This window comes from Trematomus bernacchii, unplaced genomic scaffold (genome assembly GCF_902827165.1).
Source record: "Trematomus bernacchii unplaced genomic scaffold, fTreBer1.1, whole genome shotgun sequence".
Lineage (NCBI taxonomy): Eukaryota > Metazoa > Chordata > Actinopteri > Perciformes > Nototheniidae > Trematomus > Trematomus bernacchii.
In genome coordinates this window covers 1,276,366-1,337,313 of record NW_022987821.1, presented here as the reverse complement: position 1 = coordinate 1,337,313, position 60,948 = coordinate 1,276,366, and the positions used below count along the sequence as shown (strand labels likewise).

Genomic DNA, 60,948 nt, shown 5'->3' with positions numbered 1-60,948 from the left:
GCAGTCTTGTTAGTATGGTATGTGTACGGCTTGTGATGTGACATGATAGCAGTAAAAAGAGGTGACTCCAGAAGTTATCGCTCCGAGAGCTCAATCAGTCATCGGGTTTCATTGAAAACACTTGGATAAGGACACTAATGGATAACAATTACAGTCACAATCGTCAACACACAGTGTGATCAATAACGCGACCTTACTGGCAGAAAAAGCTTGACAATAAATGCCAACGCTGCAAGGGCATGTTTCAGGGAGCCTTTATAGAAAACAGGGGACATTTAATATAGACATTGTAATTGCACTCAACCTGCACTCAATGTCCATGTGACCTATTCTAGAAATGCAACCTTGAACAACACAACACTTTTCCCTTAAAGACCCTTATTTGTGTCCCGTGTGAAACAAAAAATCCAAGTTGAGTTGTTTTGATGTATTTAACTCTTGCAGACTTAAGTAACAAACATACAAACAAACCTGTTCTGTCTGTTAGGTGTTAAGTTGTTTAAAAGGCTAAATGCTCGTCTTTTGCAGGGAGAATATGCTAAATAATTGAGCGCTATCTAAATTACCATGCACTAATACGTATAATATCTTCTATTAAACTAAAGCTAAGCAAAACAGGACTGAGTAAGTTTCACAGGATCATCCAGTCTTTAATCTATCTTAATTCTTAAGATAATTTGAATAGCAGTACATACAGTAGCACTCCCTGTTTATTTAGAAGACAGGCGGGTCTGTTTTGTAAGTGACAATGAATGAACTTAGTGATATACTCTAACAGTAATTCATAAATCAGCTGTCACAGCTTCAAGCACATTTTTAAGCTAGGCTGTGAAGAATGAGACCCTAATGAAGCATCGAGAAGGAAAAAATACGAGGCTCAAGAATGGAGCCCTGAGGCACACCATATCCTCAAGATGAAATATAGTTCCCATCATAATCTACACATTTCATTTTAGTTTTGTGAGGGGGGAATGCAAACCCTTAAGTGCCACTCCAGGGTTTAAAGTAATAAATCATAGTGGCGTGAGCATCAGTGGTGTCAAATGGAGCACTTAAATCCAACAGCAGCAAAATGGGCAAATGCCAATTTAGAAAGGCTTAGGTGTCAATGGAAAGAAGTGTGTGAGAGTGTATGCCATTAAGCCATCACCTCCCTTCACAAACAAATCCACCCTGCTGATAATGGAAACAACAACAGAGCTCAAGGTTGTCCATGGCTTAATTAGTCCCAATGACACCTGGGTATCTGTAGATTAGAACTTTCTTTTACAACAATATTATTGATTTTCAACAACAACTTACAATACCAAAATATTCAGCTATTATACGGCTCCACATTCATCTACTGATTGGAACTTATTTACTAGGTGTAGTGATTTCTGAACTGGAGTTGGTATGGATATAATAACAAACATTAACAGGATCACGTGGTTACAATTTTAGCAGACTATTTCTATGTAGCATGTCTTGTAAAATATCCATCTGGTCAGCAAAGATCAACACTAACATCAAACTACCTGCAGTTGCAGTTTTTTTCTTGGATGCACATAATCTAACTCTGACCTTCTTTGTGTCACCATCTGTCTCTCTTAAATGCAGCATGGTGTGTTATCTCATGCTTTAACCCAAACTGAAGCCGAGTCCTCACTGAAAGGCTGCTGTGGCGACCTTCTGACCCCGCTGCTATTATGCCACATGACGTAAGCGAACAACACTACTGCATAGGGCATCTGGCTGTCCAGTCAGACTGATGAAAACACAGGGGTTTTATTGGAAATTTAAAAACTGAAAGATTATGACACAGCATGTTATGACATTGAGTAAAGGGACAGGTTAGAAAAGACGGTACATCATCCTGACATGTGTGTAAGATTATGTGGCGAGGAGTTCAATGAGGCGGCGGGGCATCAGAAGCGGCTTTGGCATGAGCGCAGAGGTTTTTTTTTTTTTCCCACTCTGTTCATAAAACAACTGCTGGGAACACACATTATGCACAGTACGGACGGGAACATACTGTACTGAAAAAATCTGTAGCCGGTGTGCTGCCTGATACCAAATATACATGCCATACTTCAGTTTACAGTACTCTATGCTGCATTTAGTAAAGATAAGATACCTTTGCAGAGGGGAAATTCAGGTGAGCTACGTCCAGTCAACGAGTGAAACAACTTAAACGACCTATAGAACAACAGTCAGAAGTATGTATTTGCATGATCCATCATCATAGCACTACTTTTTTTACAATCGGAGCCAATGCCTGAAATCAGTGTCAATATTTTTACTACAACCCTACATTTCCAAAGTTTAATTGTAGCCTTGGGATCTTTGTTCAATTCTCCCCAATTTCTACTTTCTATCTGACAAATGAAGTCTATATTAATGCAGTTAATTGACTGTTTAAGTCTGGAAATACGCTGGATCCTACATTTCCCATATTCCCATGCAACATAATAGGTGCTTTTCATTACACCCTACATTGTGGATGAGCATTTTTAAACTTTAGGGCTCTGAAAACGCCAATATGTGAATGCTGCGTAAAAGCAGCAAATGTATGCGTTTCAAAACAAAAGTGTATAAGTGTGGATGTAGTTTTTAAAAGGCTACCTCCAGAGAATAGTTTATAATAGTTTAAGCGCATCTTTTATGAACTGTACAACTAGTGTAGATAATCAATGGGAAGCCTTTTGGCAAACATATTTATCAATGTGTCAGCGAGCAGCAGGAGACAGGAAGTGTTTATGACAGTCTGTGCAGCCACACATCACCAACAAGTCCCTCAGTGAGGAGGCTGACGCACTGCTTAATCATTGGCCATGTCTAGGGGGGATTTTAGCTCTGTTTCTCTCCCTTTCCTCCATGCCCAAATCTCACTCAGTCCTACACCAGCACACTACAACAGCCCCCCCCCCCCCCCCTTTCCTCCTGCTCCTACTCCCCTTAGTCCCTGTGCTCTCTGATGAATGCCACGGAAGCAGTGACGTCAGTTGTTTACTGTCTTGTAGCTCGCTGCTAGTTGCAGTGCAGCAGCACATCCAGCAGGGCTTATGTAACGCTGCATGCTGCATGACAGGCCGTTTACTGCAGAGTGTGTGGGAGGGGGTGGGGGGTTTAGGGGGGCTTATGCTGCAGCCTGCACGCCACCATCACTCCCACATCAGCACCGGTGCATGCACATACTGTACTTACACCATAAGCTCTTCACTGCATGGTGAAGTACTGTAAACACACAGTGGGTTCATATATAGTAGCTCTAAATGGACCTCCTCCCTCCACACACACATATCCCAGGATCCTCCACTGCAGCACAGACAGGTAAACCACACTGACTCAGGAGCTCCTCTTGCACAGACACACATTGCCCCCTGTCGGACGCAGGAAACAACACCAAATTTGGGTTGTGAGGGACTTCCTTCCACTAGGCTGAAGGGATTTCAGTCTTACAGAGGAATCACTAACTAAAGTTTAAATAAATAAAAACATGTGGAGCTTTAGTTTTTTTCAATGCTTTAAGTTTCACTCATTGTGTATTACAACTCAGGGTTGACAGAAGTATTTAGATCCTTTATTTTTCTTGGATTTTTTACTTTTACTGCATGTAATGAAATATGTTTTGTATTTATGTTTGTCCGTTTTGGAATTCAAGTACATTCCATTGACATACTTTATTGATTTATTGAACAAACACACACACCCACACACAAACACGTACACAGGTCAAAGGTTAGGATCAATAACTGAACAGTTTGTCTCTGGATTCTCTGTTTTGCTCCAACACACTGAAGCTGTCATCCACATAAATGATTCAACTGCACATAAATTGCTCATGAGGTGCAAACCGTACATACTTTTATTGGGAACAAGACATCACTGGCATGATTTTGAATTTCTTCACAGGTAATGGCTCGTACTTGGCGAGCATTAACCAAGCTGCCACCTAATGCTTTGGCTGTCAAAACAAGTTCATGATGGGAATAAAGCACAAGGTTAAAAGTCGTGACGCTGTTATCCAACATGAGCAGGCAACACACATACACACAATACAATCACCTTATACGAAGGGTGTGTGCATTCAAAGGCTTTTAACCTTCAGATAAGACCTTTTTTCTTGTTTTTTCAGGCATAAAATATGTTTGTGCAGCCTTTAATGACAGAATCTATTACATGTAAGGACAATAACAACACATACTACAATGTTCAGGCCAAATATCACTACTAACAAACGTACACCCATGCCAGAATATGTGTCATGTGCATTAACATATTTTAAAAAATGTACCTATTTAAGGACAAGGGTTAATTGTTTATACAACTACCTGCTACCAGAGCACTCATAACCAAATATGTCTTCCTAAGAATTGTAATGAAGATAAACGCCTTCTTGTGGTATGCAAGTATGCATTCCGATGTTTTTACTACACCATCAGTCCTGGCTGACTGGATCCAGAGCCCTGATGGTAAACAAGCTCCCATAGCAGCTCAATACCGCACTCTGCTGGTACAAAGTGGAACAACAGTACTATGTCTGCTGGGAATTTACCATGGCAAAGACTGTAAATAAAGAATGTACACGTTTTTCGAGATTATGTTTTAATCCGACAGAAAATCACTTTTTGATACAGTAATATAACATAAATAAATACATATTATTTGTAATATATTAGCAAGATATGTACAACAGAGAAGAAATTCAATTATTATAATTGTACGACATATAATATGGCATGTATTATAAATTGTTAAACATGGGAAAAATGTGAGATTTACAAGACTAAAATTAAGTAAATAAATATTTCAAATCACAAATCCACCTTGTGAGGCAACAAAGATTCCGGTCTTGTTTCTAGGGGGCCGTTTTATCTGCACGTACCTACGTTGAGAACAAGGAAGTGGTCAACATGTAGCTCAGGTCGTATACTTCTTCTTTGCAAGATAAAACGATCAAGGTAACACTTCAAACTCATATATTTCATTATTGTTACATGTTATGTATCGTTACTGCTCCTCATATTAAGCTAGAGAAAAACACTTCCCACTTTGGCGGTGTGTTTTTAAAATGAAGCAGGGCTAACGTTTAATTTATTTACTTTTAGCTGCATCTTAAAGGCATATAACATAATGCTGCCATTAAGAACTCGCAATTATTTATAAATCTTGCCTTATTTGTCGGCAAGTGCCCGCAATTTATATGGAAACACGACACTATACACCGCGGAAGTCTTATAACAACAAATACTTTTATTTTGAAAAATGAACTAGCTGGCAGTGGCATTTGGTTTGAAAGCAGGAAGTGTGAATATAATACATTCAAACATACGCCCAGAAGCAAATAACCATTGCGAACAGCTTTTTATGTTAAACGTCTTATTAAATGTAATGCTTTCTGCTGCGTTCACTTTCTTCGTTTAACTCTGCCTGCTGCTTTTCAGAATAAAAGAGCTCTTGTTGTTTGGAGACATGTCACAACATGTTGAAGCTTGAACTCTGAGGATCAACGATCTGCAACTACGTAGTAAGTGCTATTGTAAGAATGATGTAGACGTTTTAATGTGACTTTGGTAAAATAATGATTTCACGTGGTTTGTAGATTTATTTATTTTCCATTGATTCCAGTGTTGTATTGTTCATTTATTCAAACAGGAGATGCAGGCAGTCCATTTTCTTTCACCCAATACGACAACTTGTTTAGCAAAAAATGAAAATAAAAAGTTAAGCCACAGATTTGTATTTTTGACTAGCTTCTTCTGTAAGAGAACTGTATTTGTTTAGTGCAAATTACTTGTTGTTTATATGCTTACGTTATACTAAGCCTGTATTCATTATCAAAGTGCAGTTTTATTGTGGAAATCAAAAACATCTCCTTCACCTCCACACGATATAGATTATTTATGAAAATGCAATTGTTTAACCAATTGCTAATATTGAAATATTGAAATGAAATGCAAAAAATATGGTAAGTGTTAACCTCAAATATTTTCATTCTTCGCATTTATTTAGGCAAGAATATTACACTAAAATACTCATGTCAAAATAATTAGACATGCCACTAAAACATTTTTCCATTATTGATTTAAAATGCAGATTATTTTCTCAATTTGAAGATAAATACTTTGGTTTATACAAGTGAAATGCCCATCTGTATTTATTGAAAATAATGAACTATTAACAACCTACAAAGTGGATTGGTAATCACATTTTTTTTAAACGTGTTACAGATTCCACCATGGAGGGATCTTCTAAAAGTGATGCAGCTGCTCAGCCCTCTGTCGCTGCTCAAGTTCCTTTCCTTCATCTTTGCTCCACCTTAGAGAAAATCCAGAAGACAAAACTCCGCCCAGATAAATCCAAGACCCTTGGGGATTTCATTGAGTCATGGAGGAAGTTTCATTCTGCCCTCCACAAAGACAACCCCAAATCAACAGACTCTTTCTACTCATCTATGCGCCTCATAGTCCCTTCCTTTGAACGAGAGCGCATGGCTTACGGCATCAAAGAGAGCATGTTAGCTAAACTTTATATTGACGTCTTAGGCCTCCCAAAGAATGGCCCAGAAGCCAATAAACTTTTGAACTACCGTGCTCCGACTGCATCCCAAGGAGAAGCTGGAGACTTTGCCGGCATGGCGTACTTTGTGCTGAAGAAACGCTGCACCAGCCAAGGAAATCTAAGCATCAAAGAAGTAAACGACTTTCTGGATTCGGTAGCAATCAACAACGCTAGCAAGCAGAAAGGTCTTGTGAAAAAGAGTCTGCTGCACATCATCACCCAGAGCTCGGCTCTCGAGCAGAAGTGGCTCATCAGAATGATTCTGAAAGACATGAAGCTCGGGATCAGCAAAGAAACTGTTCTTCAAGTCTTCCACCCGGATGCTAGCGAGCTCTATAACGTCAACACGGACTTAAACAAAGTCTGCCAGCAGCTCCACAACCCCTCCATGTCTTTAAGCGATGTCTCTATCGGACTCTTCTCCGCATTCAAGCCTATGTTGGCGGGTGTGGCGAACATCCGCAATGTGGAGAAACAGATGGGAAACAGCCCATTTTTCATTCAAACTAAACTGGATGGAGAGCGTATACAGCTTCACAAAGACGGCGACGTGTACAAGTACTTCAGTCGAAACGCTTTTGAGTACACCCAGCAGTTTGGAGCATCTCCACTGGAAGGCTCGCTGACGCCTTACATCCACAACGTTTTTAAAAGCCACGTTGTAAACTGCATCCTCGACGGGGAGATGATGGCGTACAACCCGACCACGGACATCTTCATGCAGAAAGGGAGCAAATTCGACATCAAGAAGCTAATGGAGGACTCTGAGCTACAGACGTGCTTCTGTGTGTTTGACGTGCTGTTAGTCAATGACCAGAAGCTTGGCAAGGAAACACTAAAGAAGCGCCACGAGACCCTTCAAACCGTTTTCACTCCAGTCAAGGGGAGGATACATCTGGTACCAAAGGCCGATGCCAGAACCGTGCAGGACGTGGTGAACGCCCTCAATGACGCCATTGACAGCAGAGAAGAGGGGATCATGGTGAAGGATCCTTTGTCCATCTACAAACCTGACAAGCGAGGAGAGGGATGGCTGAAAATAAAGCCAGAATATGTGGATGGCTTGATGGATGAGCTTGACCTGCTGATTGTTGGCGGATACTGGGGGAAAGGAAAACGGGGCGGTATGATGTCCCATTTCTTAGCTGCCGTCGCCGAAGCTCCAAAGCCTGGCGAGAAACCCTCAGTTTTCCACTCTTTCTGCCGCATCGGCTCTGGCTACACCATGAAGGAGTTGTACGACCTCGGTTTAAAGCTAGCCAAGCATTGGAAAGTCTATCGGAAAAACGACCCGCCAGCATCCATCTTGTGTGGAACCGAGAAACCAGAAGTCTACATCGAACCCTGCAACTCGGTCATCCTCCAGGTGAGAGCGGCGGAAATAGTGGGCAGCGACATGTATAAAACCAACTGCACCCTGCGCTTCCCCAGGATCGAGAAGATCCGCGACGACAAGGAGTGGCACCAGTGCATGACACTCGCAGAGCTGGACCAGTTCCGCGGGAAGGCCTCTGGGAAACTAGCCTCGCGGCACCTCTTCATCGATGGCAACGAACCGCAGAAGAAGAAGCGCAAGCCGCTGGTCAAACCCAAGAAGGTGGTCGGGATCATCGACCAGTTCAAGCACCAGGACCTCTCCGGGGTTACCAAGGAGACGGATATGTTCGAGGATGTCGAGTTCTGTATCCTGAATGGCACTGAGCAGCACCCCAAAGCGGAGCTGGAAAAGGGCGTGGCCAGGTAGAGAAAGCCTTTTGTGATAGTTAAAGTCAACCATGTGGCTTAGAAATGTTAAACAGCAATATATATCTTATGTAAGCTAATATTAGCTAACATTAGCCAGCACAAAATACTGATTGTACCACACCAATTAAGGTTGTAGAAGCAGAACCCCTAACTGCAATGGTGCATTTGATGTCTTATGTGATGTGATTTGGTGTTGCTACGTCTCTAAAGTCTTATTGTCACACTTTAATATAACCTTAATAATCAATTAACTAATTATTGTCTTCATCTCCTCATTAGGTGTGGTGGTATCGTGGTTCAAAACCCAGGACGGGACACCTACTGCGTGGTTGCCGGCGTGGAGAACATGCGAGTGAAGAACCTGGTTTTGTCCGACCAGCATGACGTTGTGTGGGCCGCCTGGCTGCTGGAGTGCCTGGACCAGAAGGAAGTGGTCCCATGGCAACCGCGGCACATGATCCACATGTCGCCCTCCACCAGGGAGCACTTCGCCAAGGAGTACGACAGCTACGGCGACAGCTACTTCGTGGACACGGACGAGCAGCAGCTGCGGGAGGTGTTTGCACGAATCAGCAACGAGGACACGTCAGCGGCGGTGAACATCAGCCAGGTGGAGCAGCGCTACAGCTGGGAGGACATTCCCACCAGCATGTTCAGGCCATTTGAGGTCTACATGGACAGATTCACCGACATTGGAGAACCTGGAACCGCCATACAAGCTTCCTGTTTGGACATCAGGGCGCTGGAGTTTCGCTACCATGGAGGTAAGGTGCTGAAGAAGTTGGAGGAAGGAGTCTCTCATGTCATTATCTCAGAGGAAACCAGACTACTGCACTTAAGGACTCTGAGGCGCTGCTTTAGGAAGAAGTTTAAGATCGTAAGAGAATCATGGTTGACTGATTCAATAAAAGCAGGCTATCTGCTGAATGACACTGACTACTTGGCTTAAAGAGTCCACTGGTGATGCACACTGGATACAAATCCCAGCATAGCTAGCCTTTTAAATCAGATTGTTGTGTTCCATGAGTGATTACGGCTGCATGTGATTCGTTTTTAATTAATAGGATACTGTAAAAGTCCTAAAGGCAACAACTACATTACATTTTTAAAGTTAAATAGCAATATGGAGTATTGCAATGGGAAGCTAATTAATCGCTTAGCCTTTTAATCTTTAGCCGAGCAGTTTTTAATACAAATAAAGGAAAAAAGGTTTTCGTTTTTTTAAACAAATGGAGGGGTTCAATGTGTGTTCAATTTTTGTAAGTATTAATGTACTGTCTTAAAAAGGAAGCTGCTTTCATCCTCTTAACTTTTCTGTCTTTATAGATGAATCCATTTTATTAATCCACATCAGAGATATCAAATGTAAGATTATAGAACCCGTAACAACATCTCAAAGACAAGATGTAGCATTTATTTATTTATTTAGAAGAACCAAAACGATGTGACTTTTAATGAATTTTTCTGTCGAGTCAACTGAACTGTCTGTAAAACGTGTGTAGGCCAAAACATTGGGATTATTACGCCGTTTGCCTTGTCTTGATCTGTGCCTTTTATGCTTTTGTGTCTGTCTACAAACTTCTAATAAATATTATAAATCCTTTTTAAAATAATGAACCGTATTGACTGAAATATTGTTTTTAATTTGCTCAAGCTCTTCTGCTTGCTTCAGCTGGCAGAGCGTCACCATGGGGGGGACGTTAAAACGGGTCCAGCTCAAGGCCCTCCGACAAAGAAGCGGCCATGTTTTGCTGTCTTCAGAAATGTCACCATTGTGTCTTGGGACGCGTTGATATGTTATAACCTTCATTACCATGGCCTCCAGGGTGCAGGTAGCTGCCTGTGGTGTCCTGGGCTTTGTTTCTCCTAAATGCCGCATGAATACATTTTCAAAGTAAGTGATGAGGTACCTGTTTTCAATTAATATACTGCGATCTTAGCTTTCATTGACATGTAGTAGTACTCCCAATAGGGTTTGCCATTTATTTAAACAAGTGAATACCTCGGCTCTAAGAATTAAACCCTATTTGTGAAATAAAATACTTTAGAGCAAAATTATCTTTATTATTGGTTAAGAACAAGATTTTGTGCAAGACTAAGCACTCTGTAACCCATCGCCCACTCTGGCCTATTTCCAGGTGAGTTTGACTGACAGGCCTTAATTAGAGCTACTCAACTAGTGCTTATTCCACTGTTTCTTTGCGTGTGTGAGGCTTTCGGTGTACGTGTTGGTTTGAAACGTCTAACTGCTGGTCCTCGCAGGGGCACATGATCAGTCCTAAAGATCTGGAGATGCAAACAGCTGCTGAAAGCTAGCATTGCAGAAATACCAGGTTCCCTAATGGGATAAATGCCCCTAATTAGGCCGGCCGTATGGAGAGATGCTACCAGCGAGTACACTGGACACCAGCAGAAACAAATGGTTTGGAAGCGGCCCCTAGACAACCAGCAGCTGCATGCACTCAGCTGGAATAAATGAGCCCCTGTAGAGACCAAACACAGGGTCAGGGCGGCAGAGGTTTGTCTACAGAAATTAGCCTGACCCGCCCTCAATGAAGAAATGCAGTCAAAACAACAAGAATCAAGCTCCAACTTGTGCCTCATTAACAATTGGTCATAATTATTTGTACATATTGACATAAAGCTCTGGGGAACTGGTCATTGTTGATCCATATTCTTTATTCACATTTTATGTATCATTTTGACTTGTGAATTGTCTAATATTGTAATTTTGTTACATTTATCATACATAAACTCAACATCTAATGCATTTCTGTCTGTCCTAGTGGATGGATCTGTCCTCGGGTGCTCTATTTTTCCATAAAATTCATTTTTTGGAAAGTTTTTCCATATCCAGATTGTAAAACACGCTGAAGTAAATGTATATTTTGAAAGTTGGACTATATATATAGAATTGTCTGGACGTGTAAACCACCCCGTTTGCATTACTGTGCAACAATAACACACATAGTGATAGATTACCTATCTCTACAATGTTAATTATCGGGCTTAAACTTAGTTAAGTGTTAGCCTTTCCCTTCAGAGAGTAAACAGGCTCTTTTGACGAGAGCATCTTCCCTGAGGCGGAAACCAGGTGAGTACCAACCTGTCTGACTGACAGTGTCAAGACAACAAGAATATAGGCCAAAATAATGAAGCTAGCAGTCATTTTCAAAATAAAATAATCACATACATGTACAAAAATATCATTATCTGCACACTTTTGTGACATTTCTTCTCTATAGCAGCAAGCAATTCATATTATTGTTTGATCTTTATTTTTGTAGTATAAAACAAAGTAGTTGAGATTGTTATTACTGACATCATAGGCTTTAATTTTGAAGTCATAATTACAATATTTCATGTGACATTTCAGCAGGCTCCCTCTGACTTGACGCACCTTTGGTAGAGAGCGATGCGGTGACTGCGATGCGCGCGCATAACGTCGGAGATGTGGATGTTTGTCAAGGTAGAAGGTTTATATAACACAATACCGCATGTAGGTTGAGTTGACTTTCAAAATAAAGCATCTGACTCGACATGCAGTCAGTTGTACAAATGTCTATGCATTAAAGTTATGTTTTGGTTTCAAACTTAACAGCCATTTTGTATCATGTATAATGCTTTATTAAGCTAGACTGTGTGCATTTGTTAATGCACCAGTAATCTTTAAGACATTTGGTGTAATTTTATTGTTATTTTCTAGACTTTTATTTTGAACGAGACAACCAGAAATGCTGCTGGTTATCGCTGCTGACCTGACGCAGCTTCCTGCATACACACACCGTCTCTTGGCGAACATGGCGGCAACTTGACAACGGCAGCGAGATGAAGACGGTGAGAGCTTGAAAAGGAAAAGAGGTCTGTAACAGGCTGTAGGCCCCTCCGCCGACATAAAGGCAGACAGCTTCGCCATGTTGGAAGAGGATAGCGCCCTTGTCCCTGCACGACCGAGGCCAGGGAAAACGTAAACGCGTCGGTGAGTGTTTCTAAAAACGGAGTCGAGGCTACGCAGAGGAGCGGAGCGGCGCGGAGCGGAGCTCAGGGCGGGCGGGAGGACAGCGGCTTCACCGGTCAGCCATGGAGGATGCGGCCCGTGGTCGCCAGCGTCTAATTTCCCATCCGGCCCACGCTCATTTTAATGGGAATTACCGCTGAACGCAAAGACACGCCGGGACAACCCACCACCTGACATTTGAGGGGAAGAAAACGCGAAGCGGACCCCACGTCAATGACTGTTGCGGCAGAGGAGCCCCCACGGTGGAGTCGGCCGGTTCCCAAAATATGACCAGGGGTGCTGGGACGTGTTGGCAGCAAGAAGATGACGACGGCTTCCAAATCTGGCTAGAGCCCCCCCGCGACAACCAAAAGCCATTCACCGACTCAGAGAGGGCGCAGAGATGGCGACTGTCCTTGGCATCTCTCTTGTTCTTAACCATCCTCCTCTCTGATCACCTGTGGTTCTGCGCCGAGGCCAAACTGACCCGGACCCGGGTCAAGTTCGCATCCTCCCACCTCCTCTCACCCCAGACCCACTCAGCACACAGCAGCCTCAGAGGAAACCCAGATGCTATTTTTATAGGAAACTCTACCAAACATTTGTGGCGGCTCGAAACTTGCCACCAGGAGGATAGTTTATCTAAAGACTGCTTTACTTTCGCAGATGCCGACCATTTGTGCGGGGGCCTTTCCGACCAAGAGGGGACGCGGGCTGTAAATATGAGCGATTTGTACCTTTCCTTTTGTAACTCCTACTCTCTACAGGATTTGTTTTACGGGTCGACAAATCCAGACAATTTGAACTGCAGCCTCGACGTGCTCGGCAATGGCGACATCACCAGATGCAGCCTGTGCGTCCAGGCGTACCAACGCTACGACCAGCACGCCCAGGAGAAATACGAGGACTTTGAGCTCCTGACTCAGAAATATGAGCCGGGGGCATATTCAGTGAGGACGTGCATGGAACAGTGCAAGGTAGGCTGCAAAGGGGAAGGGGGCGGGTGGTGGGATGGATGGAGGGAGGGAGGAGGGGGTAGATGTGGTGGCCATCTGTTGATTTGGGCCCGGATAGATGCCAGTTTTTGGTCCTCCTCCTCCTGTCGCCATGGAGACGGATGACAGATTCAAGGAGACTCCCGGGCCTCATGTTCATTCATCTCCTCATTGTGTTTAGGCCCCATGCTAATGTGCAGATGGAGGCCCTGCTAGTGTTTTCTCCCCCTGTTACTCCACGCTCTTTGACATTGAACCCCGCCTCCAGCTCTTAATCCCTCTGATCGGCCATCGATAACCCGGATAGGCTCGTAAGACTAATGCTGGAGCTTTTACAGCTTTACAACAATTTAATGAGCAGGAAGCAGGCTTGTGCCATATGCAAACAACTGTGGGAGCCTGTGTGTGCTGTCGCAGTCCGCCAGGTGTTCATCATGGCCGCCCACTCCATATCGAGAGCATTTCATTAAAGTCAAGAGGTGGTTTCCCTGCCTAATGTGGCGGAAGGCTTTCTTCACCTCGACTTGTGTTTGCTCATTAAGAGGCCCACGCGGACAGGCCTCTCGTGTGTCTGTAGGCCCATGCTTCATGTTTGATCGCCAGGCACTGTTTACCAAGGTGGGTCAAAGTGCGCTGTAAAGGGTTTCCGGGATACTGCTGAGCCCCGGCAGCGCCATTCAGCACCGCGGAGAGCTGGGATCTGTCCGCGGTGCTGAATGGCGCTCCATTCACAGAAGCCCTGGCCAATCCCAGATGGCCTCCATTCACCCAACCGGTGGCACAGACACACACACAGGCGTCAAAACGCGTCTCCAATAACGCCATCTGCCCTCTTATACAAACCCAATGCATGTGGATAGAGGCACATGCATGCAAACTGGGCCTGGTTTACATGGATAGCTTGTATTTAGACAGAATCCCTGTTGTGTGTTGTATTCATCAAACAGTGATGAGCTGTCTTTGATATTCTCTTCCTGTTGGATGTCTTAATCAACACAGGCTTTTTATAAATGATAATTCTATTAATCACATGTTTTCAAAACTTCTTACATGTTTACACCAATTGTGTACACAAAGGAGCTGGAGGCTGCTCCACTTCCTTCACTTCCTACCTAGATTGTGCTTAAAATTTCACAGTTGAACACAATGCTCTTAAAGCTGTCTTTGTGTTTTTCTAAATAGCTGGATAAAGTAAAACTGCAAACAAATCTATATATATAGCTTTTGCTTTAGTCAAAACAAGACATTAGAAGGCATCAACTTGTGTAATGGCAACTTTTCAGGTCAACTTTTCCACATTTGTATAACCTTACATTGACTAAAGGATTAATGGAGAAAAGATGAATCGATGATAGATAATAACAATTATTTAAACCCAGGTCTGATACATCTCATAAATCACCATCACTGGAAGCTTTATATTCTCCTTCCAGTATCTCAAAACTCGCTCTGCATACAACAACTCATGTTGAACTAGTAAAGCCTGACCTGAGCCCCTTCAGAGTCTTACTTCAAGGCTTGTCGGTTGCTCTAGAATATGCAAAAGCGATGACAATGGCAACCAGGGAATGCAGCGTTTTTTAAAAGAAATATCCTCTCCAGCAGGTATCTGAGGAAATCTCCCTGAGGCCTCCATGGGAGACTTCCTTTCTTTCTCCTCTGTGAACTGGAGCCACACACATGATTTCAGTCTTCCCCGCTCTCTGAGCTCACCTCTTGGCACTCGAAAGAGAAAACAGTCGTTTAGCCAACCTGCTAATTTCTTTGAAAAATGTCCCTTCTCTATCGCCTTCATGATTATAGGCTGTAAGTGTGGTCGGAAAGAGCGTTGTGACTCAAGCAGTAATGCGGAGCTCTTGTTGAGTTAATGGCTACCTGCCTTGGGGAAGCCGAGCAGTTAATGTTGTGTGCCGGATCGCACGGATGTAATCTGTGTAAATAAGTGTTGAAAACCAAATATATCCCTGCCTCGTTGTCTCAGTTCAGGGGAGCAGCTAGAGCCCGAGCCAGGGGAAGATCTCTGACATTTTCAAGTGATGGTGTTTGACATGGAGTGTAGCGTTTGTTGTGCAGGAGGGACTCCTGTGGTCCGCAGGTGGTGCTTTGATTCCTGTAGCCTGAGGTGAAACATCACACGGTGGGCATGGCCGCGGTGCTGTTCCTCACCGTGGGATTCTCCATCATCTGGCTCCGTAAAAACCCCGACCGATCAGACTGACAGCAGGTCGGGCTGGAAACATTTAAACCTGGGCTGACGCACTAATGCTCAGCACTTCTTTCCCTTTATTCTGAAACATTTCTGATTCATAGGAGACAATGAAGCAAATGCAAACCGCAGCTTCTCAAAAAGCAACCACAGCTGTTAGCCAACAAAGGCCTGGGGTCTCTGCACTGCAATCACATCCTTTAATGTAGGCTTTCCTCGCTTTTCGCTGAAATCGGCAGTATAAAAACCATGACTGTACCTATCACCTACTCACTTTATTACTTGATTTTTGAGCATGACTATGGTAATGTTATTGTCATAGGACTATTTATAAATTGGGCTGCTATCTTGCCCTTCTTGTGTTTTTCATGCAGAATACAATGTCTTTCTCTTTCAGAAAGGGATATACTCCCACACGTTCGATATTATTTCCTTTAAATTGTGCAAACATAATACATATATATATATATATCTATAGCTATTCTATGAGATGAAATATGAGCGATTAGCAAGTGGCTTTTTGCCCCTTACCTATGCTACTGTAGCTAGCAGGTTCATCCTTGCTGGTTGCCTGATTGTTGTCAACAAGGCGTCCAATACCTATATTTGGGCGATTAGGACAAGTTAGAAAAGGTGCTGTCACATGTGTACCTCCATTTTAACATGAACTGTTAAACCATTTGAAAGCAATACCTCCATTTGTTCTATTATCCGTGATTTTCCCTCTTTAGTCACACACATTGCTATATCAAAATATTAAGCACTTAATGACAAGTTGTAGGACCTTTTTGAAAAGCAGCATTCAAATGTTAATTTAGAATATGAACGTTCTGAATTAAGCTTTGTACTTTCCAGTACAGCCCTATAATTACCTAACAAGTACACGGCACAGTTTGTGAGAGTGGGGGGTCAATAGGAGCCCACAGACGGCCCCATTAGCAGGTTAAACTTGCTCTGGTGTGAACAAAACACACACTTTTTCGGGGTTTCCCACCAGATATGATGAGCTCTTCAGTTCTCACCTGCCATGATCGCAGCATGACACAAACATGTCGGGGTAGGCAATGGGCTGCAGGTGTCTGCATTCCTGTGCCTCCGCAGTCATTTCTGTCATTTGTAAACTTGAACGACTCAGCACCTGGCCAAGTAATCATGCAGTCTAGGAGCTATCTGCTTAATACTCTATTATTACTTCTCCTTCTTTGACCCTCTGTGACTTCTGCCACTACTACCAACCTCCTCTTCCCTCTTCTTTCCTGCAGTTACTATCATTTCGAACACAATCACCGATTAATCTGTTCAAATCCGTCTCCTCCCACCCTCCAGGTCCAATTGAATGTCTAATCTTAGCCGGTGTTGTGTGCACGTGGAAAGGAGGACAGCTTCGTCCCTCTTTAGATCCTTGTTAACCGCACACATCTGCATTGATCAGCGCTCCTTTTGAGCCGGAGGGACGGGTGGCAGCAATACCAAGAGGTTGATCCCTATTGATCGCACCAAGCCCTCCGTGTTCACTCGTCCTTCATTTGATAGTGGGCGGCTCCTCCGACTGAAATAGGCCAGTGAAGACATCATGTTACGGTGTGAACCCTGTTTGATTGTGCCAGAGACCTGTGTCTCTGCTTTAGATACAGTTATGGTTTAAAGTCAAACTCTCTTCATCCATTATCTGGCTTGTTACAACCTGGACAGTTCTGCAATTGAGCAGCAAATGATGTGTAACAACAATGATATCGTTCTCACTTGGGGGGCCATGAAACAAAATGTAAACACAGATGGAAGTAATGCGTTCATTTTATAGGGTTTGGGAAAGGCGGGAGCTTCTCATTTTTGTTGGATGAACACATCTGTCCTTTTAAAGTTTAAAAGTTTGAGCTGCAACAGTATTGATTTACAATTTTTTTGGCAGCATGGCATACGCTGAAATATTAACAAATATTAAATATATTGCCATACCCGTCTTTATCGTCTCTCTTACTCTAAATGAGACCATCATTCTCAAAAGGAACATTACTCTGTATCGAAGAACATTTCAAACTATCCACCGAGACCAATAACTCATCAGGAAAATGTTAAATAAGGTTATTAAAGAAGTGGGGTCGTTTTCGAATAGACTTTCTGACAAATGCTAGCATGCTAACCTGCTAAATGAACATGGATGGCACATTAAAAAAAACCTGCTAAACCTCTGCATGTTAGCATAGTGATGCTAGCATTTAGCTCAAATCATTCAGAGTCTCTTTAAGGCTGTAGACTTTTAGTCCTGATACAATTTAAGTAGGTTACTGCAGGGCATTTTATCAGAATAATATACAAATAAATGTTCGTCTCAGAGTGAAAATCAGAAATCCAAGTACACTGGTGTGACGTTTGGTCAAAATGTTGTTCTAAAATCAGTATAGCTCATTCATTTAGAGGGCCAATATTGCCATGTATACCCATCAGTTGTATCAGCGTATTCTTTGTATACCAGTCTTTTGTGTGTCTACATGAAGTGATTATGAAGGTTCACAGAGGGAAAGTGGCTCATACGGGCACCACTGTAGCTTTGATTTGCTCCCTCGCTCATCCCACAGTCCCTCCTACTTGACAACAAGACACAGACTCTCTCATCCCCAAATCTATCAGTTATCCAACAGTACCAATGTGGTTTATCTCATCTACATGAATATCCTGTGATCATCACCCGTGCTTCTTTAAAATCGCTGCCTTTGTCAGCCTTTTATTCATTATTCATATTAGCCGACGCTGTGTGCCTGCTACAGTCTCACAGAGGCTCGCGTGCATTCATGAAACGACAGATTGTTGCACTGCTTTGTTCGACCATCCAGGTTGAACACGGGAAGCGCTCACATGTGTTATTTTCCGCCATTGTGTCTTCCTGTGGCGGTTGTGAATGCTGACCTTGGAGAGGGGTTTTGTCCCTGCGAGAAGCCTGGCCCACTCCACGACAGCCCTTTTATGAATGGGCTGATCCCTGAGCAGCATGTTAATGAGGCCGGGAGGGGGGGGGGGGGGGGGGGGTTATGGCTATGGCTGCTGCAGTGCACGGCAGCGCTTCCATATTGTTTTAACTGTGAAGCAGATCTGATCACATGGGATAGAAGCAGTGGGGGAGAAAAGGGGGTTAAAGTGGGCTAACCAATGAATAGGCCTCATTTAACCTGTGTGGCATTTCCATTATAGGCGATACGGGGAGTCATTCCTATGGCATACACTAATGTTGTCAATCAAAGGGGGAGATTGTAATTAGAGCTACATCATCTCTGTGTAACGGATTGATTCCATTTATTAAACTAATGGCATTCCCATCAGCCCCAGCTGTACTCTATGTTTAGTACTAATTAGCTAATGTTAGCTAACGCAGATGGGAAACATGGTAAACGTCGTACGTGCTAAACAGCACAGGCATTGTGAGAATGTTTGCATGATGACATTAGCATGTAGCTAAAAGCCCTGTGTTGCCTCTCAGAGCTGTAGACGCTTATCACAAGAACGCAGCATTTATGTGCTATTTTCCTTAAGACACATGAACACATTTACTCAAAGTTGTGTTTGCTTTATTTATATATTTAGAAATGTATGTATATTTAACAAAATACATGTTAATGACGGCGCTCTAGAGATTTAGCATTCCTTAAAGTCGGCCAAAACTGAAGCAGAAAAACGACATTTCTCATAATGCTACGCAGTGTTTTTTTTTCCGTTAGACTGACCTGACTGGGAAATTGACACATATTTAAAACTCCAACTCCAAGCTGTTCTCTTGAGCGATAATAACAATGTAATTATAGTCAAAAATATTCATTACTTGACTTCATAATTGTGGGTAAATTAAGATTAAGGATGTTTATTTCCTGTGCAACACCTCAGGGTCAGACTAATACCGTAATTATTTTATGGGCATGACATCAATTAGTCTAACAGTCCTACTGTCTGCGTTAGTGTTTGAATGGATTATATTTACAGGTGCAGATATAAGCCTGAATGCATACCCTAGCCTCTGTTTGCAATTTCCATCAATTTTAATATTTAGGAAATATATAAAATGCAGGTGTAGGGTGGAGGCTTGTGTCCATTACCCATATCTGGTGGCGTCGGATATGGAAAGTGATGACTAGGCTGCCTTCACATGATCAAATCTAAATTCCCCAACACTTGGCACTAATAGGATTATGTGACATCCCCTTATTTCCCAGTATGGTACCTCTCTCTTCATTTTTCCAACCAGGTCTGCATGTGAACTATACAGTGGACTAGGTAAAAGGTTGGAATGCCTGTTAAGCTCTGTGTAGCCCATTAGGATGATTGAGGATGATGTTCGTCCCGGTAAATGAATTGTCAGTCACTGGACATGAGTTTTGTTTATGAAAGCGGAGAGCAGTACTATCATACAGTAACGTCCATTAAATCACTCAGTGTGCGCTTCGGTCTTATGCAATACGCTGATGCATAATAGGACAGTGAATTGAATATATTGTGATGTTTTATTTAAACACTGACTTGAAAATAAGGGAGAAAATTCAAAAAAAATGTATAAAGTAATATTCAATTTACGGTTACGGTCTCCTCACATCAGAAACAGGCTAACTTATTCACTTCTTTGGCAGCACTACAGGCTTGTGACTTTTGAGCTTTTTGAGCTAGCTAGCTTGCTAACTGTCAGTAAGATAGCTTATTTTACACTTCGTTTGCATAGTTCTCCTGTCTTATTCTAGTGAGTGCCTCTGTTTGGCAGCATGTGAGGCTACACTCTAAGGAGGAGATTAATTATAGGTGACTGCTGCAACACAGATAATAAGCTCCAGGCTTCCCCTTGTTTGGACTTTAAAGGTCAGTGCTGTAAAGACAGTTTGTTATTGGTCACTGGCAAGACTTTGGTGAAGTCAGGGTTCACCAAAGTGCAAGTGATTTTAGAGTTTCAATTGAAATGAATTGATTTACCTGTGGAAGGTTGACTTTTCTATCCAGCTTCTGGCCATTGTCACCAGCTACTTGTTTCCCACCTGTTAACTGTGTTTCTATCCATTGCCTTGGCAGAGATAGGAGTCTAAACACCACATTAGTTACAATGACCTGCTACCTGCTTCTGATGATCGCCAATGGTGTTGTTCTGGAGATCTTTGTAAGACAGCAAGAGAGGTGAAACCCTTATCGGACCAACTAGATACAGTCCGTTCCTGATGTTGCTTTGCTCTCCACGTCCTCACATCTCAGCTGCTATGACGAGGCCACCTGAGTTGAGAAGCAGCACTTTGAGGACATTTCTCTCAGTGTCCAGTCCAACAGGAGATGTTCAGTCTGGACCCTCAGTTCTAATCGATGCTCTTTAACACTGAGAAACAGCCCGAATTCGTCCCAGAGATATTAGAAAAGTTCTCAAGGCCGTGGTGTTGACTCGTGGGAGTTTGTGGGCGGAATGGAAGGCCTGTTGGCCGTTTGACTCTCAGTTTGTCCTTGTGTATGAATGATACATTCCTGGACAGCTTTTATTAACATTTCTGAAGTATAATATACCAAAGCGCTACAAAGCATGTTTTATTCCATACTGAATTATGGCCACAACTCATTCTCCTTTTTTTGGGAAATAAACACAACTATACCACCTGTGAATGAACGATAGCGACAGCCTCACTCTTTCTCCGGCAGTGGCAGACGAATGTTCCCACTGACAGTGTCTTGACCAGTTATCTGCCCTCCGTCACTCACACAGTGATCTTTCACATTTTCACCCCTCGTAAAGACAATAAATCTATATGCTAATGCCCCCCACTCTAAGGCCTTTCATTCCCCCTCATTCCTTCACTGTCATCACTTGCTAATGATCGTCATTTACCTTGAGTAGTGATCAGTAGTGGCGTTGTTCCACTCGTCATTGGAACATGGCGGCCTATAGATATGATATTTATTGTATAGTACACTCAAAAAGTAGACAGAAAGAGGTAAGGGTTGTCATGTCGCAAAAAGCAGCAGCTAACGCTTGTTATTGTGCAAATACTGGGTTTAAAACAGACTGAAAAGACATGCTGAAAAAGCTTTGAATAATTGTTTGACATTATTGACCAACCCTACTTTGTTGCAGATAGTTAGTGCTCACACATTGTAATTGTATAATGTGTGGACTACTTTAAATTCAGGTTTATGTCAGTGTAATGTGGTTGAGGCTGATGATAGTGCAGCTGAGCCCAGTCCAGTTGATTCAGTTCTTTTATGTCAAAGCCCCACTCAGCATTTATCTGGTTTGTGTTTATCTTGAAGTGACATCTGGTTGCCGTTCAGTCAATATTTCTTGCGTTCAGGTCGAGCCTCCTGCAGTCAGCCGGCTCTGCATCGATAGAGAAAGCAGAGCCACCCTGACCTATCCAGCAGCCCCCCTCGAGCTGATCCAGCCCAGAATGAATTCCTCAAACCTTTCGGAGAGGAGAGCTGCAGAGCTGGAGCCGTGCCAACAGGAATCCTGCGACCAGAGGACAGCTCTATCTGCTCCACATGAAACCAAACCTGGGAAACAACCTTGTATCTGTCAAAAATAATCCGGAGAACAATCCTTACCTGTTTTGTAACCACTCATCGCGAAAAACAAATCCTGCCATTCACATTCATGGCCATGTTTACTCAGAACTCATCTAGGCTTCAGGGAAATGACATGTCCTGATGACAGGTAGATCCATGCTCTGACGTCCCGTAAAGCCGCTTCCTCGACAGGGCATTTCCTGTTAAAGGGTTCAGGGTTTCTGGAAGCCTCTGGAGGCCTGTCAATAGCATTGATGGATCTCTAACCAAGCATCACCAGCCGTGAATGTGCGTCTTCCTGTTATGTGTGGATCAGGTGCTGATTTTTAAGATTTGATGGACAAACTTCTAAGGCTAATCCTGCAAAACACAAAAAAGTAAACTGAAAATCAACCTTACCATATTGCAGTACACATTGAATTTTCAACACTACTATTATACGGGGATGTCCCTGGTTTATTTAGCTGAGGCGCAGCCACTGTGGCCACATGCATGAATTAAAGGAGTGGACATGTAGTGTAACAGCAGCCCCAGCTGTGCAGAATGTCAATACCATTGATGGATCACTAACTAAGGCCTCAGTTCACTGTTCTACTTTGCTTCTGAGAATTGACATGGCTCTCTTTTTTCACTATGAACATTTATTTATATCCATTCACAGAAAAGTAAAATTAGTGCAGAAACATTGCACACTGCACATTTTCAGGTGCGTGTGATTAATAAGTATGTTCTATTTAATTAGAATAACAGATACAGTTCCATATGATGAAAATGTAACAAAAACAACAATGTTTTGGCTATATTAACAGACATTTAACTCGATTTTATTAATACAAAATAGACCTCCTGTTCACTATATACCTTTCTAGTGTTAAAACACTTACATTTTCAAGTGCACCTGGAGGGAAATAATGACTAAGACGTGCCATGGGATTTCAAAATGCAGGCAAATCTTTAAGTTAATATGTTTACATTGATTATATTGATGATTTTGTCGCTACATTAGTTGAATGTTTGGCCTCATGGTTGTTATATAGCCTATTGTATACATTGCAATGTATGTGAGATGTTGTTTCTATGAAATTATTTTGATAGTGTAGAAAAATGTATATTTTAAAATGAATTTCAAGGATTGTGCATCTGGTAGAGGCTTGAGCTCTCTAGGGCTTTCTAGTGAGCATGTGCATGTTACTAACATCCGAGCAAGGCAAGCTATTTTTATATCACAAACTCACAAGTTTGTCCCAAAGGGCTTCACATACGTACAGGGAATTCACTGGATTACATGTTGCATCATATCCTGTGAATGTGTACGAAGGCCAACATGTTAGTGTTAGAAAATGGATTTGTGGATAGCAGTGATTTCTTTAGTTTCAGCCAGCCATACCGTGTCAGGTGTCATTCATCTCAGCAACAACTATGGCAGAGACCCCCTTCCAGTTTGAATCCCTCAGGCCATTGCTTGCCAGAGTTTCCATTCAGGAACGACCATGTTAAACTCTGTCAAACGTGTTGCCCCTGCTTCTCCCAGAGTACCCCTCGTTGGTAGACGATGACTCGGTGAACGTACAAACAAGGCTTGCATCGAGATTGCAAACCGTGTAATTTGATGGGAACGCTCTGCCTCGGAGTGTCATTTTCCAGAAGCGCACATACGGCGCCTGGAAGCGTTACATCACCGGGGAATGGGATGTAATAAGTGCGGACATCAATGCAGGAAGACAGACCCCCGCATGGATCCCTGTCCTGTGGATTATCCCGGGGTTGCGTCAGGGACCCAAGGCGGCCATTGGGATTTGAGTTGTGGGTGCATCAAAGTCCTGTCGACAACATTCTGTCAGTGTTTCTTCCGTGTAAAGTGTGTAGATGCTTTAATGAAATACCAGGTGGTCGTCACTACCAGGAATGCGTATTTTGTAGGATATTACAGGGCTAAAATAAAATGTACCAGACAAAGAAAATAGTCCAGGTAGAGTGGCTTCCTGTCCTCCTGTGATTTGTGAGTGGCAATGATGTGTGTCATTCAGCCTCTAACTGGGATCTCACTCTGCAGCTGACTCATGGGCTTTTTATAGTCATTCCACTTTATAGCCTCTGTATGTGTGACACCGTCCTGCTGGGAAGAGAGAGTGTTGATACTCAGAGGCGCGCTGAGTTATTTTACACACCTGGCTGTTTAAACCAACATTTTACGCTCAGAGATAAACCTGTGCCTTAAGATTTGAGCTTGAACTGCTTTTTATTTTGATGCTACATCACTGCACCTACATAAGACATCATTGTGGCTTAATGGCATTCATACACACATTTTACTGAAAGCATTTGGATCTATTTACAGACAGTTAAAGGACAGTAAAGCAAAAACTCTGACATATAATGCTATACAATTTTTAAGTTTGGGAGTTTTTGAAGTACAAGTATTATATTTCAACTGTCGCAATATGTAGCTGGTGCCGTCACTGTCAGATTAGCTCATCCAAATGTCATTATGAGGTTTATAACACCCATATTTTCAAAGTTGTAGGTTTAAAACTCAACTTAAACTCAACTTAAAGTTTGATGGTTAAAATAATTATAAAGTTCTCTAACTACTGTAGAAATACATCTTGCATAATTAGTATATTTATTTTGTGTAATTTAATATTCCATCTGTTTATTGTAGTTGTATAAGCTTGAAACGTGTAAAGCACTTGTTTCATTGGTCCCAATACAGTTATCAATGGAAGGACAATTTCAAATGATCGCTATAAGTTGTTATAAGTGCGTTTTTCAAATGACAACAGGCGATTGAACTTATTTTGTAACAGATAAATACAGATTAAACGTGAATATAGACAGTTCTGGTTGTTGCTGAGTGTTTCTTCAATTATTTTATGTTGCAACTGCTGCTTAGAGTCATTGTAGTTTGACATTTTCCTCAAGCTGGTTGTAATTTCGCTACTGAATGAATATCGAGCAAGCGCTTACATTGCTCTGCTGCCTAGTGCTACCTCTTGTCTGCAGACAAGCTCTCCCACAGTCCTCTTTGTGTCGGATGACAGGCATGTGAATGGGACTGGCGAGGGGAAAGCCCTGCGCCATGGCGAGGCCGAATGGAGGAAGCACTGCTTTGCATGTCAGATTTACAGGAGCTGTCAGCCTGAGACAACCGCTGCCTGTGAACGGATGCTGGTGGAATCGCAAACCTGACCTGCTTTTACAACACAATAGACACTGGGATGGGGGGGGGGTTATCTGTCTGAGCCCAACTGCGGATCTCCCCGAAGCCAAACAGAGAGAAATGCTTTGTAGTATTAAACAAGGGTCATCCCGTTACATCATAAACGTGATATTTCTCTGTCTGCTGTTGCAAATGTATATTATATTGAGCACCATAATAGCTCAGTAATTCTCCTCAGCCTTAGCACAGCTTGCTACCTGTCGTTTGCAACATCAGTATATTATGAAAGTGTGTGTGTGTGTGTGTGTGTGTGTGTGTGTGTGTGTGTGTGTGTGTGTGTGTGTGTGTGTGTGTGTGTGTGTGTGTGTGTGTGTGTGTGTGTGTGTGTGTGTGTGTGTGTGTGTGTGTGTGTGTGTGTGTGTGTGTGTGTGTGTGTGTGTGTGTGTGTGTGTGTGTGTGTGTGTGTGTGTGTGTGTGTGTGTGTGTGTGTGTGTGTGTGTGTGTGTGTGTGTGTTGTTGAGACACGGTTGCTTTCTGTTCTGGGAGCTTGAATTTGATTATGGCAATATAATGATTCCTGGTAGTTGTGGTTGCTTAGTCCCGTCTGTGAACATTTTACGTCACCTGTTGACTACATACGCTCTATGTTGTGAGTACTGTTCATAGAGCTTAAGCTACTCATTGCTGCATGATTCGACAGCCAGGCATTTGCTATCACTTCAACTGCAACCATAAAAAAGAGACAGCTAACCCTAGCTTTCACTTTATAGCTTCTATAATCAGGGTGCGTACGGGTGCTGGAAATCCTTGAAAATGCTTGAAATTGTACGAGGTGTTTTCAAGGTTTGAAAAGTGCTTGAATTTTGGGAATGGTGCTTGAATTTGGGATAAAGTGCTTGAAATTGTAAATGCTTTACTTCGCTTTTTAGATTAAAAGAAAATAAAGAAGTCGGAGCGCGCTTAATTGCTTCGCTTTTACATAAAACAGCTCCGCTCCGGCCTTCCCGCGCTATGCGCGTGACCGGCAAGTGTTTTTGTTACGTGTGACCTGGACATTCTGATGAGAGTGATAGATGACAGTATGCCAGGAGGTTGCCGTTTCAACGAGCGTTGGCTAGCAGAAGACAAATACAAGCCATGGCTAAGACGAGGGTCAAGCCCAAGAGTAGCCTCCTGCAAAGTGTGCAACAATAACGATGCGAGAGTCTGCGCTGACGAGCCACACACCACACGAAAGGTACGCCAGAGTAGAGCATTTTAGATTAGGCTATCGTTGCATGTAAAATACATGACACTTTTCTCTGTGCGGCAAAACAAGCTCGCCAAAATGGCTTCACTAGTCTGGCAGTATTTTAAGTGTCCGAAAATGACAATAAAATAGCGGTATGCAACGTGTGTGTGAAGCAGAAATCCTGCAGCTCCACCCGCTGTGACGGACCGGTGAGCGGAGCAGAACACACATTAACGGGCCGTCTCCACGGCAGCGTTAAAAAAATCTTGGAGGTGGGCGTATCTGAAGCTTGGGGATTTTTTTGCGATCAACCAATCACATGAATCTCCCGCCCGCGACATACGAAGCCAAAAAGCCCGAAGTAAACTGGATATAAACTCCCCAAAACAGGCGAAAACATACCACTGTCTCTGCCACCTCCCTCCATGCCTGGCTACTCCGGTTTATATCCCGGTAGGTCTGGTCATAAAGCACCGGGTGATTGATTCGCTACCGCTAATTTCTCCTCCATTTTTTGGAATATGAGGAAATGATCTGCGGTATGTCTCTCCCAGCATACACGCCGTTTGATTGGCTAGAGCTTGAACTGTCAGATTTGCGTACACGGGATTTGATTGGCTGACGCTTCCTCCTCAGCTTCAAAAGTTGAACATTGTTCAACTTTGGATCTTGAAAATCCTGAGAATCTCCGCTCGCCTGCCCACAATGCATTTCGGCGAAAGCGAAAAAAAGTGACGTCACCCCATTCAAAGTGAATGGGCAGAAGCGTTTCAAGATTTTTTAACGCTGCCGTGGAGACGGCCCGTAAGAGTTAGACCTAACACACTTAGCTATTTTATCTACCTCTGGAACAAGCTAAACTAGTTATAAATATATTTATTCTTCACTGTCGGGTCGCTCATTACTGGATCAGTGAGCTGCAGGAGATACTGACGGGCTGTCGAGAGAGAGAGAGAGAGAGAGAGAGAGAGAGAGAGAGAGAGAGAGATTTATTTCACATCATTCATCCACATCTGTAAAGTAACTAAAGGTATTAATACATGTAGTGGAGGAAAAGTACACCATGTACCTCTGAACTGTAGAGGAGGAAAAGTACACCATGTACCTCTGAACTGTAGTGGAGGAAAAGTACACCATGTACCTCTGAACTGTAGTGGAGTAGAAGTACACCATGTACCTCTGAACTGTAGAGGAGTAGAAGTACACCATGTACCTCTGAACTGTAGAGGAGTAGAAGTACACCATGTACCTCTGAATATGTAGAGGAGTAGAAGTACACCATGTACCTCTGAACTGTAGAGGAGTAGAAGTACACCATGTACCTCTGAACTGTAGTGGAGTAGAAGTACACCATGTACCTCTGAACTGTAGAGGAGTAGAAGTACACCATGTACCTCTGATTTATGTTTACTGCCAACCTAAAAGTACCTCAAAAATAGTAATCAATAATATATTGAAAAGTTATTTGGCTGATTGTTTTATATTGGCTCAGCCAGGTTATATGGGATGCCCAGTCTACGTACAGATGGGTCACTCATTTTGAAATATTAAACTTAGTTTTCTTTTCTAACATTTTTAATTTTTCATCTTCATGTAGAATGCTATTATGAAACACACATTTGGTTGTTTATAGCATAAAGAACATCTGATTTAATGTGAGGTAGGGAAATAATCATTTGAGTATAAGTATGTGTATATAAATATGTAATTTACAACAGCTGTAAGATGCTTGAAAAGCTTGAAAATGCACCTTGAAAATGCTTGAAAAGTGCTTGAATTTGACTTTGGAAAAGGTGTAAGAACCCTGTATAATGTTTATCCACATCAACACTAGCAGTGTGAGCTCTCAATGAATCAGCAAACGTTTAGATGATAACAAGTGTAGAGAATTAGTACTAACTTTAGCAAGCAAAGCTAATTAGCTTCCACTTTTAAGTTGTAGTATGCTACTGTACAAACAGGTTTGACTCAAGTTATGTTAACTAGCTTTCACTTGAAAATACTAACAGTTTGCGTTAAAGCTATGCTAACTTTGCTTCTTTGGAGTTGTAGTAGCATAGTATCTTCCTCTCAGGCTAGGCTACCTATATTCTACTTACAGTAGGGACTGTAGGTGGGACCTATCATGCAAAATGCACTTTTTGATTTATTTTATACATAAATATGTGTCCCCGGTGTGTCAGGGAACTCACGCAGCGTCAGAAAATAAAGCCCTCTCTCTTTTCCTCCGTACCCAAATCTCTAAAAACGGGGCTACAACGGAGCTGATCCAGATTTGCGTCCGATATGACGTAATATCTGAAATGTAGGCTGGCTTTACACCCACGGCCCTATCAGAAACTGCTATCAGAAACAATGCCCGACTGTTTTGGACGTAATATGGTCGGTGTTTACATTAGCATCGCTAACACTCAGAGCTAACCTGTACTGGAGAGCATGTGTGTGAAGAAGCAGGAAATGAAAAGGAACTCACCTTGTGGTATAACCGGCAAGAGAGAAAGCCTTTGAGCTCCATACTGTTTCAGAAACAATCCTTGATAATCCATGATATGGCGTTTCATCACCGCAGTATTTAGTTTAGACAGTAGCTGCCGGGTCCCGCATGAGCTCAGCCCCCTCCTTTTTTATTTGTTATACTTTATTTTAAGCTTTATACATAAAATCAGCACTTTTGAAACAGGAAGTGAAATAGAGGGATATGAGGCATGGCTAGAATGGGTGATCTGTTTGGTATTTTGAGCAAAACACTTCATAGACATGTTTTTGATATATTTTTGATATATCTGAGACCTATGCTATTGCCTCAAAATAGCATGATAGGTGACCTTTAAAACTTAGACACTGTTCACCAGATAGGCAATATCTTTTTATATCCAAAAGCAGTAGTGTAACTTTTGTTGTTGTTGTTATTTCTTACAATACAAATGACATGAATTCAAACATCAATTGTATTTAAGACCTTTTGCTGTAGTTGATGGTGTTTCTGGGCACAGAAATGTCACTGTTTGAAGTGAATTTACTAAATATAAAGGAAAGTAATAAGCTTTATACAGCGAACCAAGAGTAAAGATCTGACGTTCTGAGCAGTAAGCTATGTTCGGATGGTAATAGGACTGCATGCATACAGAAAATAAGAAGCTGGCCATGGCTCGTTCATCAGTCTGCTTCTTATATAATAGTAATAATCACTGTGGTGAAATTCAGATGCCAGCTCTGCTGACACTTATCTGCCAAAGCGTCAGCATTTGAATCTTAATTTTTAAATGCTATTTTTAGGCTTCAAAGCACTGGCAGAAAATGCCTTGCTGGCGTATTTTACATCTCTGTGTTAATGTAAATGTCCATACAACAGATTTTATCTTTGAAATGTATGATTTTTAGGCTGAAGTAGCATCTGAAGTGAAGTGAAACGTCTTGTGTACAGGCTGGGGCTGAAATCAGCTGCAGGCATGAAGCCCCGGTGGAAATGGACGCCAGCTTGGTGTCTTTCCTGTCTGTGTCTCTGGGCTTCAGGACATCGTTTAAAGCAGACTAAGCTGCATGGCGACAGAGGCTTTTTGAGTGCCAGGTTCCCATTCACACTGATCACACATTAGACTGATCAAATCAGACTCCAGGCCTGCTTCCTCACTAACTCAATTTGCTCTCATACGCTTCCCTTTTCACGCTGAGCACAAGCACGCACACATTTACACACACATAGACCCGGTTGCACGCTTAAACATGTGCACACAAACAGAAAAACCAACAGAGAGTGGGGCAGTACCCATTGAGCTCTAATGAAAAGCAGAAAAAGCCGTTACCTTGGCAACTGCCAGCACACATCTTCAGGAGTACCCAGATTTCCTGTCTGACTGCGATCGTATTGTTTTGGTTCTCTTTTGATAGCCGCAGCATCCCTAGACAGATTATCTCGCGGCTGGCAAGAATTTATGCTAAATCATCGGGAATTAAGCATCAGCCATTTGCGCAGACAGGAAGTCGCCCCACTAGAAAATCCCCAGCCGTGGATTAAACACCTCCACAGTACACCTAAAGTCTTAAAGCACACATGTAATCAATGATCTGAGTGATTTGATCTGGGTCTTGAGCCAGTTTCTCTACACACAGTCAGCTGTAGAGCGTGACCACCGCTGCCAAAGCAGAGCATCATGGGAATAAAGCTGTCAGTGCAATTTATCCACATTACCCTGTAACATACAAAGACGTTTCACTGTTTATTAAGACAGAATATCTTCAGGGAAAACTTTTTTACCCTGCACCATGAGCATACTATGAAGATCAATCAAGGGGTTCAAATCCACACAGTGTTGACCTTTTTTTTGAAGGATGAATGTATTTCCTGGAAAACAGTGTTAACCCCTACAGCACACTGTATTCTACACTGCCCCTGTATCAACATGAAGTCATGCGTGTCTGCAATTTATTTGATTTTGCAAAGCATTTGGGTCCTTACTGTTCCCATCATTATCATTCCCATCACCATCAACATAATCATGTTATTCTAATTATTATAATTGCCTGTGCAGTGTTTGTTATCTTTGGATGGCGGTCTAAACAGGACACAAATCAGACCCCATGTTATTTAACAGAAAATGGAAGGGTGGATGGAGGAGGGGCACATTTACCTTTTTTTAAAGTCGTTTGGAGTTACTGGAAACATGTTGACACTTTAAAACCACGATGACAACCCAACCTCCAAGCTATAGTTGTTCCTCTGTGGTTAAATAACAAAGGGGATCATTTACTGTGTGCAGTGTGTTCTCTGCTGTGCCGTCTCCTTGACGTTTGCGTAGGTGGCTATCATCATTGCCCATGCTAACTGTTAGCAACAGACAAGAAATGTAGCTTGAACTGTCAAGCCACCCATACAAAAAAGAATAATAGTTACATTTTTTGCCGTTTATTTTCTTCAGATACCCTTTTTCAACGTACTACTGCGTATTTCAGTGTACCAATAAGCAGCACTTGAATTTAAATGATTACAGATGGGCTTTTTTTATTGGTGTTAAACTCTTAATAAATATAGGCTTTAACTCCGATTGTAACTTAGTCTACAATATTTAATTCATGAAGAATTAGGTGTTCAATGGCTTCCAAACAAGTTATTAATCCTTGTAAAATATTTCTTTTGTATGTGTAAACCTCTCAGTGTGGAACATTTTATTATCCTCCCTGTAGGTAATTACCTGATCAGCACTAATGGTTTGTTTTGTGTGTGATTCATGACTTGGAAAGGGCTGTTGTCGCCCTCTTGCTTGAATGTGTCAGGTAGTGAAATGACTCTCTTAACAGCTTTCATCACTTAGTAGCGCCAAGTTCCCTTTTTTTATTTAAAGGATAGACCTCTCCTGTTTAACGTTTACTGAGGGCACAATAGGCAACATGCTGCTGGTCCCACATATGCAGCATTTGTGTATATGTCGACCAAAAGGGGTTACCGTATTAACCATTCATTTCAGTACAGAAATGCAAAAGCCAGAAAAAGAAAAAAATATTGGTATGTGCAAGATATTTTCAGACTATAAGGACATGTTTTCGATAAGATGCATTATAAAGAGAAACTTTTCGTGTTAACAGTATACTATTCATCTTGTTATTATGGGAATGTTTTACGCTTGATAACCTATATTGTGAAATACTGTAGGAAAATTAGGAAAGAAAAATATCATATAGTTATAATATGTCATAATAATTTCACAAGCAATACAAGCGGCCGAGATGGGTTAGTTGCTTTTGTTCATTTGGAGCCTCACCTGTACCTTTGGGTTGCTACTCAGCTAGTGTTAATAGTGTTCTGGAAATCTTAGACCTAGTCAATACTCAGGAGATACACAATTAGAATGATCAATCAATAAAATGGTGGAAACAGAGTTGTCTTTCTGGATCTTTATTTGAAGCTTCAAATAAGGCACAGGTCTCACGGAGTACAGAGTCTTCTGGAAGAGTGCGCACAGAGACAAGAGTGCGTATAGGTTTTATAGGATCTTGACAGTTCAACAACACTTCGTCACCTGTCACTGTGGCAGGGCTGGATGGATAGATAAGCTAAGCCCCGCTTTCCAGAGGAACAGAAACCATACATTGGCAATATAGTAAATCAGGAACTTAGCTAAAACAGGAACTGGTTTAAGACAGATGGAAGTGTTGAAAGTAGGAACACATTGTGGGTTAAAGCCAGGTGCAAGTGAGGACAGCAGGAAGTCATTGTGAGGTCACGACAGATATAACCAAGAATTTAGGAACTCACAAGGAACAAACACAGGAACTTGTTTGAGACACTTCTTCACACTTTGCTCATGACACTGTGTCTCACCCCCAGACATCCTTAAGGCTAGTTATATGTTGAACAGAGGGCATGGATTAAAATACATCCTCATGGAACAACTGCATAGCATTTGACCATATTAGGTAACACATAAAGTTGGTTTGCACATCATATAAAGTTTCCACTACATATAGAGTTTGCCATTACATATAAAGTTTTGAGTATGCACTTGTATAAAGTTTTCCACTACATTCCCTCCTTTTGATCATACTATGATCAATCATGAAAATAAACAAATGACAGGATCGACTGATATAACACATCAATGAATACATCCCATCGCTGGTTTAAGTAAACACGTCACAAATATATCATGGAAAATAGCTGTTTTTGTGGAGGACAGACTCCAGTATAATGTAAGCATAAGAGGAGGGTCAACTCAATTCGCATTTATATCACTGTCTCATATTCAGAATCTGACCCTGACTCGACTACACTTGGACGCCGGTATGTTCGGGGCAAAAGGTTTGCGTAGGCGTGGCGCCTTGTAGGATCTCGGATTGGGACAGCAGCATACTGAACAAAGGCTGTGGATATCATGCTAGAGACACATTTCCTCAGCAGGGGGATAATGAAACATGTGCAACAGATTAGTAGGCCGAAAAAGATCATCAGTGGTGTAACTATTCTAGCCACCCAGGCTTCCCACCCACCCGATGTAAGCCAGGACCACCAGTCCCAGCCATTCGCAGTGGATACGTCTGCCTTTTTCATGTTGGTCAACAGGTTGTTAAGGTGCATCACGGTTACGGATACGTTACTGCTAGCATCAGGAACGTATGTGCATCAGGAGTCACCAATAACGTGTCACAGACCCCCCTTTGAGGCGTACACAAGATCAAGGGCAAATTGGTGGTAACATGCTAACAAAGATGGTGAACATGTTGAACAATAGCATGTTAGCCAAGTTGTGACACTAAGTACAGCCTCATAGAGCTGCTTGCATGGCCTCTTATATTATAGTAATATTCAAAAATAGCCAGCCCGCTTCTCACAATACTTTCTTTACACTTTAGTAAAGGATTATGTTAATGTAAAATCCAGATAAGGGTACTGTACAGTAATAGACTGTTGTAGTAGCTGTTCGTGTTTTTGACATCTTGATTTCTAGTAGCATACATGGAGAAAAGTGTCACGTGTGTATGATTCAAATGAACAATATAGACTGATTTTTTTAACGCTCAAATGTTGTTATCAGTATATGCCTTGAATATACATTTTCAATTTGTCCCTCACTTTTAGAAGACACCCAGTAAACAAGGCCCTGTATTCTGCTCCATTAATCTGCAACACAAAGAGTTTCTGTCTGCTCTAAAGTGTGTGTTCTTTTTGCTTGTTTCCCTTTGTATAAACTTCATTAAGTCTCAATGTTCCTCTTTAAGCCAACCAGCCCTTATTTTGTTTGCAAGAGGCTTCAAAATAAATCCAAACACAGTCCGTGTGCGATGGATTTCTGTGCTTTTTGCTATATGTCCCTCCTTCAGTGTTAATCCCAGTAAAAAGCAAATGACTAAGTGAATCCAGACTGTGGTTTGCCCTTGGTTCATTTTGTTTTGCTAAGCTTTCCGAGCCTCAGGCTTTGGCTATTACATGTCACCATCTGTCTCCTTATGCACATACGTCTGTGCATTCTGTATTGCATTCTGCCTGGGAAGTACAGCGAAAATAACCTGGAAGAGGACAGGAACTCGAGTTTGATGACGTTGTTTGGTGATTTGGAACTGCATGTTTTTGATAAAGCACTCGGTAGCTCTGCAGAGAAACAATAAAGGGTTAGGGTAATGAGCTATCGACTTCTTTATACACCACTTGACTAATTGATCAAATAATCTGCAGATGAAGAGGTAGTACATTTCCGCTCTTGTTTATTCTTCATTATTGTAAATCCTGCTGCAGCAGCCTTTCATAATCCATCCCCCATAAATAAGCAACACATTCCTCTGTATTTGGCATAGTTCACTTTCTGTTAGCTCTGCAGTAGCATTGATTCAGCGTCCCAAAGGTGCATGAAGGTGCTGTGTTTCAGAAAAGAGTTATGTTCTATTAACACAGGAAGGCTTAAGACAATTGTCCTCAAATGGATATTGCAGCAGCATGTAATGTGTTTTTCTTCTTCATCTCCCTCTCTAGATGGCCTATAAGCCCTGGCTGTGCGCTCAGTATTTCCCCACCACGCAGCTGTCCTGCCAGAGGAAGGTATCTTGCCAGCAGTACTGCCTGGAGGTCCAGCAGAGCTGCCCGTTCATCCTGCCCGACAACGACGACCTGATCCACGGAGGCAGCCCCAGCTTCATCTGCACAGGTCAGAGCCCACTCTCTGTCCAGCAGCAGCAGCAGCAGCAGGAAACATGCCTGTGCGTGGGTGTTCGTGTGGCCTTGCCTCGGAGAAAAAAGCTCCTAATTTTAATTCAGCATTTTATGTGTGTTTCTGGATGGTATTCCTCCAGGAACAAGCAGGTGAGAGGTGTTTCCGAAGGCTTTCTGATGACATCTAGTGGCGAGCACAGTAGAGGACGTTTGAACAAAGCATTGATGAAGTGAATTTGGCTCATCTCTGAATATTTACTGCAGTTAATACAAAAGCAATCATCAAGGACTTTCCCTCAGAGGAGCTGGCTGTGTGCCAACAAACAAGGTGTCTGTAGTCCGAGCCACAGCTGGATCAGCACAGACACAGCGGAGTTAGCAGGGTGGAGCTACGCCGGAAATGTGTCAGGTCATCAGTATTTTAGGGGCTAGGGGACTCTAGAGACATTGGGAATTGTATATATGTTTGTTTTTTCAGCTTTAAGGCTATACTGACACGGAAAACCTTCTCTAGCAGAGCAGGAGATTCATTTGAATCACCCCTTTTGAGATACAATAGTTTCATTTGTTTTAAAAGTGCACATATCACAGCTAATTCATGAATAGGTCCAATGTGTCACTCTTTACAACAAAGAGCATTGATAATAATTGTGATAGCAAAAAACCTTTGGACCAAATGTAATTATATCATGTAAAGTTTGCCTGGATTTAAATTAAATTTGTAATTTATTTATCAGCCTTAACTGTGATCTATTGGGACTGAAAGGGAGGGCGCACAGGAAATATTAGGAACTTTTTATTTTATTTAAGTAAAATATAAAATCATAATAAATGAGCCATTCATACAGCTCCTAAAAACCTGGATACAGGTCGTGAAGAAGTCCATAAATAAACAGTGTTTCTCCTGAACTCCTGATGAGTCTATAGACCTCAAGATCAGCCAATCGTACATCTGCTCTCATCACCCCCCCTCCCTGATCTTTAGTCATTAAAGACCTGAGGGGGGTGTGCCTCCAGCAGTCAGTCTCCCCTGCAGGTGAGTGACAGCTGGCAGGTGGAGACTTCAGAGTCTGGGCCTTACCGCGTCAGCCTCTGTGTGTCCTAGACTGGATGAGGGTTCAGCTGCGGGTCAAGTGTGTCTGCTGCTCCGCCTCGTGGTCACAACTACACACTGAGGTGGTGTTTCTGCACAGCTGCAGGCAGAGCATCACTGCCATGCCATTAAGCTGCTCAATGCAATTGACATGTCGGTGTTAACAGATGCTGTTTTTAACTGAACAGCAGTCTTTTTTAATTACTCCTAACATTTCTGCTGAAGACAGTCGTCAGTATAAGATACAATCCTACTGCATTTTATCACTTTATTAGACCTTACCACAACAGCTGACATGTTTTAATATCAATCAAAATTCCTGCCTTATTAATACCTATTTATTTGTATTGATATATGAAATGGACTCCCCTTGACTCTGTTCAGATCCTCATCAGCATATTTCTGTCCTCTCCCCCTCAGGGCTCCTGGCAGATCATGTACCGGACAGTGAGGCGAACTGCTGCGACGTCCGATGGGACTCCAAAACGGACAGCCCCTCAGGCGGGACACTAAAAAGGACTGCTTCTTCCTGCCAGCCCGAGGGGGCCTCGGTCACCTCCGCTGCCACCGCGAGACTGTGCAGCGGGCGGCTGAAGATCTGCCTGCTGGCCCTCGTCCTCCTACACACTGTCATCATCATTTCAGCCTCCCATAATTCCACGTTGGTGGGCGTGGCTGCCATTTTCTCGCCAGAGGAGAGTGCTTCTAATGAGGAGTGAACCTTGGGGTGCTTGCTTCGAGAGGATTATGGCTTTCACAGGGCTGCCAGGGACACATCTGGCGAGACGTGCCGGAGACGCCTCTACAATCTGCCGCCGATGAACCGTGAACCACAGGAAGTGGGAGGGTTTTAACTGGAGCTAAGGGTGCTGGGATTGGACACGGACCGAAGATGTTTGAGAACCACCCCCCTAAAGAACTGACCTCTTGCCACTTAAAACCTGCTCATTGTTTCTATTCCATCCAAATGTTTTCTAGCATATTGTCCCTCCTCTCCTTCCCTTCCTTCCTCCCTCCTTCCCTCCTCCCCTCCCGTGTATGGATGGCACGTCAGAGGAAAAACGGACTTTGATGAGTGTGCGCTCTCGCTCATCATTACCTTTAGATTTTTGCTGCATTTCTTTCAGGTGCCAGAATGTTTTTTGACATATCAACTGTGTTCCACTTCCTACTCTGCGTTTCTTACTACCTTGAATGTGATGTTGCTCGAGGGCCTGTCAGGACCAGCTCATCCATCACTCATTGTTTCTCTGGAAAACAAAATGTCTGTGATTCTTCTATATTCTGATGTTCCGCTTGTATTTTGTCCCACTAGATCTCGACCCCTTAGCGACGGCACATGCCTACTCGTTCTAGGACCTTAAGTGCTCTGAGAACGGCTCGCTATAGCTCCTAACCTGTTGGGCCATTGAGCAAGTTAGGAGCCATGGACCGATGGAGGTAGTGACGCTACAGGAGGACAGGAAGTGGAGTTCTCTGCTTTGTGGAGCGTTCACTTGACCTCATACGGTAGTGAGAGTGCAGGGACACTTGAGAACAGTTGCATGATGCCAAAACAACAGGGGCCTCATTTATCAAGCACGCGTACACTTGTTCCTACACATAGAATCCAACTTATTATCTTTTAAAATGGACTTAGCCCAATGAATACAGAGGATGGGAGCTACGTCCACCTCCACTTCTCAGAAGGGGGAGAAACAAACTACCAGGAGGCCAAAGCTGCATTCTAATTCTTCCGGAAACTCCCATTTCCATAGAAGGGAAGTCGTCCTTCTGTTTTGTTAACACCACTTAAATGTAGCACAAATCTCGCAATGGTAGTAAGTGAAAAATGATCTACATTTTAATGTAACTGGTTCCTGTTTTTTAATGTGGCTACATTTAACCACATGTTATCAAAGAGAGCAATGAAGTTAGACTTGTAAGACATCTCCCTTGTGTATAGAATTCAGAAAGTCCTTTTGCTGTTTACATGCAAAGACAAAGTCCGTAACTAAATAAATATATCCTGTGCCCAAAGATGGTGGACCTAGGTAATGAGCCAGGGTCATGAGTTGTTCTTACCACCAGAACATTCTACAAGGATAATTGTAGACCTTATCATGAGGTAGATAATATTAGAAAAACTATTAGCACTACACATTCAACCAAACAAAAACATGGATGAGAAAAAAGGGGAGAAGTTGTAGAGAAAAATGTAAGGTAAAATAACAGCAGGAACACTATGAATAAACTCATCCCAGGCACTCATTTGGAACTTGTCCAACGCTCGCTTTGATAAATGAGGCCCCACATCTTTGAGTGCCTCTCTGCCGCGTACGCCCCAGTGAGGCAGAACCTGGGAATGGAGCAATATAGAGGAAGCAGCCGGTGTGAGTGTCCCACTTTGTGGCATCTTCACTACTGTCTGTATCGCAGAGAATGTGACCAGCCAGCCAATCAACAATCAATCAGTCCGTCGACCCTTAAATACCCCTAGACGCTCTGATCCACCGCTATCTCTCAAAGGCTAGCAAAGGGCTGTGTTAGTGTCAGAGTGGGAGGAGTTTTAAAGGGCTGATCCACCCATTTTGTTCCTTTTTCTTGTTGCATAGTTGTTACCAGGGAAGTGAAGGGATGAAGAATACTTTTTCTATACCCACAGATTTACCCACAATATTCAAATCTGACACCATGAGCAACGAGTGATATACCAAAAATAAAAGCGAATCATGGTTGCCTCTGATGATCAGTGACTGACAGATTGGAGTGTCCGCTCCAAATTGTTCTTGGCCCCGCCTCCTTTTTCTCATTAACAGCTTACTGACTCACATCACGCATTTACCCACACATCAGAGTAGGATTTCACATGGAAGTCTACACTTTTTTTCAGATTTTCAAACGTTAGATCCCTCCAGTTTACTCTCTTTTGCTTAAATTCTCCAGAACTACTTTCCCTTGAAGACAGCAGCGGATGTATCAGGCCCACACTTCGTGCTTTGCCCCTTCCTTTCTAGCCGTTTACCATCTGAGTCCTGTGGATCTATGCAGATGAACCCCCCCCCCCCTCCTTTTCCTTTCTGTTGTAAATATGTCCTGAGGATGTGGGATCCCAAAAATGGCCGCCCTCCCTTCCACCCCAGACCCTCCCCCTCCCCCCCCACTGTTGGAAATCTCACTGTGTTTTCTGTTCGCCTCCTTGGTTTTCGTCAGTTTTTTGAAATTTATGCCGCATTTTCTTTTCCGTTGTCTAAAGCAGTGGTGTGAGTTGATGAGTAGGACTAAGTTGGATGTTAAAAAGATGAGATCAAGAGGTCTGGAGAAAAATATACAAAAAAATGAAGCTTGAATTGAGAAAAAGGGTTCAAATATAGAGAAAAAATTATGATAATGTTGTCATATTGTCATACTAGAGATGCTTTAGTTTGCTAATTTACTTTCTTTTTTTTCTACAAAAGACTTGGATGAAAATTATTTATAAAATGCGTCCCACGAGTCATGATCTTTTTTGGACGTAAAACAAATACATTTATTAACATTTTGTTCAAAAGAAAATAAATATAAATTATGTTAAACATTACTGGTGTTTGTGCTTTTTTCACTGAGTGTCCAAACCCCAAAGACTTCAATACAAAATAAAGATATATTTGAATAAATTGTGTCGAACATATAAAATATCTTATAATTCAAATAAACAATAAATAAAGGAGTTATTAAATCAATTTTTTTAAATATAAAATTGTATTTAATCATTTATTTTCAGAATTGTATTGGATATCCTGTTTCTTTAGTCATGTCATTTTTTATTAAATCATGCAGCCTTTTTTTTTTATTCTGTTCTTGTTTCATAAACACAATTTTTCACTGACCCTTAGTTCATAATTTCAATTTAAATAATGATATATTTAATTTCATTATGTCACTTTTCATAACAGTGATATCCTCTCAGCTGTAAGCCAATCACACACTCTCTTCCTCTCTGAATGAAACTGCAGGGGGTGTGTGATTGGCTGAAAGTGTTACTGTCAAAAAGCCAATACCAAATACAATTGTAATGAATTTGTAAGGCTTGTTATAAAAAAGGTGAAATTACATTTCATAGGAATCAAGTAATGTTAAATTAATTAAAACATAAATTAAAAAAAAAACATTGTTTTGTTAATAAATAAAGAACAATATTTGTATAACACAGTACAAAAATTCAAATAATTCTAATAAAGGTGAATAATTAGGATCCACAGCTGCAGCAGTGAAGAAGCTGCAGGTGTGTTTGCGGCATGTGGCCACAGGGGGGCAGCAGCGCTCCATGTCAGAGATGAGGTGTGTTCAATGTCTGTTCGCTGGCCCGTTGTATCCCGGCAACACAGGGCGGGGGTAGACGTTAGTGAACAGTACATACATATAAAACAATGCAGTTAAAATAAATCTCCTTATGCGATATGGTAATCGTTTCTGTATGAGTCTGAGAAAATAACCATGTGAAATAACCATTGCTTTATTTCACCACCTATCGAGCACCTATGTGACACAAATCAAACACACCTTCACCTACGAGGTGCATTCTGGGTCTGGATACCTCATAAATAAATGTCCAGATGCTAAAGGCTAAAATGGATATAAACTAACATTTCAGAGGGGTTAAGCGTTTTCTTCTACCTACAGTGCGGTATGCGGGGACTTTCTTCTGTTTGAGACTGAGTGAAGAGACTTTTTCAGCTGAAATTAGTTTGAACACTTTGAGGACTGGACATTGCATAAGGACACATGAGCGAGCAGAGATGCTGGACATGGAGCAGATGTGGAGGATTTCGCGGGGAAAAGACTGAACAAGATGACGTCAGACATGTGAGTAAACGTAATTTGTTTTACAGTGGTGGAAAAAGTACTCTCTTTTACTCCATTACTTAAGTACAAGTAGTAATACCACAATATAGACATACTCTGTTACAAGTACAGCTTTCAAAATCTTAATTAAGCAAGAGAAGAGAGGTATTAACATCAACATATGACCAAGTACAACAAATAAAAGCATTCACATGCATAATGCCTCATTTCAGAGTGATATATTTTATAATATGTGTATTGTAAATGATTGTATTAAAAACTTGTAATATGGCAGCTGGTAAAGGGTTTTTATGTCTTGTTTTTAATTTAAACTGCTTTATAGTTTGTGAATTTCACAAAGGAATAAATAAAAAAGGCCTTGCCCTTTAAAAAAATAGAAATACAAAAATATATAAGATTCAGTATCACAAGTCTGATTTGTTGAATTACCTACATTTTTATCTGCTGTTGAGTGTCCTGCTATTTCATTTTTGTGGCTAAATATTGCTTTTTGCACCCGCTGTGGTGTTTATTACTTAGTTGCAAGGGAGTCTATTGTTGGTTTGGACATAAGGGCTCTGTTGTGCATGTTGACATCCAATGCAATTTATTTTCTCATGTAACATAGAACATTTCCCCATTTCTGGCCTCAGTGCATAGTTACCTGTAGCAACTGCATGTCTTTAGGGAAAATAGTTCTTACTCCACACACCCTGCTCATAGTCTGAGGTCATCTCACCAGCTGTTGTTGGCATTATCTGGAATATACTTCCATTAGGACTCAGCTAAGCAACATCAGTATCAAAGGTAAATATATATAAAGAGTCTTGATGAGAATATTGCTGATGCAGCATCTGATATTTGCCTTGCCATTCTTCTACTGACAAAAACCAACGTAATACCTTGATGCAGCCACAAGGGGGCGTTATTTGACCTTTTTAGATATAAGAGCGTGCACTATGCAGGCTACATGGATTGTATAAATCTGACATCAAAACATTTAATGCAAATAGTTTGATGCATATATTTTGAAAAAAAAACTCTTAATGTATATATTCCCTTACAGAAATAAGTGCATATAAAAATATGTGAAAATAAAGTATAGTATGATGTAGCTCACTGTACCCATACTAAAATATCTAACATATGTTGCCATTATGTGTCTACTATAACATCAAATACTTGATAGAAATTGACCATGCGAATACATTTTCGTGTAAGCAACCATCGTTTGTCTTTCTCAACACGGGATGCCACATTTTGACGAGCACCCGAGGTAATGTGGACACAAAAACCTTTTAGTTCATCTTCAACGCTTTCAATTTCTAAATGGCAAGCCTGGCTGTTACACTGGTCTAACTGTGATTTCCTCTCTGAGGCATTTCATGCAGTTTCCCACAGCAGCGCTCGCACATCTCCCACTCATTTCCCCCCCTTTTTTTTGTTCTTCTCTCGACTACATGTCGATGGACCTGGCATTTCCCATCTCTTGGGCCCTTTTTACCAGGCTGACTGTCAGACACTTTGAGCCGTTGGGGAAGGAGAGAGACTTTTGAACTTTAAGAGGTTGTTAGACTGAGAAACTTGAAGATTCCCAGTTGTTTCTTCAGTGTGAAAATGCACCATATCGATGAATAGAAATAAAATAGCATTAAACATTAAAAAAGTTAAAGAATATAAAATAATAAAAATACAAATATATATGTAGTCCTACAGAGTGAAATCCCACATTGAGCTGTGTGTACATCAAACAAAAGAAACACCAAAAAGCACAAAAAGCCCGGTGTGTGTTCTCGCTGTCACACACTCTAAATGAATCGGAGATGCCAGAATCCCTCCCACATCTAATCCTCTCGCTGCCCACTTTCCTTTTCAATACCAGTTTATTTATCGAACAAACTGGCATCTAACACCTCGGCTACCATCGCCAAAAAGGCCTGGGCTCTTGCACCCCACTGCAGCAAATAAACCAGGAGGGGGCGGGACAGAAATCCTGGAAGAACAGCTGGGGTTATACACTCTGGCCTGAGAAGCTCGGCTGTTTGACATTGCACTGAAGGAGAATCATGTGTTGACATGATCCCTTATGTCTGAGGGAAGTGCAAAAACACACTGAAACACACACTCTGTTGAAGTCCAGTGACTCTGCAGTCGTGCACCCTCTGGTCACACACTTCCCATCTGTCTTGTGCACTCTGTCGAAAAAGCTCCTGGAGCCTTTGTGTTTTCCCTCTGAAGCTGCAGAGCACCATTACGTTGTTTTTGTTGCTATTATACGAGTTTCTTCATGTGTGTCGCTGCAATGGAAAACATAGCTTTGCTGTATTTTCTAGGGAGGAGTTGAATGGAAGCAAACAAAGGTTTTAAGTTTACCACCACCACCATTCTTATTATAAATATTAAAATACTGCTGAAAATATTTGCTTCCATTATTTCAGGTTGAAGTCATTGCCCTGCAGCGTAGAATCATTTGAAATAAATTAGTAGAGCTAATAGGTTAGTATTAATAAGCATTTGTATCGATTTTACTTCTTTAAAGGCCAGAGAATATATTTATATATATATATCATTTTAGATTTGGGTTTTTTTTGCTAATTTTTTCAGACTTTTGGAAAGATAACTTTCCAAATGGATCCATCTGATTGTATACAATCTAGGGCTGTGCGATTATGGCAACAATCATAATCACGATTATTTGGGTCAATAATTGATATCACGATTATTAAATACGATTATTCATTGACTTTGAAAAAATCCATTTATTGAACTTTAAAACAAATACAAATAATAATTTGAACAGTATCTTTTTAACTGTTGATTACGCTGAACGTATAATTCAACTGAAAAACCAATACAAAAATAAATTAAATAAATGATACATTTAAATAAATAATATCAAAATAATAAATATCAATAAACAAGATCAACAAATATTTTGGAGCGCACTTCCCCAAGCTATTAAACATATATAAATATGATAAATACAAATAAATGAGACCAAAATAAATGAGATCAAATATGTTGTAGTGCACTGTCACAACCTAGCAAAGCTAAATAATTGTTTTTTTCGATTATGTTGTTTTCGTAATTGTGGCAGGCCAAAATCGTAATTGCGATTAAAAATACGATTAATTGCACAGCCCTAATACAATCTATCATTTGGTAGGTTTTCCGAGCTGTTTGTTCACATAGCACTCACGGCCCTAATCATTGTACCTTTTGCAAAAATAAACGCTCTGTTCTTGGCAGAATGTTCTGGTTTATGAAGTATTTCACTTGACTCTAAAATATCAGTAAAATGAAACAACAATTCTGTACCTGGCTTCATCTAATGTCCACTTTTCTGTTGCGGAAATCTATGCAAATAATCTCATTTAATACGATATTTGCATATATACAAAAAAACTTGTAATAGAAATAACATTTGTCTTATTGAAGATATCAACTGGGGAAGATGTACCCTATTCACCTGTAGTGTTATCTTAAATCCATTATACTTACTCCAGAAAAACAAATACTTACTTATCAGGCGTTGACACATGGTTCACATTCTTGAGCTGCATGTGACGCCTCGGGGTGCTGTTGGTTGTGATGCAATCATCAGTAGTCCTGCAGAAGGTGGAGGTCATGTTGATGGGAAACCCTCTGAAGGTGATGTTTCTTTTCACTGTCTGATCACAGGTGGCTTAGTTTTTAAGGCGAGGATGAGGGTTCTTATGATGAGAGATGTATGCTGGGCTTTATTCCCTGAAGGCACAGGATGATTGTCACTCTGAATGTGGTACTGTATGAATTCCTGGATGTTTATTGATATAAACCACAAACTGACTTTAATAGAGTCTGGCAAGCTGTGAACACTCTCTTCTGCATTGTTGGCAACAGTAGCGGCTCTATCTGAATTTGAACTGACACAATGTAATACGAGTCCAGCACATTTTCTTTTCTTTTCAAGTATCTGTAAAAAGTCACAATTGCCAGATGGCTTGTGAGACGCTGCCGGCTCCAGACATTTAACAGATATCACACATCTTCCCCTCTACCTTTTTAAAGCATGGATCATTCATCACGCGTTAGCTTTAAGTGAGGGATGGTACACGTACACGTACACACACACACACACACACACACACACACACACACACACACACACACACACACACACACACACACACACACACACACACACACACACACACACACACACACACACACACACACACACACACACGAGACTGTTAATCAGAGACAGTCAGGGTGACATAGTGTCAAAAGACTGCCGCTGACAAATAATTTATTTCCATTTAGTCTAATTAAAAATGATATTGTCATCTCCTTCTTGAGGAGAGCAAATCTCAGCGGCATAATCACAATAAAGATGCAGTGAGAAATGAATTACAAGAAGGGACAAGAAGGCATATAACCTGGCACACAGAAATAACAGCGTGTACTTCATTTGTTCCGCTGCTGCAGTGTGACATTTCATTTGCAGCATGCATGATGTAGTGTTTGGGAGTAAAAGCCAACTAAAGTATTTAGAGTTCCCGACACCTGTAACTTCCTATCGTTTTCCAGAAGCTATCCAACAAATACAAACTGTAACATTGCTATTCTAACTAGCCTTGGATAATTAAAAATAAGGGAGGTTTTTTCCCGCACTGGATTAGATCTGATAAAAAAGAAGCCAATGTCTTAAACCCAAATTCTCTAATATAATATCCAAAAGGGGACGTCTCCACTGATTGTATAGATTTCTAAGATAAAACGTGCTTTTTTTTAACACTTTATCAATAAAGCATAATGTTTATTTAGTAAACTTTGATCATTTACTTTCAAATGGACTATAAAGCAGGTTATGAATTAGGATGCTAGTTACATTATAAGGTGCTGTCACTGGCACAAAGAGTTATGACAAGTCAACCACTTAGTTACTTAACCATGCTCTGATTTAAAGTCAGCCGTCTGTTAGAAAAGTAAAAAAAAAAATTAGCCATGGATGTGAATGGGTGTCAAATCTTTGTAATTCATTCTTTTGGATAAAGTTAAGTTCAATGTGATATGGGAATGAAAAGGAAGCTGTCACCTGTATCTGTCGAGTTGAAATCCGGGTTTAATGACTTCACATTCAGGCTTTCACTCAGGGGGAAATTACAGCTATTATTAATGCAGTTCCTTATAAGAAGCTGGGAAAATATCTGAAAATTGCAGAAAGGTTCATGGGTGCTAATAAAATAATGTAATTGGTGTGTTTCAGTGATTACGACATGTGCGCACAGGCAAAAATAGCGCACAATCAATGGAATCAATGGTTTCTCCCCACAAAGGGAGAGCATGCAGGACAGTGTGAAGTGTGGTGCCCGCGGTGAGCTGAGGCTGAGGCATCCTGATTACCTGGAGGGGACAGACAAATAACAGGTTGCAAACCCACTTAAAAACCCACCATCACCCACACACATTGATTATAATCAGGCAGGAGCCAAAGAGTGAGGATCAGAGGGAAGTGTTTGACGAGGAGAACAAAGGCATGTAAATAACAAGCTGTTTTCTGACTCAAGTCAAGTAGCTCTTGTTCAATGCAGTTTTCTTGGCAAAAAAACTAAAGTACAGTACAGTGGGAGATGAAATATGGCTGTGTTTGTTTACTGAGATTCTTCGCCCCCCCCTCTCCAAAACCCTTACGTCTTCTCCGGGAAAATGAATGCTTGCAAATGACTCATTAATCTTAAAATCATTTGAATTCCCTTCCGCCGATAAAAGTAATTTGACTCTAAATAACTCAGCTCCTTGGCCTGTGGCCAGATTGAGGAGATAAACAGAAAGAACAGCATACAGGGTACATTACAGATGTTTTATCACAGGAGTCATTTACTTATAACTGATTTGGTCCTGGATTAAGGTTAACAGTGTAGGAAAACAAGTCAAAGGTAATGCTTTGGCTCACCGACATTTTGTTTACACCACGCAATATAAATTAGAATTCAGAGAAAGTATGTTCAAGTTGGTTTGGTAGTATCAGTAGCATCAAATGGTACTGAGAATCATGCATTTTGAATTGTTTTGCTATCTGAATTCCTGGTATCAGGATCTCAAATCAATCATATTTAAGCCTTGGTTAAACTCGCAAATGGATGCCACATGGACAGTTGGAAATAACTTGGATGCTAGTTCGTTTTATACTGTCCACTTTGAAGATGCGTTCCACATATGGCCAGTAGATCGCATCGCTATTACTTGTTGCTGAGTGGCCGTTCAGACTGTTCACGCTGTTCACGCTGTCACATATTACAGCTGCATCTGCTTAATATACGTTACGCATAATCACAGATGTTGAAATGATAATTCTGCCCTTAGCGTTCAGACATGACTTTGAACCTTTCCATCTCACTTGCTGCAAGAAAAACAAGATCTGGGACATGTGTTGTTTAAAACATCTCTGGTAAAATGTCCAGAGATTTTTCAGGTACAAAGTAAGAGTGGCAAAGTGGCTATTTCAGGTCCAAGAGCTCAGGATGTCCTCTTCACAGTCGGGTTGCTTTGGAGTACTCTTGCCCTCTTAAGAGGTTGGAAGAAAGTGAGGTAACTGAGGGTAAAATAGCTGCTTTGTGTTTTGTCAAACACATCCTAAGTATCAGTACAAAACATTTCGATTTATTTCCCGAATGACTGTATTTTTAGCACAGTGATCAGTTGGAAGCCATTGGTAATGCTGCAGGCGTGCAGGCTCAGGAAGCTGCAGTCTCGTCGTCTGAATTATGACTCTTTCCTCATAAATAAATCAGTTTCTAAAGTCACAAAAAGGAATAAGATTAAATCATCACTCAGCATTGAGAGTTTGTGTTTTCTGAAGCCCTCTCCCAACGAAAGTCCTTTGAGCATATAAGGCATCTTTTATTTCTAGCATACAGAGGATAATGGAGAAGCACAGGCAATAAAAAACAGATTTAACAAGCATGTGAAAAGTCAATTTACAGGAGGAAGGAGTTTTTAATTACTCTCCTCTGGTGAGCTAAACGATCGCCTGCCAACAAACATGGTGTCATTACAAAATGAGACAGTCAATATGAGCAGGCTGGCAGACAGACAGTTAAACAGGCAAACTTGCGTTGAAAGTAAGAGGGATGGAGGGGAAAACTGCTCTGCCTTATTTCCATAACAGGTCTATCCTTTAAAACAACACGATGTGAACACATTAGCGAAAAAGCCCTCTGTCAAAAAGCTAGTTCCTTTTTTTTTCTCCTGTGTTGTTGCAGCAATGAATTCAGAACCACTGCTGAAGGCCAAAGACATTTTACTGCAAGACGCATTAAAAAAACAAAAAGCCATTATTGTGTTCCAAGCCAAGAAGGTATCTGACAGTGAGAACATTAGCTTGATTCATCACTTGGGAACAAGTCCTGCATCCGCAAGGACAGGCATCTCCTCTAATAGAGATGAAATTGCAGGTGAAATGGCGCCTGACATAGCTGCCATCACTTTGAATGTTAATGGTGCTTGAAGTGAAAAAGCATCATAAACTGACGGCTGTTTAAAGGTGTGAACATTAAAGAGTCGACATATGCATCTTTCCTTCCTGTCTGGGTAAAGCTGCTTTGTTCTAAGCTAGCTTAAAGGCAGCATGGCCAAATCTTTTTTCTGACAAATTGGGCCTGGCACTAACATGTACGACAATTTAACATTTAGCAAAAAGGTTCCCATTATTTTTGACATAACGTTTTAGTGTCTTTTAACTCACTGTTTTTGTTTGCTGTTTCTGTGCATTCTCACGACTCTTATCAATATATTTTTCGGCTGGTGCAGACATCTGAAAAAGCTCAAATAACCAACTGCTTGTTAGCCAACTTGCATAATCCATAACAAATCTTGTGTTGCCAAATCAAATTGGGCTGTGTGTCTTAGGTGTGAAACAAATCAAAGGTAGTTAAAAACAACCCACACACACCCACACATCCTTTGCACACACATAAGAAAGAACGATAGCGTGAATATAAGAATTTCTAAATATATGACAATTACACATAAACCATAATCAGCTATGGTTTACTAATGCCTGTTGTCACACATGGAACAGATGGTGAACCATTAACTGTAATTAAACCTCATGTTCTCTTTGTATACTATTCCCCTCTGTGTCACAGCAGTATGGTTCCAGTTAGGTGTTAACATTGTGTGTAGTAAATTAAAAAGTGAGTCCACAAGTAGGAAATGTATGTAATGAACGAAGAAGAGCTATGTTTGTTATCCTGGTCATGACGTAGTAGATGTATAAATTGGCCAAATGTAGCATAGTTTATCTGTCTATGCAGAAAGGTCATCGTAATACATTTGAATTATATTTGTGTTGTCTGAGCAAAGATTGAGAAAAATGAGCAAGACGGTGTTATCGTTGCGACCTGAGGCGGATTTTAAAGCTGTCTTTGGGATGCAGACGACCTTTCCACTAGTGTTGGTAAAGAGGTGCTGGTCTAAAGAGATCTTGACTCTGAAGCCTTCTCTCTTTAAGAGTGAAACACTTTAGCAGAATGTGAATCCCATATTTTTCTGTATAGCCTTTTTGAAGCAGTTTTTTGTCTCTGTTTTTGCACATAGCACATTGAGTGACAGAAATATTTCTTGGCCCCTTGTCAGATATTCTGCCTGGGGTCTGTTTCTTCAGACTAAGTCAGCCTGTTTTCACTTGTTAGGAATTTATTTCCTAGAAAACAAGTAGCCGTCTAAAATGATGTTAAACTGGACTAACTGACGAGGTTTAGGCTGTGCCAGAAAAACAAGGTGTTAAAAAGTGTAAGTGTCCAACAAGCCATTGCTGTCCAAAACAGTAATGTTTAAAAGGAGTGTAAAGATGGCCATCATAGAGAGGGGGAGATGCGATGTATCAACATGCCGCAACGCAGGTGACCTACACTCGTAACTGTGCCTGAACGCATCCTGTGCCGACAGATAAAGCATCACCTGCTTTAACAGACACACCATAAGTAGACTTTAAAAATGGCTAGCTTAGCAACACTAAGGCTAAAAACACTCTCTATAGAAGCCAGTGACACTCCATTTAAATTACTATATGCAGTGAATATGTAAATGTATTTGATTGTAATACAATCCTATTAAAAAATGTGGTTATATCTGAGTCAATACTAAGTAATTAACTTGATTGTTTATTTAGATTTTGCATACTGGCCGATACAACAAGAATCAGAGGTTGTAATTGGTCACTGTGTTATGTGTGTCCCATCAGTGAAAGACACAGGAGAATAATAGGTAAAGGAGAGCTTCAAAACGCGGAGCTAAATCAATTTGAGGCGACTTAATTCAAGAGACTGTTTGTGGATTTGTTAGGCTGTGAAAGTGCCCATTCATCCTCTGTTTTCCCAAAGAAACTGTATAAACATTGCAAACAATGCCATTATCTTCCCTTTGAAATTTCAGGAAATTATCATATTTCTTTGAACTTGGAAAGGAACAACTCATTTTGGGGCATTTTATTTCCACAGCGCTGAAATTGGGATGTAGTGTGAGTTCTGAGCTTGACTGAAAAGCTCTCACATGTTTCAGTAGTTCCTGTACATATGGCGCGACCATCTGGAGGTTTGATCCTGTGAACTTCCAGTCATGCACATACAGTACAGAATGCAGATCATACATGCAAATAGTCTGTAGACGGGTGTAAGTGCATGCTGAAAATGCACATTACAAAACATATTTTCTTATTCATTGCTGTGTCATATACAGGCATCTTAATATTGCTATCACATTCGTTCTTTGGCATATTCTAACTCTGATAACCCAATTTCCTCTCAGGGAACGTTGAGTCTTTCTGTAATGATCAGTTTTCAGACATGCATGAAAGACCCGTGCAAAGTTTCATGTTATCGCCTGACTGATACCCCTCTTAAGTACCGCCTGTTACCGAGAAGTCGTAAAACCACAATTCATCCACTCAAAAGCTAATTGTGAGGCATAAGCTCATTTTAGCTTTGACCTTCTAGCCCAAACGTTTTAAAGAAATGAAGGCCAGACATATTTTGCTCATCGAGTTTAAAGACGTGCCACAGTTGTTTTTTCGTCTTCGGAAGAAATTGGGCAAAAATAAAAGAGCAGATAAATTCTAAATTTGCGTAAGCTGTCGAAGAAAGAATGACATATTGTGACCTGCCGTGCCTTGCTAACCAACTTTGAGAAAATTAGCAAAACAAAGTCATGAACAAATATTTGAAGCAAACCAGGCTTATTGACTGAAGGAATTCTATTGGCTATGACTTGTTGAATAACAAAGTTAACCTCAAGCATGATACTTACATGAAGTTAAAGGGCACAAGCAAAGATATTTGCACAGTGAAATAAGAGCTCCGGCATGTGACTTGTCACTCGTCGAATGCTAACGCTGCTGTAGCCGAGGGCAGAAAGAAACACAGATCTCATCTAACTCTGGTCAAGAAAGCATTTCCCAAAAATATTTTACAGATCTCTCCTCAGGATCAGATTAATATCTGTGAAACTAGCTTCAGGAAATCATGTTTTATTATTGACTTTCAAATCTGCATGGTGAAACAATTCCAATGAGTCAATATTTTGCCATGGAACATTTCTCAAATTTGCTCTGGCACGTCTCAATAGACATAGGCCATCATTTGCTGGCAGATGGTTAATCCCTGACTTGTCAAAGATCCACATTTCATAAACTCTTTGCTTGTTGTGTTGACTTGTCTGTTAATATCTGTTTTTGAAACTAGGCTTTGTTTATTTCAGTGGATTTCAATTCTGACTGATTGCAGAAAATAAACAATTTGTTCCATTTTCTCTCAGTGTGGGTGGACATTGACCGATTCTGTACATTTGGGATTATATAACTGCGTTGTATTCCTTCAGCCTATTCTTTAGAGGGAAGTTTCAGGTGCAACACTCTACCTTTTGCTCATGTGACTCCACACTTTCAGTCCCTCGGGCACTGCGCCTGTCAGGATGAGTGACTGCCTCCCGCAGGGCGACTCGGGTCCACGGCACCCTGCTGGATCAGTCACAGAATGATGTTTCTCTCAGGGGAGTAAAACAACGTTTCATATTTCATGTATAATTCTGTGTCTTTGGGACATTTTACTTATGGAGTTATACTGTAGAAGAGATTTATCAGCAGTTCTATCAAAAAAGAGGTATAAACACATTTCGTGACTGTTTTAGCCCAATGCCAAACTTGATCTCTAGTTTTGAAAGGCTTTCATGCAAAACACTGATTGGGCCTCTTGGCATCTGCTGTAAAAATTCTAAATTGAAGTCCAAAATTCCTCTGTACTCTACAAGAAAAGATCATTGCGATTACCTCTATGTTTTTCTATGTGGATTTAGGGAGGGGGGGGGGGGAGTATGCCAGGTAACCCTTTGTCCATTAGCTAAAAGGATGCATTTAGTGACCAAGGTGCATTTATTGTTCCGTCACATTTATTAGATTTTTAAATGAGATTCCTATAAATAAAATCCAGTTATTAATCTTAGTGTTGGTGACTTGTGACCCAATGTTAAACAACTGTATAGTCACAGTCACTATGGAAGAACAAAACACAATCCGTGCCTGTTATATTTGTGTTTATGTTCCATTTTGACTCGGGAACCTTTGAGGTGAAAGTGAAACTTTTAAGAAAACAAACGTCTTCCACTTAAAATTGTAATTCCTAAGCAATAAAACACATTGAAACCGATGCAATAGGCTTTCTTAGCATGACACTAGAAATGTTTTCTGTATACAATACTATAATAATAATGTAAATAACAACATAATGTGGTATGTTTGAATCCCGCTTCCCCAAGAAAAGGGGTTATTTCTCTGTTTTCCAAAAGGTGTCTATCTTCTCATATTTAGGCAAGAATCCCTCCCTACTAAATTGTTCTTGTCTTCTACAGCTTCCTCATCATAACGACAGTCTGTGTTTGCTCTTCACATAGTCATCTCGTTAAATATGTCACTCAGTCTGTACATTACTGTATACACAATCACAAACTATTTTCTGGGGTTGTACCGTCATAAAAAACGATGAAATCTTAATTTGAAAACATCAATAGGAGCTTGGATGACGTTAGGAACATCCCTGCGGTGCACTCAGGTGTGATGAAGCTAATAGCATGGCTGCCAGCTGTCAAGCTCTTGAAGTGAGACATCCGCTCCCACACTGCCATGAGAAAATCTCACGCCGAAGAGGCTCAGATCCATCCCATCCAAAATATACGTTACATAGGTTTTATATGCACACAGGACAAAGTCTGAACACAGGCCTTTCCAAAATCATAAAACACTTTTTATGAGCATTTTATTTGATTAAATATATGACAATATTGTTGCATCAAGTAGCATTTTATTGATGTAGACAAGCAAAGTTCTGTTAGAGATTCATTATGTTAGAAGTTAGAAGTACTTCAAAATGGTAGTACATGTTCTTAGTTACTTTCCCACCTCTGATAATCTTTCTATTGATTGGAGTGTGTTTTCATTGCGTCTTTATCATTGGAGTCTCTGCGTGAAGCTTCTTTTAATCAGCACCTAATCCTGCTGCTTTGATGTCGCACTGAAGGGCGCGTTCATCTCTGGGAACGAGGACAAACCCAAACCCAAGGGGCCGCATTAAACTCGATCTGAGAAATGCTTTGGAAGCTCTGAGGCATGTGTGATATTCTCAGCCTGTGCTGTCTGTGTGTATTTCTAGGCTACAGCCAGAGCGCATGTCAAATCAGTGTGATTTATAGTCCGAAAGTATGTTCACCTTTTATTATTCCCCTCCGTTTTTTCACACACATTCTCCCACATTTCTGAGGCCAATAGACTCTCTTAGAAATCAAAGACCAGCAGTGAGCAGGACCGTGTCACCGAGCATGTGGTCTGGCCTCGGAGATCAGCATTTTCATAATGAGGTGTCAACGAGGATGACGGATGAGGTCTCTCCTCTCATCCTCAGTTTGGACTCCAAGGTGCAGAGACTTGGCAAACAGGGCCGGGAGGAAATCAGAGAGCAGAGGATATGTGGGAGTTTCTTTCAGCGTGACTGCGTCGCATGTTTTTCCATCTCTCCCCATTAACACAGACATCAGGTGTGACGCAGGCGTGAAGATGTGCCACAGGCCCCCATGTTACTGCCAGTATCAATATGATCTGCTAATTTATTTGGTTCTAATTAATTACCTTATTGCTTATTCTTTGTGTGGTGAGCCAGTACAAGTATTAATTGGCAGTGCACTGTAGGTAAGACCAGGTTGTTTCACTGCAACATCCTCTTTGCCTCACACACTGTCTCTGAATGTCACAGTGGTTTCAAGTATGTCTCAGCTACAGGTGTGTGTTGCATACACAGAGCTCTGTTTCTTTGTCTTGAGCCTGAGATTCACTAGAAGGCCATTGTAATGACATGATGCATAATGAATGAAAACATCACATTTTATTCATTTCAATCATTCATATTTGCCTCATAAAGAAAATGTACTGTCTGGCAGATGTTATCGGTATAAGCAACTCTCAGAAGCCCCCGTTTTCATTTCCCACCACTTTCTCTCCCTTTTTCTCAGCAGATTCCTTCTGTTTGAACACTTTCATTGTAAAACATTGGTTTCATAGATTTACAAATCGAATCCACTGCTCATGCTCGCTCACACACACACACACACACACACACACACACACACACACACACACACACACACACACACACACACACACACACACACACACACACACACACACACACACACACACACACACACACACACACACACACACACACACACACACACACACACACACACACACACACACACCGTCTGCTATGCATTTTCTCTTTTCAGTAGTTGTTCATCGTGGTGTTAATGTTCTGTCTTGTATTTATGTCTTCATACAACATGTTTCCTAGTGTTCAGCTAGTGGCCCCTGGCATCATTAAAACCACTATAACTATATGGCAGTGTTTACATAGCCGGATAATTGGAGAATTTTACCTCCAGCTATGCCTCCGACACTTATTATGACCCTTCTCTCATTAGGATAATTAAAATGAGGCAAGACTCAATCAAATTACCAACCAATTATTGGATTCTAGACTGTATCGTAAGTAACACGGTGTCAGGTTGGGGGAAATAGGACCCAAGTGCAGTTAAAAATACAAAAAGGTTTGGTAACAAAAAGCGAGCTTTATAAAAAAAAAAGCCCAAGACATGAAAAACAAGAAACTAATTAACAAAAACAAAACCGGGGAGCACGACAGACAGGAACAAACTTACAGACGGGAACAGGCAGGAGACATGGACAAGCATAGAGGAGCATAGGCGAGGCAGGGAACATGGACACGAAGAGACGACAGGCAGCATGGACATGAAACGACGACGAACAGACATGGAGCACAGGGGAAGACAAGACTAAATACACAGAAGGGTAATCACAGGGCAAGACACAGCTGGGCAGGGGAGGCAGAAACACAAGGGCAACAGGTGAACACAATCAGACACACCAGGGAAACTAAAGACAGGGAGGCAGACACAGGAAGTAGGATCAGACAAGACACAAGGAGGAAAACATTTCAAAATAAAAGGTGGAAAATGAAAACAACATAAATCCAAAACCATGACACACGGAGTATTCGTGAGAACAAATTATCAACAAGATGTTACAGATGAGGCCCCTGATGTTGTCACAATAATGATTACTGGTTCTGTAATGATCGTATTAATCTCGACCCTCATGATTACGCTCATTATCGGTTATGGGGAAATAGTCCCTTAATGTGGAGCGGCTACTTTTAGCTTCTATCAGCTAATGGTCTGTCAGGATTATTGATTTATTTGTCAGCGCCTGTGAATTTTTCCTTGAGGGTTGTCTATGTTGTGGCGCAGGTTTATACTGTTGTTACTTCATCTGTAATAAATACTCTTCACTATATCTACTTGAGTTTAAATAAATTGCATCCTGCCCACCAGATACATTTCTCCTGAGCTTCAGCCCATTAACTAGGTTTGCGATTTAGTGCATACATATCTTATACTTAGAACTCCAGAGTCTAGCAGTTTGGATACTGAATATATTTGTTATGTAAATTCATGTTGGCTTGGGCTTTGTCTGAAATTGTTATTGTATTCCCTCCCTACTCCCTATATGGGTAGTAAACACTCAGTCTATTACACTATAGTGAGCCGTTTGTGCATCTAGAAGCAACTTTCCATATTGTCACAACTAATAACAGCCTTTTATGGACTACAAACAATTGTAGTCCATAAATACTGTAAAAAGTATGCTCAAAGCTATCATGGTTGCTAGCTGGAAACATGCTAAAGCTAGAAAGTGTACTTTTTGGTGAATTTCTTCCGGTATTTTACTGAAAAATGTACATCATGTCATACAACTAAGTCTTACTAGAAAGCTTAAAACGTTTCAGTTTGTGAAGCAGTTTATACTGTAGCTGTTAATGTTCCAACGCTTCTAAAATTGTAGTGACTTTTCAAATGCTTTGACGTAAAATCTGCGTTATACAGTCAGAGAAATATTCAACCAAACAGCCTTTTTGGTTCCTTTGTTGCCAAATTACCATAAGAAACCACACTTTTGATTCATTGCACATGGATCATACCATGCCGAAAGACGTCAAGAGGCTTTTAGCCTGATTATTATGTGCACTTTTAATTAGGAAGCAGTATGCTAATATTTCTAACAGCAAAGACAGAACATCCATTTTAAATCCAAGTAAAACTTCAAAGTCCTTTTTAAAGCTTGCACGAAACAGCAAAATTATCATGTGAGGAAAAAATCCTATTGACAGTAAATTTCCTTTAAGATAATTTAGAATTCTGTTGGGTTCTCAAGCCTGCTGCAACTTGAGGCATCAATCACATAAATAGACTTTTCTCCAGAGAACTACTGTGAAGCAGAGTCTCACGGTGGTTACAGTTTTGAAGATACAGCTTAAGGTTGACCCTTTGCTGGTTGGCTCCAATCAACTCAAACACACAACATGTCTACAGAAAGGAAAATAACTGTGCCGTGCTGAAGATGAGAGCCTAAGCCTGTTACACTGACGCTTCTTCACACTTCCCTCTGGTGCAGGAAATTAATGCACAGCTCTTGCCAAGCATAGCAAGCTGTTGGTCCAGGCTTGGAGTGTCTAGGACAGACAACACGAACGCCAAATAAAGTCCCAACCCATTACTATTAGCTCCCATAACACAGGCCGAGTGATGACTTCCTGCAGTTAAATGGACTCCGTGCCAATCCCATTAGCAAACAGAAAACTGCTTGGCGAAGATTCCCACAAATTGTCAATTTGGAATTCCATGTCTTGTCTTGAGGCGGTGACACGGGAAATTAGCCTGATATACACTATATATTTTGTTTGCATGCAACGTTACATTCCTCTGCACTCTACTGTAAGTCGTGCTTCAATTTTAGCTTGAGATTTAGCTGCCCCCTCTCAGCTAGGAAGATGTCAGACTGTACCGGGTAAACTGTCCTTTTCACTTCAGTTACTGTTAAATGACATTTCTCCCATACAAAAACCTGAACCATCAAAACTTAAGGACATCATAATGATTGTTACGATAAATCTGTCTGCTTCGGGCCGACATTCTCAAGGCGGAATCGTCCAACTGAAGGTTTTCTTCAACAATGGGTCATTATATTTGCTAATGGGAGTCCTTAGAGCCATCAAAGTGAAAGGACAAGGTTGACAACTTGATTGTCTCGACTTCAAATGTCACTTTGAATTTGCCGGTCAGGAGTGTTAACTGAATTCCAAAGATTGAATGAAGGTTGTTCAACAGTGTGCTTACCCCAAAGCCATAGTTACTTTTTTGCTCACTGTATTATTTAACCATTGTATGCACTGGATTTGTCTGGCATATCTAGACCAGACATATGTATAATGCAGAATCGGCAGGATATTCAATACATATTGGTTTAATATTAACTATTTAATCAAGGGTTTTCCGTTAGGGTGTGCCACTTGGGGAGTGCAAAAAGCAGCAGGGTCAAGGTTACTGAGGTCATTTATGTGAGGTTCCAGTGTTTCTTTTGTCCCATTCAGAGCAAGAGATGTTCTTAAGGACACATGTTGCTGTTAATAAGACGTTGTTTATACTTAGATTATTCGACTAGTTTAAAAAAGGAAACGGTTTTATAATACTCATATATTGAAGACTAATCACACTTGTCTAATTTAGAGCTCATGTTGTCTGATCTAGCTTGATTGTTAATAATGGGTTGCTGAAGACCCCGAAGTGGCTTGATTTCTGACTCCTGTGTTCTGTGATAGAGGTTAATTGCTTATAGAAAATAGGAACAAACAGCACCACTAACATTAGCTTGTTCTACATGAAAACACATTTTGGCACCACGTTTGGCTCTTTTACCAAAGGATAAAGACACAATAAGCTCCCGTGAAAGAGGTTGATATTTCCGTATTTGACCAGCCTGGGTTTGAGATTGTATCCTACCCTTTCCTGCTTTAGTTTAGTCCCTCTCTGAAAGGTGACCTTTCTCAATGCACCCTTCACATTTAGGATCTATATCACTCCAAAGGTAAATTGAAAACCTTTTATTATTTCTGGATTATCCTCCCATGGCACACTGAGCTTTCTAGCACCTTTCATCAGGGCGCCATGTTCTGCTCACACAGAAAGCTGGGTGAATTACACAGAAGAAAAAATAAATAGAATAATTTATGGCCTTAAGGCTTTTATAGCTTTGCTCACAAAAGAGCTCTAAGAGTTGAGCTGAAAATACCTATATATATACTCCGTCGTCTGGAAATGGGAAACTACTTAAATCAGCTTTTCACTAACGTCCATAGCAACACATGGATTTATTATACAATACAGTCCCTTTCATTCTTTTATGCTGTTTGGACCGAGGCTTCATGCTGCTCGGTATTATGCTGTACTTTCTCTTGGTTCCCAAATGCAACAACCCCTGCCTGTTTACAGATAAAAGCAATAGGCCATATCATAGCTTTAACCTGCTGATCAGGCCTCTCAAATGGAAAGAGCCAGTGGTTTGTGTTGCATGGGAGGAAGAAGAAGGAAGAGAAATGGACCAGGGGTTAAGAACACCTGCTGGAGGGTTGGAGAAAAGATAAACGAGCTGTCTGTGTTGCTGGGGGGGGGAGTGGGGAGTGGGGTGCGACAAAGAAGCCTTGTCCATTTTCTTATACGTTACAGTGTTGACTTCCATTACTGAACCCTGGCTGAAGGCGGCCATGACAAATGGTGTAGGAATCGGTAATGGCATACATAACACAGTTGGGGCACCTGCGGCATGTGGGGCGGACGAAGCACGTTGTTAGCTGGAATTACAGATTACTTACTGTAACAGTGTGGAGCTTTGTAGCCTTACAGGTGTTGACTAGCTGAGTAACATCCAGTACAGCCAGACAGAAGTGGTGATGGTTTGCCCTTTTATTTGCTGTCTTGATCTGGAGCACAATGAAGGCAGTGGTGGTGAACCAAAACAGTAAGCACATTACTGGTGTAAATAATAATGACAACTGAATTCAAATGAGCTGCCTCAGTCTCAGGGTTCAGGTATCACAAATAGAATTCCACTCTCACACTTCCAAGCCATCGTTAATGTTATTAGCAACACCTGTGCTTTCCTGACGATGACTAATAGCGCCCTGTGACATCATCAGCGTAATGCGATGAAACTCAGTGCACCCGCACAGCTGGTAGTAATTATCTGCTGTCTCCTAGCATCTCTACCTGCTGATAGATTTAATTAAAAACCAAAAACTGGAAAGGTTAAGGCTTTTTTATGGGTAGGAATTCTTTCTTTCATTTTCTCATTATCTGTGTATTTCCTGTTCGTTTTGTTCCAAAAGCCCATCCCCAAAGTACAACAATAAAAGAGGAACCTACTCACGATCCCTGATATGATTAAAAAGGGAACTAAGTGAAAGTACTGTACTTAAGTACCATTTTGAATTACTTATACTTTACTTGACTATTTCCTCCTCCTTTATAATTATTATAATACATTTTAAAGCGATTTGTTTTACGTTTTCCGTAATGCAGCATCTCGAACGATTTAACTGTTTATGGTACAAAGAGGAAAAAATGATCTTATATTTTAAAAAGTAAATAATTTGTGGTTCAGAATGTAACTTATATGCTACTTAATGAAACATTATAATACAAATATACATATATAAATATATTTTTATCACATTTTGAAGTACTTTGACTTTAAATTGGCTTATAGTATTTTTACTTGAGATTTTGAAAACAGCAGTTTTTCTAGCAGTATTTTTAAATGAATATATAGGTACTTTTACCTTAATAAGAGACCCCAGTCCCTATCTTCCACCACTGTAAATATATGAGGTTTTTCTCTTCCTCATACCCAGAGAGTATCCTCTAACTGATATCCATTTCAACAGCTTTCATTAATATTCAGGGAACATGGCGTATTCCTGTGTGCGCTCTCGCTGGGTAAAATATTTAAAAAGCCTCATGGGCTTGTGGACGGCCCGAGAAAAAAACAAATACTTTCTGCTTCTACACAAGTCCACGTCTCTGAAGGTTAAAAAAAGACGAGCGCTGTAAAGTTATGGCAGCTTCTGTTGCTATGGCAATCACTCCTGAGCCTCTTACTCATCCCGGTACGAGATTGTGCGAGTTTGAACTTCCTCAGGGCTTCTTGTCCGCCGAGGAATTTGATTCATGTATACGCTGGGGAAGCGGACTTGCCATTGTTTGTTGTTTTATTATTCATCTGCCTTTTTTAGTTCCCTTCGCCGAGTACTCACAGTCCAGCTCGCCTCTGCTTAAGATGTGAAAGTGTTTCAAACTTCAGTGGAGAGCGAAGAGTCCAGAGGCACATATAGCCTACTGTTTATCACGCTGCATATTTAATACCAGAATCCATTTTTTAAAGATAGTTTTTATGCCTTTGTCTGAAAGTTGAAAGCCCTAGACCTTTTTATTGAAGAAATCACACATAACATCATGTTTTTCCCCAATATTTATTTTGGTTAAATAATGGACATTTTGCATGAAAATACTGCACATGTAGCCAGTAACC

At 41.2% G+C, this 60,948-nt stretch overlaps 2 protein-coding genes across 2 annotated transcripts; both read left to right on the top strand.

Annotated features, from left to right (window-relative positions):
• Window positions 1-4,856: 4,856 nt before the first annotated feature.
• Window positions 4,857-9,902, top strand: lig4 (ligase IV, DNA, ATP-dependent). Its single transcript, XM_034151187.1, has 4 exons — window positions 4,857-4,943; window positions 5,427-5,509; window positions 6,213-8,283; window positions 8,569-9,902. The coding sequence occupies exons 3-4, from the start codon at window positions 6,221-6,223 to the stop codon at window positions 9,236-9,238; spliced, it is 2,733 nt and encodes a 910-aa protein (XP_034007078.1). The 5' UTR covers window positions 4,857-4,943; window positions 5,427-5,509; window positions 6,213-6,220; the 3' UTR covers window positions 9,239-9,902.
• A 2,183-nt stretch (window positions 9,903-12,085) lies between these two features.
• Window positions 12,086-39,612, top strand: LOC117498988 (transmembrane protein FAM155A-like). The gene is made up of 3 exons (XM_034151211.1): window positions 12,086-13,263; window positions 34,850-35,021; window positions 36,540-39,612. The coding sequence occupies exons 1-3, from the start codon at window positions 12,574-12,576 to the stop codon at window positions 36,836-36,838; spliced, it is 1,161 nt and encodes a 386-aa protein (XP_034007102.1). The 5' UTR covers window positions 12,086-12,573; the 3' UTR covers window positions 36,839-39,612.
• Window positions 39,613-60,948: the final 21,336 nt, after the last annotated feature.

Excerpts from the sequence above, each read along its gene's own strand:
- LOC117498988 (XM_034151211.1), top strand. The coding sequence starts at position 12,574 with ATGACCAGGGGTGCTGGGACGTGTTGGCAGCAAGAAGATGACGACGGC. Across the intron at positions 13,264-34,849 it reads CGTGCATGGAACAGTGCAAG|ATGGCCTATAAGCCCTGGCT; the intron begins GTAGGCTGCAAA and ends CTCCCTCTCTAG. Across the intron at positions 35,022-36,539 it reads CCCCAGCTTCATCTGCACAG|GGCTCCTGGCAGATCATGTA; the intron begins GTCAGAGCCCAC and ends TCTCCCCCTCAG.
- lig4 (XM_034151187.1), top strand. The coding sequence starts at position 6,221 with ATGGAGGGATCTTCTAAAAGTGATGCAGCTGCTCAGCCCTCTGTCGCT. Across the intron at positions 8,284-8,568 it reads CTGGAAAAGGGCGTGGCCAG|GTGTGGTGGTATCGTGGTTC; the intron begins GTAGAGAAAGCC and ends TCTCCTCATTAG.